This window comes from Eucalyptus grandis, chromosome 3, assembly GCF_016545825.1.
Source record: "Eucalyptus grandis isolate ANBG69807.140 chromosome 3, ASM1654582v1, whole genome shotgun sequence".
NCBI classification, from domain to species: Eukaryota; Viridiplantae; Streptophyta; class Magnoliopsida; order Myrtales; family Myrtaceae; genus Eucalyptus; species Eucalyptus grandis.
In genome coordinates this window covers 42,761,570-42,833,658 of record NC_052614.1, presented here as the reverse complement: position 1 = coordinate 42,833,658, position 72,089 = coordinate 42,761,570, and the positions used below count along the sequence as shown (strand labels likewise).

The 72,089-nt window shown below is 39.0% G+C and overlaps 4 protein-coding genes across 6 annotated transcripts; 3 read left to right on the top strand and 1 right to left on the bottom strand.

Moving 5' to 3' along the window:
* Nucleotides 1–12,691: 12,691 nt before the first annotated feature.
* Nucleotides 12,692–13,612, top strand: LOC104457076 (protein VAPYRIN-LIKE). The gene has a single exon (XM_010072022.3). The coding sequence runs from the start codon at nt 12,692–12,694 to the stop codon at nt 13,610–13,612; it is 921 nt and encodes a 306-aa protein (XP_010070324.2).
* Nucleotides 13,613–21,165: 7,553 nt separating this feature from the next.
* Nucleotides 21,166–33,334, top strand: LOC104457079 (serine/threonine-protein phosphatase BSL1). The gene is made up of 21 exons (XM_010072024.3): nt 21,166–21,734; nt 21,910–21,970; nt 22,080–22,158; nt 22,247–22,326; nt 22,414–22,508; nt 23,467–23,566; nt 23,779–23,848; nt 25,282–25,383; nt 25,521–25,602; nt 25,731–25,901; nt 29,189–29,372; nt 29,616–29,823; nt 29,907–30,074; nt 30,149–30,387; nt 30,939–31,023; nt 31,120–31,218; nt 31,287–31,486; nt 31,565–31,640; nt 32,389–32,524; nt 32,603–32,742; nt 32,844–33,334. Exons 1-21 carry the CDS (start codon nt 21,530–21,532, stop codon nt 32,925–32,927), a joined length of 2,664 nt encoding a protein of 887 aa, XP_010070326.1. The 5' UTR covers nt 21,166–21,529; the 3' UTR covers nt 32,928–33,334.
* Nucleotides 33,335–34,632: 1,298 nt separating this feature from the next.
* On the bottom strand, nt 34,633–35,605 carry LOC104457078 (SOSS complex subunit B homolog). Of its 3 annotated transcripts, none has more exons than XM_010072023.3 (2): nt 35,356–35,605; nt 34,633–35,265 (listed from the first exon to the last, which is right to left on the bottom strand). In XM_010072023.3, exons 1-2 carry the CDS (start codon nt 35,372–35,374, stop codon nt 34,841–34,843), a joined length of 444 nt encoding a protein of 147 aa, XP_010070325.2. In that variant the 5' UTR covers nt 35,375–35,605; the 3' UTR covers nt 34,633–34,840. The 3 variants fall into 3 exon arrangements, with proteins under 3 accessions (XP_010070325.2, XP_039164191.1, XP_039164190.1); XM_039308257.1 differs by having other exon boundaries at nt 34,633–35,255; XM_039308256.1 differs by having other exon boundaries at nt 34,633–35,283; nt 35,333–35,504.
* Nucleotides 35,606–49,788: 14,183 nt separating this feature from the next.
* Nucleotides 49,789–52,907, top strand: LOC120291861 (probable fatty acyl-CoA reductase 4). The gene is made up of 4 exons (XM_039309618.1): nt 49,789–49,964; nt 50,897–51,067; nt 52,277–52,358; nt 52,614–52,907. The coding sequence occupies exons 1-4, from the start codon at nt 49,789–49,791 to the stop codon at nt 52,905–52,907; spliced, it is 723 nt and encodes a 240-aa protein (XP_039165552.1).
* Nucleotides 52,908–72,089: the final 19,182 nt, after the last annotated feature.

Genomic DNA, 72,089 nt, shown 5'->3' with positions numbered 1-72,089 from the left:
ATCGTCGCGTTTCAAACGTGATAATCTAATCAATCCTTTGCGTGCAAGCGAAATTTTCTAGATTCTTTTGATGGGGAATATAAATTGGGTGGCAATTACCCGAGTCCAAGGAAAAATCGATCACATGTGGGCCATCTAGCATCTCGCAAGCCAAAGTTACTTATGATTGAGAATACGTCACCGGCATAATTTTATCTTGACTATAAAAGAACAAATGAGAAAAAGAATATGAGAGAGAAAGAGAGGAGAGAATTATGCATGCATCAAAGAATTAAAAGAGAGGCAAAGTAGCCTTGTTGGGCGATTTTTGGCCATATTCCTCCAACAACTTCCACATACAAAATCATTATTGTTTAGTTCAGTTCAATGAATGAGCACAACCGAACTTCGCCTTTTCTAGATGGTTTAATAAATTATTACTTTTACGAATTTCATGATGCCATGTAATTTTCATTTTTCTTTTGCGTATATAACTAAGGCGGGCTTCCGAAAACAAAAAATTTTAGTTTCAGGAAAGCAAATAAGATCGTTGTATTTTTATTATCAAAAATATCCTCGTTGTATTTTTCGGAAAGGCTAGGTTATTTCTACAATTAAGATCGCGATATGCATGCAATTAGAAATTACTAAATGACTCAAAAAAGACGAGCGTAGTCTGATGCAATGATCGAGGTGTCTTGGCTCAAGCAGCCTAGCGTTAGGGAAAAATCCTATTTTGCTTTCGCATGGAAATCTTTAATTGAGAGGCATTTTTAAGTCAAAGTCGTGGAGACAATGGCAGTTGCGCACTCTCGCTTTGGAAGGTGGATATACTTTAGGAGTTCCATTTGCGATGGACTAAAAGATAAGCCATCTAGAAATATAAGCGTTGGGCTTAGATTAAATATGTCTATCTAGTCAAAATGAGATGCCAACAAGACTCTTCCTTCAATCTATAATTATTTCGAAAGCATAGTGAGCTTGGAAGTTTTTTAATTGCCATGACAACATCGTAGCCATTAGTTAACCTCGATAGAGACCTAAATTTCTAAGTATATTATGATGAGATCAAGTGATTCTGAGATCGAATTGTAAAAATGAATTATAAACAGAATGACATATATTGAGTATGCTTTTTGTATCTCTCTCTCTCTCTCTCTCTAAAGATTAGTGTCGTAAATTTGTTATGGGTTCCTACCCATTTAACTTCCTCACCTAACTTATATTATTTATCATCATCACAATTAATTGGTCATGCTGATTTTGAAAAATTTCGGTTAACCAAGAAGCAAAACGACCGTGGAACCATTCGAGATCATCACGAGAGTTCGTGTGCAGAGAACGGGCAAACCCCAAGTAGTCGGACTGATCTCCAAGGCGTGGAAAATGATGGTGACAAGATGCTCGCCAAATTCCTCATCGATGATGACGACGACGATGCTGGCTTGACTCGGTACAGGGAGACGCTCCCTCCCCCCATTTCGACGCAAGGTTCCAAGAAAAATCAAACGGATAAACACTCGATTTGTCTTCTTCCACCGGTCGCCGTCACGGAGAGATGACAAACAAGAAAAGGAAACGAGGAGGAAAAAGCCAAGGGGGGGATGGCACGCTAGTGCGCTGCACATTTGGATGCATCTCTTTGTCTTATCCCGGTAAGTGGCTAGGCATGTGCCACGCTTCGCACACCATGCACGGCGAAAGCAAGAAAGAAACCCTAGAAAACCCTCCCTCTCTCTCTCTTCCTCTCTCGGTGTCCCTACGCTCACTTCAGTGGCCACCCGTCCCCGTTATTCAACAGGTTTGCATCTTTCTAGGGTTTCTCTCTCCCTTTCTCGGTCATTCTTTTTGGGAGTAAAATCTCGAACGAAACCAGAGGAACAACGTGCGGACCACAACGCGTTCCCGTTTGGCAGCATCTGCGTTAGGTCAACAATTGAGGAGAGGCCTTTGGCTTGTTCTGCCCGGTCCGAGTCAAATCCCACCCGGGGTTTTTTCCTCTACATCTTCTTGTTTTGACCTTGGAGCTCGTTGTTAAAAACCCTAATCCCGGGTTCCCTTCTGGGTCATGGCTCTTTCTTGGAGCCTTGCGGCATGCTGCGGATGTCGTCTTGGACTTTTGCTTAGAGGCGCGCCAAAAGAGGGTTCATTACGAGTAGGACACGGGATGGGAACATGGCAACGACTAAGGTGGAGACTCCCTCCTCCGTTGTTTTCTTTTTTTGGGGGGGATGGGGGAATTAGAGCCCATGGTTTTTGGTTTTTCTAAAAAGGTTGTTCAGGCTCGAGGAATGATTCTATTCCATGATGATGCTACATACGGCATGTTATGTTACGTGACTTTTAAGATGAAAGAATGAAAAAGGAAAATATGCAATTAGGGTTTATGACCCATCACATTTGATAACTATAAACTCACAATCTTTCGCAACTATCCTTTATTTTATTTTTATTTTGATGTTTTGGCCTTTTATTCTCGAGAGAAAGGACTTAAGAACCACACGTAAGTAGAATTCATTTGATGCAAGATTAAGGAAAGTTACCCCCATACATATAAGTGTGAATAATAGAAAAAAAAAATTAATCGAAGGGGAGAAATTGTGGTTTCAATTGTCTTCGAAAATGAACCTAAATTTTTTGGATCATAAGAAAATTTTAGTTTAAATTATGAATAAATGAGAGTATGATTATTGTGCGACCCTTTTAAATTGCTATTCTGTCCTTTATTTTATACTATATCGTTATTATACATCTCATAGTAGATACAAACGCTATTTGAAAGTATTCCAATTGCATAGAAATTTGAAATCTAAAGATATATTAATCTCTTCTTCACAATATAGAGAGATATGGCTGGTTTTACCGGGCCCCGACCTCTAAACGCCTAGGCCATGCCCGTTCAGACCCGAACTTCCAGCCCCGGCTGAGTGCCAATCTTGGCGAAGTAGGGGGACCGGGCCAACTCATGCGGGCAAGATGCACGATCTTCTTTAAGAGTTTCTTTTTTAGCTAATATATGGAAAAAAGAATAGAGAATGATTCTAGGATTCATGGTATTTTTATATTTATACTCTTGCGCATATGCTACATACCACTTTCCTGTTACGTGTCAAGGTAGAAAATTAACTTTAGTATTCTACAGGCATATCTTATACAGTTCCATGGACGGGCCGGCCTTGAAATAGAACGGCCGGGCGCGCCCAATGGGCCAAAAAAGTTCGCCAAGCCCACCCATTTTCTTGCGCGACATTCCACTATGCATGAAATTTATGCACTTTTGGTCAGCTGATGCGCCCCACTACAGAGTAAAAGAGAAGTCACCATGATCAGCTGAAGGAAATGGATATACCTGTAACCTGCCTATGTGGTTGGCACAGCAGTAAAACGGTCACCTGTCTTTGGCGGCATATCCTTAGGCTGGGTCAAATGCTTTTGGGTGGGGGGTAAGATCCTCATGGATATGAGGACATGGACTCTAATCTTAGGATTGGTGTTGTCGATATATAGAAGTTAGTGTTTGTCTGATATCAGATACTTAGGTTGAGAAACGCCCTGAAGAGCTCGCCGTGCCCTCTTCTCAGACTTTCAGGCGCGTGGTTCGTGGTGGTTGGAGCGGTATTTTTCGACCAAAGCATGGTGTGATAAGACCATTTTTTGGTTTCATTAGAGAGTGTTTCTTGGAACCAATTACTGTCTACCTAGGAATCAAAGGTTATCGTTGGGTAGAACTATGAAAGATGGCCAGACTTGCCAGGTACTCGATTCAACATCAATTAGATTGACTCGGTCTGTTCCTTGCGTGCACCGAAGCCGACAGTCCAAGTAAGAACTCGTTCTGTGCTAGTCCTGGCCTGCAGCCGTTCCTCGTATGACTGGTGACGTGAGCCGGCTTAGACAAGCAAGCTTTAGAAACCGATTGCAAAATAGCCGCTGCCGGAGTGAAAATATAACCAGTTCGTGCTTCGATGGAAATCAAACCAGCAATTGGACATTTGAATAATCGATTCGAAGCGATGCTGGAAATATTAGAGAACTAACATCTCATTAATTTGAAGTTGCTTTCATCAAGTCCCACACACTGGACATGATTTCTATGGAGATTTCCTAGTTTTTTCCAATGGAATCTGACCCATAAGCATTAGAGAAGAACAAGAATGAGACTGACATCAAAGTTGGAACCCCTGTATCTTTCGCCTACTAGCAGACGCAGCTTCGCTGCATTTGTGAAAGATTTGTTTAACCGATGGCTCTGCACAACCAGTTAGTACTGGCGTCCATTTGATCTATTCGATTCCTATGACTAAATGCATTTGAAAAATGCAAAAAACCACCTGGTCAATACAACCGCGAATATGGTCATCGCCTATATTTTAATAAGGCGAAAAATCAGCTAGCTCATGACAATTGACAGGTACAATAATATTTTCTATTAGACAGTCACGACAGCATTTTAAAGAAAAAAAATCAGTTCAATAGCAATGGAGTTATGCTATTTGGAGTAATTCCCGACTGCAATGCCCTTCATCAGAGAATCAAATTAGATCACAGCAGGGCAAAAGATATGGAGGGAAGAAGGAGTTGCAATCGCATATTCATGAAAGGACATATCGCACCGTCTTATGATGTTTTGTGAAAGGAATTGCTATAGACACCAGAAGAACGGGCTGTGCTTAAACAGCACGAACTATTAATGTTTAGGGAACGCAATTGACGATTAACAGAAGTTCTATTGCAGAAATAGTTTGCTGTCATTAAGGGGAAAGGAGATTGTCCAATTATTTGGTTCTAGCTGAATCATATCGATAAAGCAGACCGCCAGACAGTGGATGGTGGATGCTACCGGCTTGGTTTTGACTGTAAATGACTGCAAGATGCACAGTAGAATATTTATATAACTCATTGCTCACAATTTCACAGTACTTCGCCCTCAGGATGTCTTGTTTCTTGAGAGTGCTTTCAGCTGACGTGACAAAAAAGTGCCGTTTTGTCCGTCAGCTGATCCAAATTGACTTTCTAGAAATGATTTGAGGCGTGACGGGAAAATGTCGCGAAATTTGGTTCTCTAAATTAAATTCTGCTTAATTTCTTTTAGGAGGCAGCAATTACGTTCAGTTCTCTTGCAATTGATTTATTAATATGCGTCGCAGGATGTTGTTATCAGCGGCCCCATAAGCACAATTAATTAAGCTGACCCGTCAACTAACATCTTTGAAAATCAGAAAGAAGTTGGTTAGTGTGAACTAGAACAAGGCAATGTAAGATCCCTTGACTGGGTATAGATCAGCTGCCTTGAATAGACCAGTAATTTCATGATATCAAGCTCATCTTTTTGGACATTGTGTTGGGAAAGCGCTACTTCTCATTTCCTAAATTGGATGAGGTCAACAAAGGTCGGAGAGGCACTAAACTTTCGATTTTTCTAGAATATTTTTCAGACATATAAATCTAGACATTGATTTAGAAGGGGAGAGACGCGTTATTAGCTGATCATACACCAGATAGCAGATAACCTGCAGTAGCTATTAGTCACGTAACCTGCACTTCATGCTTCGATGGCAATCAAACCAACAATTGGACATTTGAATGATCGATTCAAAGCGAGGCTGTAAATGTTAGAGAACTAACATCTCATTAATTTGAAGTTGCTTTCATTAAGTCTCACACACTGGACATGATTTCTATGGAGATTTTGTAGTTCTTTCAATGGAATCTGACCCCATGAGCATTAAAAAAAACAAGAATGAGAGTGACATCAAAGTTGAAAATGATGCTCTAAGTTGGAACTTCTGCATCTTTCGCTCACTGACAGACGAAACTTTGCTGCACTCGTAATAGATTTGTTTAATGATGGCACTGCGCAACCAATGAGTACCGGTGTCCATTTAATCTATCCGATTCCTCCTACTAAGTGTATTTGAAATTTGTGAAAAACCAACTGGTCAATACAACTGCGATATGGTCATAGTTTATCTTTTAATAAGGTAGCTCGTGACAATTGATAGGTACAGTGACGTTTTCCACCAGACAGTCACGACAGCATTTTAAAGATAAAAATCAGTTCAATAGCAACGGGGTTATGCTAGATAGAGTAATTCCTGATTGCAATGGCGCTTCAGCTCGTTTCCAGGAGTCATCAAAGAAGCAAATTAGATCACAAGAGGGTGAAAGACATGGAGGGGAAGAATGAGTTGCGATCGCATATTTATGAAAGGACATATCAAACAGTGTCATGTTGTTTCATGAAAGGACCTGAAGATCGAGTGGCGGTTAAACATCATGAACTGTTAATGTTAACGAAATGATCGACGATTAACAGTTGTTCTATTGCAGAAATAGTTTGCTGTCATTAAGGGGAAAGGAGATTGTCCAATTACTTAGTTCTAGCTGTATCATATCGACAAAGCAAACCACCAGACAGTGGATTCTGTCTACTCGCTTTATAACGTAAATGACTGCAAGATGCATAGCTGAATCTTTATATAACTCATTGCTCACAAATGAGCTTGCAACATATTTGCTTTCACATTGCTTCATCCTCAGGATCTCTCGTTTCTTGAGGGTGCTGTCAGCTGAGGAGACGAAAATGTGCCATTTTGTCCATTAGCGGATCCAATGTGACTTTCTAGGAATGGTACGAGGCGTGACGGGAAAATGTTGCGAAACTCCAAATCAACTTCTGCTTAATTTCTTTTGAGTGGCAGCAATTATATTTAGCTCTCTTGCAATACGTCGCAGGACGTCGTTATCAGTGGGCCCGTAAGCAAAATTAATTAAGCTGACCCTCCAACTAACATCGTTGAAAATCAGAAAGAAGTTGGTCAGTGTGAACTAGAACAATGCAATCTAAGATCCCTTGACAGGGAAGTGGGAATCGATCAGCTGCCTTCGAACAGGCCAGTAATTTAATGATATCAAGTTCATATTTTCGGACATTATGTTGGGAAAAAGCTGCTTCTCATTTTCTAAACTTTCTATTTTCATAGAATATTTCTCAGATGTATAAATTTAGACGTTGGGGAGAGGAAGGCATTATTAGCCTAATCATACACCAGAGAGCAGATGCCCTGCAATAGCTATTAGTCGTGTAACTCTGCTGCACTGCACAGATACGTTCAATTGAGTCTGTTGTTGTTGCCGCACAGCATACCAAAAGAGAGAGAATACCATGATGGCCTTTAGGATCAACGGGGGTCTCAACTGCACAGTAAAAGAAAGAGAGTACTCTACCCAAAGTGAGATTGAAATCGAAAGTGTAGAATATTTAAATGATAAACTACGCCTTTATCTAACAACTTAAGTTTTTAGAAGAATTGACAGTAGTTCCACTAAATGTCATATGGTATCAAAACAATAAAACATATCAAATTATTCAACATCTCTACCCCAAATCAGCACTTCCTTTGCTCCAATTGCTATCTCAGCAATGTTCAATACATCTCTAATTTTTTCTTCTTCTTTACCATCTCTTTACCCCATCATTTTTTGTTAATCCCAATTTCTCATCACCTCTCTATAATATTGCACCCACTTTCACCTTTTCTTCCCTCTTCTCTATTTCTCCGATCTCTGTTGCTATTCAAATTATGATTGAGCAATCATCCTCATCGTCTCTCATTCTTCTCAACATCACAATTCTTGTCTCCATCAAACTCGATGTAGACAATTATCTTTTGTGGAAATCACAATTTGAATCTATTTTAATCAGCAACGATTTGTTAGGCTATGTGGATGGTTCTTTTTCGTGTCCGCCAAAGCTTAACAATAATCAGAATGACACTATAGTGATCAATACCTCATATTCCACCTAAGTAAAGACAGATCAATGCATTCCTAGTTTGATCAATTCAACTCTCATAGTTAAGATTTTCCGTGAAGTTCACGACCTTTGGACATCTCTAGAGATTTGGCTTGCTTTAGGACAATGTTTTATGTATCAATGTGTGGCAAAGAAATTAGACTAAAACTTGATTTTTAGAATGTTGTGAAGAAACCCAATCAGTCATGTCTAATTATCTCTGGCATCTGATGTCAATTGTGGACTCTCTTACCGCAATTAATTGCTCCATATCTGATAAGGACTTGGTGAGTCAAGCCCTTAATGAGCTCCTGCTTGAGTATGATCGTTTCGTCACCATGGTCACAAACAGCCCTACAATTCTATCCTTTGGTGATTTGTGGTCATGCCTCCTCACCCAATAAGAACGATTTCTTTGAAAATTGAATGCATCACCTTATATGATATTCATCACACTTTGATGAGTCGTGTTACTTCATCTAGTCCTCCATTTCGAGGGTCTTGAGGTGGACGTAATTCTAGAGGCCACAAATTTGGTCGGGGATAAGGTGGACAATTCTTGGATAAGGTGGATAACCTCCTCTCTTGTCCCAATTCTTGGTTAACTTATAAGGTTTTGCATGATCAACTGAGTTGGCAATCTTCCTATGTTCGGTTTAGTTTGCAATCATTATCAATGCCCTATACCTCCTCCAACTCCTCTAATTAGCCTCATGGTGGTTTAAAGCCCTAGGTTCTCCCATTCACACAAGGAGGTATTCTTAGATCTAAGTCTCATCTTACTTGTCAAATTTGTAATGGAGTTGGGCACACTGCACTTCAATGTCACCAAAGATTCGACCAAGCTTTTATCGCTAGTGACATGTTGGACTCCTTCTCAGCTCTCTTGGTTCGTGAGAGCTTTGATTCAAGTTGGTATCTTGATAGTGGAGCGTTGGCACACATAACTAGTGATATTAGTAACATCCTAAATTCTAGATTGTTTTACGGTTTGACAAAAGTCTCAATTGGTGATGGTGATTTATTGCCTATTAAGCAAGTCGGTAAAGCCTTTTTAAATACTGGTTTTGAATCTTTGCTATTATCTCCATTTTATCATTTATCATGTTCTTAATCTTGCTCGCAATCTCCTATCAATTGCTCAACTTTATCGAAAAATTCTTGCGCCATTGATTTTAATGGTTAGTCCTTTTCTTCGAAGGACAAATGAACTAGGAAAGTTCTCCTCTAAGATGACTCTTCTCATGGTCATTATCCGATTTCCAACTCAATGGTGTCATCTTATTCATATCCTATTGTGGGTTCCTCTGCTTCCCTCGCTAGTAGGCTTGTCTTGGGCATCTAGATAAACAAGTTTTGAGTCGTGTTTGTGATTCTAGTTCTAAGTCAATATTATGTGAGTCGTGTCTTGTAGGCAAATCTCATTGATTGTCTTTTGAATCTGGTAGTAATCATGCATCTTTTCCTTTAGTTGTAATTCATTTTGATGCATGGATGAGTCCACTTTTTTAATTTTTGGTTCACTTGGGTCTTTCCCATGAAAAATAAATTTGAAGTGCGTAAACACTTATTGCTTTTGTTGTTCTATTGAAAATTTGTGTAGTACCACAATTAAATTTTTACAAACTACTGAGGGAGGAGAACATATTGGTATGCGTTCCAAACATATTTATGTGAAAATAGTATTATTCAATGTTTTTCTTGTCTAGACACTCCATCTCAAAATGATTTATTAGAACGCAAAATAATACACTTAGTCAAAATGTCTCGAACCTTATTAATCCATGCTCATATGCTTCTTCATATTGGTTTGATGCTCTTCTCATTGCCATTTGCACTATTAATCAACTTCCCACTCTTGTCGTATATAATCTCTCTCTTTTCCACTATTTATTTGGGTTCAAGTTTGATTACTCATTCTTTTGGGTTTTTTTGGTGTGCTTGTTATTCTTTTCTTCTATCTCGTGTCTCTCACAAGCTGACACCTAATTTTGTGCCATGTGTATTTCTTGGGTATGCGTCAAATCACAAATGCTATAGTTGTCTTGATCAGTTGAGTGGTCATGTTTTTATTAGTTGTTATGTTTGGTTGGATGACGAGAATTTTCCCTTTTCTTCAAAACCGTCAAATCAATCTTGTAATCCATTGTTCCAAATTACGTCATTCGCTTTTTGTTTACTCCAATCAATTTATTCTTCTTTCTACCTCCTTTGGTCCTCAAGCTCCTTATTTGCCTCTTTCTTCACACGTGGGATCTTGTACCACCTAGTCCTTCTAATAATTTAGTCGGTTATAAATGAATTTTTAAAATTAAGAAAAAATCGATGAAACTGTGGAACTTTTCAAAGCTTATCTCATTGCATAGGGATTTAAGTAGTAAGCGGACTGGACTATGACAAGACATTTAGTCCAATGGTTAAATCCACTACAATTTTCACATGATATCAAAACTAAAGGTTCCGAGTTCAAATTTTTCCAAGCCTCATTTGTCTCTCCAATCAAACTTCCACGCCTTAGTACTAGGTAAAAACCAAACTAAGCGTGAGGGAGAGTATTAGAATATTTAAATAATAAATCATGTATTTATTTAATAGCTTAAGTTTTTAAAACAGTTGGCAGTGATCCCACAAAATCTCACAGAAAGATCTATCTAGACTTTACGATGGAATGAAGCATCATTGAAAGTCCTAACCTACGATGGTCTCCCGAGATGCAGCAAGCTCAGCCTTGTTCCGACTCTGTCTATGAGGATTAACAACCTAGGCACGTTTTGTTTTATTCTCGAAGATGTCGAGAGTTTGCACAGAAAGAATTTCCCTAGTAATTACCCAGCGACACGGTGGTCGTGACTTGTCTAACAATGTTTAACTCACAGCTACTCTTATAGTCATTGGAAAAGAAGTGACCGCAACAGAGATTAAAACATTGTCGCATAGAAATGCCGTGAATCTGAAAGTGATTACCAGAAGTTAGGAGTCTAGGGAAATCACTGGAGTTGCAGTTAGGTCTTAAAGAGTCCAGTTTTTTCAATATAAATCAGGATCACTGAGGAAACCTCGAAACGGTATCGGATAGACAAGGCCAAGCGATCTAATGCCGACACCGACGCACCAGGGCCGCGGATAAGAAGGTGACAAGAAAATGGTCTCCGTTTGGTAGCAAGCTGATCATCACGGCGCATTCATGAGAGCGACATGGTGTATCGTTGTCGAATGACGCAGTGCAGTGAGAATATGCCGAACTGGTGGGGTTTTCTTTTTTGGGTGCCTAGTGGTTGAATGACATCGAGATGGTTTGAATAAAGAAACTAAGAAAGGATCGTCCTCCGCAGATGGGAAAAGACACAGAAGGTGGCCAATGAAAATGACTACTTTCTGCACAAAAGGCTGAAGAAATCGTCTTCAATTGGAGCATAAGACGTGTAACCTCGCATAAATCGCATAATATATTTTCTTATCTCGGTGATGTGCCTAATCCGACAAAGACGGGAGGGTGCTTTGTATCGATTAAACTAATCTGGCTTATAAAAATTAATCGTGGGAGATAAACTCATCTTATGTTCCGGTTAATGGTTTGCTTAGCTCAGCATGAAAGCACGGTGATCATTACCAGATGAAGGGTTAGCAGAAGAGGCTCCATATTTTCTTGCTCTGTCATTCCCTTAAGCCTCTCGAATCATCAACTGCAGCTAATTGTGGTCCCCTAGGATTGTTTAGAATCATCGACTGACAACTGATTTTTTTCCCCTAGCCAATAGATTTCGCTCTAGTAGCAAACGTCGCTGTCGGACCCATTTGTTTTTTTTTTTTTTTCCGCATGATAAGCGACCATCTGAGATCTCTTATCTAAGATCTGTAGTTTCGGGTTTCTAACGGACAGGATCAACTGCTTGATCTGTGAAGAATTTTCTTTGCCCTGCAAACTGGACATTCAACGCGCATGCTGGACCAGTCTGCAGATGGCCAAGGTCAACTCTGTAGAGCCCGAAACTCGGTCAATGATATCGCTCCCTCTAGGCATTCTCTAGCGAGCCCTTAACTATGATGGAGGAGATAGGACATCATGGGAACCGGACACATGACGGCTCGGTGAAATGCGAACCGGATCGCCATCTTCCGATTTTTGCATTTACGCAGCATCGGCGTCTCTGACATGAAATCATGTAATCGCATGAACAGCACAGATCTAAGAAGCTTGTTGATGAAATAGCCCCCAGAAATTCCCAGAAGTTTCATAAGAACGAATGGCTGAGTCAATTAAAAAGAAATAAAAATCGAAAGTGCCTCTCTGTCCTCCCTCCTTCAATTAAATCAAGCAAGCAAAGCACCTTCAATGGTCAAAGGAGCCGATCAAGGACTTTTTCCCTTTCATTGTCGAAGTCACCATCTCTCCCATTTTTCAACCAAAGCCCACTGCAAGTTAAACCCATAATTTAATCACCTGATTACAATAAAGAAACGAAAGACCAATCAAGCATTTCATCATTGCGTTCGACAAACCTCTCTCATCCTCATTCCTCGCCCCTCGCTTTCTGCATTTCCCTTCACAAAAAGGAAAGCACCACCCAGGTCGCCCCCAAATTCCTCAAGGAAAACACAAAGGGTTGCTGCTTCTTGAAGCTCCTTTGGCCCCGAGTATCGTCCCGCCATGGACAGGCTCGTGAAGCCGGATGTGACCGAGGTCGAGTTGACGTTCAGGAAGGGCCAGAAGTGCGCCAAGACGTTCCGGGTGACCAACCTCATGCACACCATGTCCGTGGCCGTCTCCCTGACCACCGCCAACCCTTCCTTCTTCAGCTTCAGCCAGCCTTACTCCATCATCCCGCCCCTGTCCTCCACGTCTTACACGCTCCTCTTGGCCCCGTCTGACCGCCCGCCCCTCTCCTCGCCCCCGATTTCGTCACCGTCCGATCTTCCATGCTCATCACCGGGAAAGCCCACCAGGACGACCTCCGCCGCCTGTTCTCGCGGCCCGGCCCCCACGTCTTCAAGGACGCCACCATGCCCATTGCCTTCGTGGGCCTCCAGGTGATCGAATTCCTCATCAGACAGAACACCGAGATCAGAGAGACCGCTTCGCTGCTGAAGAAGGCGATTCCTGGATGTGACAGGTCCCAGCTCACCAGGCTTTTGAATTATGCAATCTCGTGCGGGGACGTGGGAATAGTGGCGAGCCTGATCGACGGCGGCGCAGATGTTAACGACGTGAATCCAGATGGAACATCCTTGATAAGCCTGGCAATTGAAGCTGGAAATCTCGAGATTCTGAAGATCCTGATAGCGTCAGGCTCATCAGTCGGCAAAAAGAACAAACACGCGGATTGCATCCTCCACAAGGCGGCAGCAATGAACCGGGTTGACCTCATGGAAGTCCTCTTCAAGGCGTTCGGGGACGTCATTGACCCGAACGAGCCCGACCCCGATGGGCGGACCCCGCTGCACGTCGCGGCGGCCAACGGCTTCGTCGACGCGATCAGGTTCTGCGTTGCAGCTGGGGCGGACGCTGACGCGACGGACTCCGCCGGATTGACCCCTCTCCACCTCGCCGCCGCCGCGGGCAACGCCGAGGCCGTCGAGTACCTGGTCAACCACTCGACGTACGCGAGGCACGCGGTGGACGGGGACGGGAAGACGGCATTCGTGCTCGCGGCGGAGAACGGGCACTCGCGGCTGCTCGACTCGCTGCGGCTGCGGGACGTCCTGCTGCGGGCGGCGAGGGTCGACGACGTCATCGGGATGAAGAGCTGCCTCGAGGGGGAGCCGACGTGGAGGCGCGGGATCAGAACGGGTGGACGCCGCTGCACCGGGCGGCGTTCAAGGGCCGGGTCGAGAGCGTGAAGGTGTTGCTGAGCCACGGGGCGAGCGTGAACGTGGTGGACGACGCCGGGTACACCCCGCTGCAGTGCGCGGTGGAGGCGGGGCACGCGCACCTCGCTCTGCTGCTGATCGCGCACGGAGCGAGGGCGAGCCCGAAGGCCGTGGCTCCTCTCGGCTCCGACGCGGCCAAGCATCGTCTCCACCGTCCGCGTTTCCTGTATCCTCTCCGCCGCGAGAAGGGGCGGGCTTGAACCGAGGCTCCGCACCACCTGTTCGACGAAATGCCGCAACGAAGAATGGAAGACGAAAACAGAGAGGCCACCGCCTGTTTGACAATATGCGTGTTAATTCTACAATCTGTATATAGTTCTGTGATTTGTGATTCACCATGTAGTTGGACAGTGTCGGATGGTCGAATAGAGAGAGAGAGAGAGAGAGAGGATGTATTGCAGTGTTCATTTCCCTCTCTCGGCCCGTTCCAACCTTCAATTTTGGTTGCATCGGAGTCACACTTGTCTGGTGTATACTGTAAACTTGAGTCTAGGAAATAAGAAAATCTGTAACTTCTTTAGGGGTTAGAACATTGGATTTTTCGGCTCTTGATTCCCTATTTCTTGTTGCTTTTCTTGTCCACAAGTAGATTGCAGAAGCAAGGAAATCTTTTCTTCGCCCGTCTGATTGGTTTGCTTCCATTGCAGACCGTTCTGTTGTGTTTAGTTATATGTGCTTCTTTACCAAAGAACCGGTTTCTATTCCCTGAACTCCATTTGTATACAGTTCTGAAAGGCGTTCTTGTGTTGTTGTCTTGAGCATGTGCCTTTGCTATTTGCTTACCCTGTGTGGGAGGAGCAAAGCACGGATATGCCGAGCCAGATTAGCGCTACATATTCGGCAATATGAGCTGATTATTTGGGCATTCCTGATGGGATCTATAGGCTGCATCGGCTGGCCATGGCTTGAGAAGGATGGATGCATTTCTCAGGTGTTATTCAGCTACCTTGGCCAAGCGTGACTGAGGTACGCTGTCAGGCTTGTGTAATGAGCTAGCGTGCCAAGAAGCGACGGATACACACAAGTCACAGGTCATCGCATCGACTTGATATTTCTCATAGTATGGCAATGCTCACACAAGAAGGCAGCAAGCAAGCTAAGTACCGTTTTCAGATGAACCCAGGATGAGAAATGCGCTTGGATGCTTACACTTATCATGAAACTGTGGGCGTCGGTGTGACTTGACAATGATGAGAGCATTGCGTAGTGAGTTCTCGTCGGACCATAATATCGAGTAGCATAAAATGTCGATGATCCGAGCATCGGATTAGTACACACGATGCTTGATATGATATGTCAAGCTTGAGCAGTGAACCTGAATTCAGAAGCGTGAATCTTGGGGAGTCAAACAAGCAAGAAGGGTTGGACCATAAACAAGGGAGTCTCCATGTTCGGTTCAATGCTTCTTTAGATTCCCGAGCAGCATGCCGACTTTTTTTATTTGGAGAATATTCAATGACAGCGTATGCGAACGCCGAACGGCCAATCGCCTCGTGATTTCAAAGACAACGCTTCTCGCATAAGCATGAGAAATCAAATGAAATAAAGTGGCTATGTAAGATCCGATTAAGAATTCGGAAAGGAAAATTTTATTTGTGCTTAAGGAACAGAAAACTATATTGTTGAATCACCGAAAACATGTTATATTGAAAAAAGGGAAAATGCCACACATTGTCCATAAACTTTTACTCAATATGTAATGTGATCAATGAATTTTTAATTTGTCCAATATGGTTCCTAAATTGTCACTAAATATGCAATGTGATTCTCAAACTTTTAATTTGTTTGATATATCCTTAAACTTTTGATATATGTTCAATTTAATCCATAAACTATATTAAAATAATCAACATTGTCCCTTAACTTTAATTAATAGAAGAACAATATTGAATATTATCATATAATTTAAGGACTAAATTGAATATGTATCAAAAGTTTATCGATTATATTAAACAAATTAAAAGTTCAAGAATAATATTGCACATTTAATAAAAGTTTGAGGATTATATTGAACAAATTAAAAATTCAAGGGTCACATCTTTGGATCAAAATTCAAGGATAATTTATATCATTATTCCTAAACAAAAATTGACATTCTTTACCTGCTGGAAAATTCCAAGAGGTTGAAGTTAAGTTGACAATTTTGACCCGAAAAAAAAAAAGTCAAGTTGACATTGTGGGTCCTCTCTTCATTTGATTAAGTTTAACAAGGTATGCCTCCTTGATTTCTATATATTATGTTTTGATTGGCAATATAGTTCATTAAAAAAGGCTAAGTTAATGTGATTTTGTGATTGGTATCCATCACTTTTTACCCCCTTGCCACAATTGCCACCACCTGGTTAAGTGGACCACATTTCACAATGTCATGTTTTCATTAGCTCTTTGTGGCTGTGTCACTCAACATCACAATCATCTCTCACATGATTTCGAGGTGTATTTCTGAACGACAAAGTTATCGTGTCTGATCCACAAAATTTTAGCCTTGACTCTCCATAGTGACCGATGAGATATAATGTCAATTATTGAATATAATCACAATGAACTTGTCGTTGGTAAGGTCGCGACATGTTAGAAAAGCCTTCTCGTTCGAGTCCTAAGAAATGGTTTGATTTCGTCAATATGCCTTGTTTCTAATACATCTGATATCGGTTTCCAAATAAACATCTCCCATGCCAATAACCTTGGAAACACCACTATTTCCTATTCTAATACAACCAAAGTCCTCACCATGATAAGAAGCAAAGTAATCACGCTGAGGTGACAGGAAAAAAAGTCGTGGAATCAACAACTCACATAGAGTCTTGGCATGTAAGATTCACATATCCGTTGTCACGTACGAACACAATATTGCCATTGGATGCAACCACCGTTGTAGCTTGTTTCTCTTCTTTCTTTTAATCTCCATTTCTATCATGGGATCTATCTCTTTTTGGCAACCAACACTATTTTGTATAATGTTCCATTTTGCCGCAATTATAACACTTCACACTCCTCTCGGCCTTGATTTCGACTTTCCTCTTGACTTGGTTCGAGTATCATTTTTTTGAAACCTTCTTGAATGACTTCTTGCCTTGTTTTCTATAACAAGAGCATCCGATATAGAAATATAATTTAAGCCTTTTATTCTTGTTTCTTCATTGAACAAATTTTCTTTAACTATGCTCATAGAAAGCACACCAAAAGGAGTCGAGTTGTTTAACGTCACAACCAAGGTGTCCCAACTATTGGGAATAGTACCAAGTAATAAGCATGCTTGCAATTCATCACCAAGATCAATCTCAAGATATGTCAATTGATTTACAACATTTTGAAATTCACTCAAATGTTTTGCCATATTACTCCCCTCCTTATATTTCAAATTCACAAGTTGCTTAACGAGCTTTATTTTATGGAGTTTTTCTCTCATGGAGATCTTGTAATTTCTTCCACAAATGTTTGCTTTTGTTTCTTGAGCAACATGATGAAATACACTATCATCAATCAATTATCGGATAAACCCAACCGTTTTCCGATTCATTCTCTCCCATTCTTTGTCTTTTTTTTTTTTCATCTTATTTAGCTTCATCACCCTCAATAGAATCAAATAAGTCTTTACAATATAACACGTCTTCCATTCGAGGCTGCCAAATAAAATAATATGAGGCATTTAACTTAAATATGGTGCCGCTAGTTTCTCCATTTAACACTAGAATTTCAACCTGGCTTTGATAGCGGTTTGTTGGGGAGAACTTAGATACAGTAATTCACTACGAGCCAAACCCAATCTAGGATCAATCTCTCCCCTAAAACTAAATCAATTGAAATTCTCTTAACCTCGAGCAATGACTAACAATATATAACCTCACAATATGCAAATATAATGTCGAAATGATAAGTATACAAAGCAAATAATGATACTAAGAATTTAACATGGAAAACCCAATATGGGAAAAAAACACGGACTGCTCAAAACATCCACTAATCACCAAGAATAGCATGATACACAAAGTATTATTCTCTAGTCACATACTAGATGCACAACATCAATATTACGATCTCATTTCATCACCATATATGTAGATAAACAAATTCGTAGCAAGAAAACCCTAATTATAATTGGAGAATTTGGATGTGGTTCTCGATGAATAAAACTCATCAATTCATAGCTCTTGATCTCACAAATAACATACTCAAATTAATTTGAGCCGATTCCGTCAACGTTTGACATTTGAATCTGGATCACAAAGATTCAGTCCTCTCTTCTCTTTCGTGCACTTTCTCCCGGTGGGTCTCTATCTTTGTACTTTTTTTTTTTTATCTCTTCTAGTCTGCACAAACCAACACCCTTTTCTTTTATCTTTCTCTCTCCTCACTTTGGCACACGCACAAACGCACGAAGGCACCACTTTCTTTTCAACTTCTCTCTCTCTCTTTTTTAATACTAGCTGGGCTTCACATAAAGGTGGACCCAGCCAACAGTATGCTGTCAGGGTTGCGTAATGAGCTAGCATGCCGAGAAGCAACGGATACACACAAGTCATGGCCATCGCATCGACTTGATATTTCTGGAGCATGGCAACGCTCACACAAGTAGGCAGCGAGCAAGCTAAGTACCATAACCCAGGATGAGAAATGCCCTCGGATGCTTAACACTTATCATGAAACCGTGAGCGATGGTGTATATTGATAATGATGAGAGCATTGCGTAGTGAGTTCTCGTCGGACCATAATATCGAGTAGCATAAAGTGTCAATGATCCGAGCATTGGATCAGTACACACGATGCTTGATATGATATGTCAAGCTCGAGCAGTGGACATGAATATAGAAGCGTGAATCTTGGGGAGTCAAACGAGCAAGAAGGGTTGGACCATAAACAGGGGAGTCTCCATATTCGATTCGACCTTCTTTAGATTCCCGAGCAGCATGCCGACTTTTTATCTGGAGAATATTCAATGACAGCGTATGCGAACGCCGAACGGCCAATCGCCTCGTGATTTCAGAGATGACGCTTCTCGCATAAGCACGAGCAATCAAATGAAAACTATATTGATGAATCACCGAAAACATATTATATTAAAAAAAAAGGGAAAATGCCACATATTATCCTTAAACTTTTACTCAATATGCAATGTGATCCATAAATTTTTAATTTGTTCAATATGGTCCCTAAATTTTCACCCAATATGCAATATGATTCCTGCACTTTTAATTTATTCGATATAATCATTAGACTTTTGTCCCTTAACTTGAATTAATAGAAAAATAATGTCGAACGTTATCATATAATTTAAAGACTAAATTGAATATGTATTAAAAGTTTAGGGATTATATTGAACAAATTAAAAGTTCAGGGATGACATTGCACATTTAGTAGAAGTTCAAGAATTATATTGAATAAATTAAAAATTTAGGAATCGCATATTTGGATCAAAATTTAAGAATTATTTATATTGTTATCCCTAAACAAAAATTGACATTCTTTATTTTCTATATAAGCACCTGCTGGAAAATTCCAAGCGGTTGAAGTTAAGTTGACAACTTTGACCAACAAAAAGAAGAGTCAAGTTGACATTGCGGATCCTCTCCTGATTTGATTAAGTTTAATAAGGTATGCCTCCTTGATTTCTATATATTATGTTTTGATTGACAATATAGTTCATTAAAAAAAGCTAAGTTAATGCGGTTTTGTGATTGGTATCCATCACTTTGCACCCCCTCGCCCCAATTGCCACCACCAGGTTAAGTGGACCACATTTCACAATGTCATGTTTTCATTAGCTCTTCATGGCCGCGTCACTCGACATCACGATCATCTCTCGTATGCTTTTCGAGGTGTATTTCTCAAAGGCAAAGTTATCGCGAGCGATCTTGGCGGTCGGGTCTGATCCACAAAATTTTGGCCTCGACTCTCCACAGTGACCGACGAGATATAATGTCAGTCATTGAATACGATCACAATGAACTTGTTGTTGATAAGGTCGCGACATGTTAGAAAAGCCTTCTCGTTCGAGTCCTAAGAAATGATTTGATTTTGTCGGCATGCCTTGTTTCTAATGATATGTAGACCCGAATTCTTTGATGTGGATCTACAGGTTGGTTCTAATGTAATCCATCTTGCAAAAGGAATTGGCGTGGGACTTGAAAGGGCAAAAAATTATTTTGGGTTCGAGGTATGTTATTTCAATGGTGGTTTAGTAAGATTTTATTTCAAGATGGATTTGTTTTTTTTTTTTTTGGGAGAAATGATTGGATAACAGTTTCTAATTTAATGTGAAAATAATAATATAATCTGACCACAAAAAACAAAAAATAAATAATTATAATTTGTTATGGAGTTTGTTTATTTAAGAATTTGCGCTTTATAAGAAACTGTTAATCTCACAATAATTCAAGGATTATTGTGCTAGCGAAACCTTTTTTATTTTATGCTATCAAATGATCAAGGGTGAGAGGTACTTTTCGAGCTTATGATATAATTTCAAAGTTATCGATTTTCCAGTGAGAATTGATGTCTTTGCTAGGTTGGGACCCTTCCATGTTGGGATTGATTTAAAATTGGTACCGACAGGACCTCTAAATGCAACTCGAGAGAATAGCAGGAGTAGGTCGAGGATTATGGAGAAGATCAGACCCGTGGCTTTTGCAATGCATCGGTGTCGATTCTCCTATGCGAAGAAGAGTGTGGGTCGAGAATAGTGATCTGGACGGACATCGATAATTTAAAGATGCGCTTATTTTGGGAAAAATGAATGATTTGAATTCTAAAAAGTAATCATTTGTATTGCTTATAAAAATGGATAAACAAAATATTTCTTATTTAAACATAGATTATTGTTGCTGATAAAAATATTTTTTATTAATTAATTATTTTAAACGATATAAACTTTTTGAAAAATATTCTGAACAATCCCAAGTAATCATATCTTCGTCGCAGGTCCACTGGAGAGCGATCCTAAGAACCCCACGTAATTGGATGAGTCAGATTGAGAGAGACACGTTTGAAAATGAGGCTTCTTTGACGAAATGTACTAGGATTATAAATTCTCTAAAAACTGACCAATTGAATGGTCAAGTTACCATATATATTTTCCTTTTTCTCCGTGATTTTCAATCTATTTCTCGTGATTTTCAATCTATTCCTGTGACAAGGTCACCTGTTCGGATTCGATTGCGAGTTCCCCGACACCCTAGAGATGGAACGGTCATGATCGAGAGGTGCAAAATATCTCGATCGGGCTCTTTTTCATATGAATTTTTCGATCGATAGAAAAATTTCGTGGGCGTCAAAATTGGAGGCCTTCGAGAGGAATCCAGAAGTGGGGATTAATTGAATTATAGAAGCAACCGTCATTTTCTTTTCAAACATGCGAACCAAAAAAACAGGAAAAAAGAAAAGAAAAGAAGGAAATCCAACGGCGTCCCTCTCCGTTGACCATTGACTCTCCTCCCCCCTCTCTCTCTCTCTCTCTCTCTAGAAATCCTTTCTTTCTTTCAATTTTTTTAAATTTTATTTCTAATTCTTTTTCTCCTTCTCCTCTTTTTCCCATTCATCGTCTCTGACTGCGACTCTCTCTCTCTCTCTACCCACTCGAGTTTGACTCGTTGCAGCACCACCCGGCGCGGCCCCGATTACATCCCATCGCCGCCGCCGCCGCCGCCGCCGCCGCCGTCATTGATTCGCCCCTCCCCAAATCGAGAAGCTTCGGCCGCCGGGGTCCCTCGAGCCTCCCCGAGCCCTCCGCGATCTCGCTTCCGCTCGGGGGGTTCGGGTTCGGGTTCGGGTTCGGGGGGCTCGGGGCTCGGGGCTCGGGTTTGATCCTTTTTCGGATCGGCTGAATTTCGAGGCCGGGCCTGCGGGTGGGGGAAAGGGGAAGCTCCCGTGCTGCGCTCTCTCGCGGCTTCCATGGGATCGAAGCCATGGCTGTACCCGGCGCCGACGTATCGGAACCTGGAGACCTACTGGGACGCCGACGAGGACGCCCCACTCCCCCGCGTCGGCCACACCCTCACCGCCGTCGCCGCCACCAAGTCCCACGGCCCCCGCCTGATCCTCTTCGGCGGCGCCACCGCCATCGAGGGCGGCGCCGCCTCCTCCGCCCCCGGCATCAGTGAGTACCCGTCGTGTCGCTTCGAGTGTGTTTCCGCGATTTTTGTTCGCTCTTAATGACTGCTAAATTTCTCGATCGGTCCGTTTTGGATTAGTTCGGCTGTTTTCACCTTTCAATTCTCTCTCTCTCTCTCTCTCTCTCCCGCTCTCTGAAATGCTGGTTGCTGTTGTGCTAGGATTAGCCGGAGTCACGAATTCAGTGCATTCTTACGATATTCTCACCAAGAAATGGACAAGGCAACTGCTTTCCCTCATTTCCTTTCCTCTTTTTCCCGTTTTGAGTAGTAGTATCGGATCTTGATTAGTAACTGCTGTTTGTTTACCTCTGTATGATTGATGAATTCAGGATGAAACCTGCGGGTGACCCGCCATCTCCTAGGGCTGCACACGCGGCGGCTGCAGTGGGCACTATGGTCGTGTTTCAGGTAATTGTGATGTGGAAATATGTGGCCATGAATGGCTAGTGGTGTCTTTGTTGGTTTAAATTTACGCGTGAAGTGTCTCCATTGATAGGGTGGCATAGGCCCTGCTGGGCATTCCACGGATGATCTTTACGTGCTAGACTTGACTAACGACAAGTTCAAGTGGCACAGGTGAACTTCTGCTGCCAAATCATGAGAAGTAATTTCTGCACAGAGAAGGATTTCTGATAAATATTAGTATTCGGTCTCAATATGTAGGGTGTTGGTGCAAGGGCAGGGTCCTGGGCCTCGATATGGTCATGTAATGGACTTGGTTGCTCAGAGATATCTTGTCTCTGTCAGTGGTAATGACGGTAAGTGTTTTCAATTGTTTTTGGTTTTTCTTGAAGATATGCTACTAGAAGTGATCAACTTGTCATTTATACTGGTAACCACTGCAAATTTAGGGGAGATGCTTTATGATCATTGCTCTTTGCTTCTCTTTGATTAGATGAGATGGCTATAAGACATGCTTTGTGCTGAATCTATTTGCTTCTCTAGTTTTGTTTGAAAAAGATTTCTAACTTTAAAGTAGATGTGTAATATACTGTGAGCAAAATGCTGCAGCTAGTTTCAAATGTGTTGGGCTTGAACCATTATGGTGTTATTCATCCTCAGCAACTCGTTTGAATGGTTATTGCGATGCTATTTTGATGATGCATCAAAATGTTCTTTTTTATTTCCTTTTTAGAGTATGTTCATGATGATATTATACAAGTATCCTACATGGCTTGTCTTTAAAATTTTTTGGGGACCTCATATACTTGTAGTCTCCATCAACATAATGGCTTTAGCATTAGGAGTGAACTTTCTAACACATGGTATCATGGCCTAGTTTTGCATTCTTCACTGAACTAATAGGTCATTTCCCATGTGGTTCTTGTTTATGTTGTCATGTGCTTCATACAGTTTCTTTCTTAAATTGCACTTGAGAGGAGGTGTGAAGTGATTCGTATTGTTTGTTTAGGGATTTATTTGGATTATATATGCATGGAGTCTCCATTGCCATTATAGCTTTGGATCGAACTTTCTAAAGGATATTATCTGGCAAAGTATCCTTTTCAATTGTGGACACGTGGTGCTTGCTCATTTATTATGACACCTTATATTGCCTTTGCAATACAATGCAATGCTTTTTGTTTTCTTCATTTTATTTCTAGAATTGTCGGTCTGTCAAGCCATTATTCTTGCTTTTAGGTCTTTTTGTATTTTTGATGAAGGCATTGTTGGAAGGCTAATGATAACTTGACCATGGGAAATATTCTTTTATAGGAAAAAGAGTTCTTTCAGATGCTTGGGTACTAGATACTGCCCAGAAACCTTATGTTTGGCGCAGGCTCAACCCAGAAGGTGATAGACCTTCTGCAAGAATGTAAGTATATGTTACACAGTTGGGAAAGTCAGTTGCCTCTAATTGCATATTGTTAATGATGGCGATTAGTAACTGCAAATGATTTCCGGTGCATTACCACTTTGTCAATGATTGTACCTAAGCTCTTTTACGTTGGAAAAGCAGATGCTATCTATTCATTCTCTCCACATATGAAATACTAAATTATACATAACTCTACAAAACTTTTGCAGGTATGCAACAGCTTGTGCACGATCAGATGGCATGTTTTTACTTTGCGGTGGAAGAGACTCCTCAGGAGCAGTAAGATCTATTTTCACTAAAGAACTACTTTCAATAGTATTGCTGACATGTAATTTGGATGGTTTCCTCTTCCACTTGGCTTTGGTTATTGAGCTTTGTTCTTCCTAAGTTAGTTTCTACTTGATTAGTATGTGGATGAAGATATTGAATCATGTGAATTTAGTTTCTCCCTAATCAAAGGAGTGACCTTTGCATCTAGGCAGCCCTATATAAGGCACTTGGAAAAGCCTTGTGCTTCCCCTTTAAAATTTAGGATTTTGTGTTGGCATTTACAAATTGATACATCCAATACAGTCTCTTGTGATGAATTACTGGTTCTCTTTGGGGGCAGTAAGATCTATTTTCACTGAAGAACTACTTTTGATGGTACTTCTAGCGTGAAATTTGGATGGTTTGCCCTTCCACCTGGCTTTGGTTCTTCAGCTTTTTCCTTCCTATGATTATTTCCACTTGATTAGTATGTGGATGAAGATGTTGAATCATGCGTGAGTTTAGTTTTTATCTGATCGAAGGAATGACCCATGTGTTTCGGCAGTTCTTTATGAGGCACTCAAAAAATGCTTCATGCTTCCGCTTCAAAATTATGAGATATTGTGTTGGCATTTTCAAATTGATACATCCATTGTACCCTCTGTGATGTTTTGTTGGACCACATACATTAGGCCTCTTCAGGGCAGTAAGGTCTGTACCTTCAGTGGTATTACTGGCATGCCATTTAGATGGTTCGCTCTTCCACTTGGCTTTGGTTCTTGAGCTTCTTCCTTCCTAAGTTTGTTTCCACTTGATTAGTATGTGGATGAAGATGTTGAATCTTGTGTGAGTTTAGTTTTTCTGATTGAAAGAATGATCTTCGCATTTAGGCAGTAATTTATAAGGCACTTAGTAAAGCCTCATGCTTCCCTTGAAAATTTTGAGACATTGTGTTGGCATTCCAAATTGATACATCCAATGTAACGTCTGTGATGGTTTGTTGGACCACATACGTTGGACCTTAATTTACAGCTGTTCCTCCTTCAGCCTCGAGAACATTAAAATTCAACTGTCAGAATCTGTGGGACTAGGTCGAACTCATGATTTTTGTTACACAAATGCTCTCAATATCCTACAGTCGAAATGTTTCATGATGGATCTTTTTGTGTTAATTTCAATAAGGAGGAAAGGACAAAGATGGCAAACCCCTTAGTACTACAGCAAGAGGGTAGTAATACTACAGTATCCAGTTGGATGTTGAGGATGGAGAGTTTTCAAGCATAGACCTCTTATTTAGAACTTCACTCTCACCTGCATGTGGAGGTGTGCGGCCCAGAAAGAAAGCAAAAAAGAAATAAAAATAAAAGAAATCAAATTACCAAGATCTCCCGTATCTGATAATATACGTTTTTGGTCTTTTCGTACTATATCTCTTAAACTATTAATCTGCCTGGCATTCACAGCCACTGGCCGATGCTTATGGCCTGCTTATGCATAGGAATGGTCAATGGGAGTGGACTCTTGCTCCTGGGGTATCTCCTTCGCCAAGGTACCAACATGCTGCGGTAAGTATATGCTTTTTCTTGTTCCCACTTTGCTTAATGAACTTGAAGAGCAGTCGTGCAGTCTTTGAGAGGACTGGGTTTGGATATGCATATTACGGCTTATTACCCGATGAACCAAAATGTTTGTGTGGTTGCAGGTCTTTGTTGGTGCTCGGTTGCATGTCACAGGAGGTGTCCTCAAAGGAGGACGTGCTGTTGAAGGTGAAGCAGCTATAGCAGGTAATCTCTTTAATCTACGATGTATATATGCAAACTACTTTTGGCATAATCCTAATCATCTTATTTTCCAATATCATCATTATACTATGCAAATATCTGTTTTTACAACCTTTGTTATGTTTTGATAGTTTTGGACACTGCTGCTGGAGTCTGGCTGGATAGAAATGGACTTGTGACTTCGTCTCGCACTAGCAAGGATCACTCTCAGTATGATCCCACATTGGAGCTTATGCGCCGTTGCCGCCATGCAGCTGCTGCTGTTGGTGTTCGCATATATGTCTACGGTGGTCTTAGAGGAGGTAAAGAAATTAAATTGGAAAGGATCTAGCAAAGGATCTTATATTGTACCTAGTAGTTTCAATGACATAGTAATCAGATCATTAATGGTTTTTTGGTACAATGACATGAACAATAAGAAAAGCAATAATAAAATGGGTCCAAATGTAGCATGATTTGAATTGTAAACTTTGAACTTGTGGTTTGTCCTTTTGAAAATTTTGGAGATGTAAAAGAAAATCATGAAGAGCACTATTTTTGGGACTCTGGTTATCTAATGGAATAGACAAAGTAAAGTGTATGACCTATGTACCTTTCTTCACCTGCTTATTGGAGTTCATCAGAATTATTTTACCAACAAGATATGAACTGTACATTCTCTATTAAAGAATGGTACAGATTATGAGCAATTGGCGATAAAGTTAGGCACAATTAATTAGGCGTCTGCAGGAGAACTTGTGCAGCTTGCAGACTTTAGGGAACTATCATAGTCGGGAAGGTTCCAGGGTGGGTATTAGAGCTTGTAATGTAGGTTCTCAAGTTCTGAAAAATTGGGATTGGTGAGTACAAGGTAGGTTCTAGGGTTTGGGTTATACATTCCTGTTTCCACCTTGGATTCCTCTGCCTTGTACCCTGTAGATTATTGCTTAATTAATTATGTTTGCTTTTAAATACTTATGACTTTCTTAGTGTCAGTATGAAATCTTCACATTTCAATGGATGAAGGCCCTAACTGATTAACTATCTGCAATCCAATTTTGCCCCACTTGTGATGAGCTTGGTTATGTCTACGACTTTTTATCTTAGTTCATGCTTTTAGTAGAGTGGGATATATTTTATATAAACTCATAGATTTAAAAGATAGGTGGAACCTGATTTATTTCTTTATTTTTTCTGATGTTACTGTTATTTTAGAATTATGTTACAGTTAGACATGAACATTTTTATGCCAAATGATCAATCGTATAACTATAAATGTGACAATTTTTTATTCAAAAAAAATTATCTTAGAAAAATATGGGGTAGTACAGGGTACACTGGAACCTCTGTAACTGACAGGTTCGGGTTTAGGGTGGTTCCAAGAGACTACGGGGTACATTCTAAGTTCCAAAAATTTGGAACTGGTACCTTCTGGATAGTTCTAGAGTAGGGTAAATACTCTACTTACCTTGGAACCTGCGCACCAATTTGAAAATGTATGTGTAGATACTCTTTGTGGATCAACGAGTTACCAAGTCCTGCTATTTTGTCTTCCAAAGACAGTTTATTTATTTAGAAAACACACAAAAGGATTCCTGATCAATCTAATCTGAAAATGAGGATATAAGTCATTTTTGCATGAGGAGTTAGATAGATCTCTCCAATCAAATGGATACTTTACTTATATATAGCACCTACATATAAAGACAATCCATAATTTTAATGGTGCGCTTACTTTTGCATAGTGAAACTATAGAGGCTGAGGGTGAGCGCTTTTTTTTTTTTTTTTTTTTTGGGGTGGGGGGGGCGCTTGGGGAATTTCATATCATTGATGTCAAAGCTATTGTGCTGTTAAATAAGTGTCGTACAATCTCAAACTAATTTGACACATCTTAAAGTCATGTGGGTGTGATGTGTAGATGAGCCGACTATAGCTCCCAAGTTATTCTAGTGGTGAACCTGATTTGGTCCAGAGTGGATATGTTGGAAGTTGGATTATTTCCACATCATCTGTGTTTGAATAGATGTATTTTCACAAGTAATTTTTGCGCATTTGTAAGCTAGCACGACTCATTTAAAAGTCATATGATTTTGGGTGAGCCATAAAGCGGGCAATACGGTCCTTGTGCTGGGCCTAGATGAGCGCAGATGCAGCTGCGTGATTGTTACATGCATGTTAATTTCATTTTGTGTAACTTATATCTATTGATTCACTGGTGCATGGCACGGTACTAGGCTAGTTGTATTTGCAAGTTCAATATCTACTCTCACCAAGTTTGCTATTTACGGCTTTATTAAGGAAGACAAACTGCTATTCTATCCACCATTATCATGTTGTGTATTAAAAGGCATGTTATTCCTTGGAATCAATATCGATTTATTGTAGCACTTGGTGGATGGCAATTCTAGATTTAAAAAAGGCCGATTAAAGAAGAGTTTGTTTATAGTAATCAGATATTTCTTCTTTTGGGTCATAATGCTTAAGTTGGAACTGTATCTGGAAACTGTATAAAAACCACAATCTTTAGCAATTGTTCTTGAAGAATGTTCTGTCCTGCTCAACTGTCTCTTATTAGACTTCTGTCATCAGAGACTTCTGGTTACGGTCCTTGGAGGAGACCTATTGCAGATCATGTTAATGTTAGGTCCAACAACCCTGGCACAGAGGCTGTTACTTTTTTGGTTGCATATATAATTTCTGATGGCTTCACACACAGCTCAGAGTGAAGTAGATGTTTTGCTTGCCTAAAATAATTGGGCATATTATGACAACACCTGTACAAAGTGAAAGAATGTTTATTTTTTTTCAAATGAAAAAGTGATGCTTTATCAGGACTAGTTGGTAATATCTGGTATAACAGTATCTGAGTTGGTATAGCCTCTGAGACAGGGATGTCAGGTCTCTAACAGATGTTATCATGCAGGTTAAAGCTCTAACAAAAATAGCTATAGCTGAACAAAGAATGAACTTCCCAAAGTCTTAAGATTCCAAAATTTTGTCAAGTAAAAGCTTCGTTTACATGTCATTTGATCATGTAGACCAAAATGTCAAAAACTATAATATTACAAAGTTTATATACATAAACTGACTTTTTTCAGTTTCAATTGTATTATCAACACCTAATTTTTCCAGTGCAATAATAATCTTAGACAAGAATTAAAAATAAAATGGGAATCAGGGTCCACATGGAACTGGAACTCTTTTTTGTGGTTCTTGTCTTGTAATCTTCTCATTTTTAGTTTTCACTGGCTTGACCGTGGTTCATATGTGAGAGTGAGACTCATATAACAGAATGGAAATGGCCATCCATATCATTCGTCTCATGTTTTCCTTTCACTATGGGTTTAGTTGAATGTTATTCTGTTGAAAAGAGGAATGTTTTCAAATTTACAATAAGCAGACATATTATGATTAAGAGCTTTGTAATGTTCATTCATGCAGCATACTATGCTGATTTATGATCTGGTCAGATATTTTGATGAAGTTTCATTTTTGTCCATCTAATTGTTTGTTTAGTTCAGAAGGCTTTTCCAGCGATTGCATGACATATGTTCTTCTCATTTGGTCATCTATTTGTTCCCTTAATATAATTTGAATTATTTGGTGCAGATATTCTGCTTGATGATCTTTTGGTCGCCGAAAATTCGCTGTTCCAGTCGGATGGTGATTCACCCATGTTAACATCGGAGAGAGCCTCACCTATCAGTAGTCCAAAATTAAATGCGCCTAGAGTTGTTTCTGCAACATCTCCAACTTCAGATAGTGCACTAGATAATTCATCTGGTGGCATGGGGTATTATACTTTCTTCCCCATTTCTCCTGACCTTTCTTTTCTCAAGTACAAGTCTGGAATTTGTTGTGCCTGCAGTGACATATAATTGTTTCTTTTCGCCCCCAATCTTGTGTCCCCTCTCTGCCTCCCTCCTTTTCTAGCCACTAGGCCGTGTGCCTACAGGCACTTGTTGTGATGCAGACATGCCCAAGCATTTTAGTTAGCATCATATCTGCGTGTTTCTTAATGATGTGTATATAACAGTTCTAGCATGGACAAAAACTCAATGGAAAAACTCAGGGAGGCTTCAGCTGCTGAAGCTGAGGCGGCTAATGCTGTCTGGCAAGCTGTTCAAACTGCATCTTCTGTCCCTGCAGAAGAAACATCAGTATCAGAGGAAAACTCTCCAGCAGCTGAAACTGCTTCAGATGGTAGTGACACTGAGGGAGACGTTCGTCTTCATCCTAGAGCTGTAAGTCTGTGAATTTATGTCATGGTCTCACATCAAAGGGTGTTTTAGTCTCTGTTCTTCATGCTTACATTGTTGTCCTACAGGTGGTAGTTGCTAAAGAGGCTGTAGGTAACCTTGGTGGAATGGTAAGACAGCTATCACTGGATCAATTTGAAAATGAGAGCAGACGGATGGTTCCAATGAATAATGAGCTGTCATATCCTACAAAAAAGTTCACCAGACAGAAATCTCCTCAAGGCTTGCATAAGAAGGTGAGTGATACAGAAGTCAATGCCATCATCCTCATTAGAACTTTTGCCAGGCTAATTACCTCTTCTCTTTTCAGATTATAGCCACTTTGCTTCGGCCTCGAAATTGGAAAGCTCCTGCTAATAGGAGGTTTTTCCTGGATTCTTACGAAGTTGGGGAGCTCTGTTATGCTGCAGAGCAGCTTTTCATGCATGAGCCAACAGTTCTTCAGTTAAAAGCTCCAGTTAAAGTATTTGGTGACCTACATGGTCAATTTGGCGATCTCATGCGTTTGTTCGATGAATATGGTTTTCCTTCCACTGCAGGAGATATAACGTATGTTCACTATGGTTTCAATCATTTCTTCTAAGTTCTATACTTGTAGTAAATGTCCTATGCATGCTGGTCTTCGCTGAGAAACAGCATGACAACAGGAGAGAAGATCCAAGTGTCACACGTTTAAAAACAGTACCGAAATGATAACTGCAATAGGCACTGGGGCTGATGGTGGCTGCTTCATAGTCATAATATAATTTGTTCGAAGTTTCACAACATTAAGGTGATTATGTATAAGTTTTTGTTCAGAAATTCAATCACAAGTTTAAACTGTAGACTATTGTCATGATTTCGGTTTCTTCAAAGGAAGGCTTGGAAATGTCGAATCTGGCATTCCCTACTATTGTGAGGTTCAGTTTATGGTGGTGAATTTTCTTCATGTTGCTTAAAGGGCCACACATTTTCTGAATCTCTGATAATAGTAAAATCTAGTGAATTGATTCTTCTGGGGAGGAAGTTTTCCCCGTATTGGATATATATTTACTTTTTTTATGTCATGTGAAATTGAAACTTAAATGTCCATCTGATAATCTCTTTATGCATTGACACAGCTACATCGACTATTTGTTTTTGGGAGATTACGTTGATCGGGGACAGCACAGTTTGGAAACTATAACTTTGCTTCTTGCTCTTAAGGCATGTTTCTGCTTTTGAAAGAGATGGTTATATATACAAATGCAATGCAATGTTTATGTTGTTTTACCAACTTGGGCTGTGGTTACCTTTTTGTAGATTGAATACCCAGAAAGTGTTCACTTGATACGAGGAAACCACGAGGCAGCTGACATAAATGCACTCTTCGGTTTTCGTCTTGAATGTATTGAGCGAATGGTGAGTGCATGTGTTCAGTCATTTGTTCTCTTTTCCAAGGCATGTTATCTCAATTTGCTTTTGTATAGGGAGAGAATGATGGAATATGGGCATGGACACGGTTTAATCAACTTTTCAACTATCTTCCGCTTGCTGCTCTCATAGAGAAAAAGATAATCTGTATGCATGGTGGCATAGGAAGGTCAATACATTCTGTAGAACAAATTGAGAAGCTTGAAAGGCCAATAACAATGGATGCTGGATCCATTATATTGATGGACCTTTTGTGGTATGATAAATGTCTTCATTTTTTTCCATTTCAAATTGGACCTTTTGTGCATTTTTTTATTGACAGTTTCTTGAACAGGTCTGATCCGACAGAAAATGACAGTGTAGAAGGTTTGAGGCCGAATGCTAGAGGGCCAGGCCTTGTCACATTTGGGGTATGCCATGCTAGTTTTTCTAATTGGGATATGCTTTTCTTTGTACTCTTTGCCTTTCAGTATATGTGCCCTCCCTTATCTCTGTTCTTATGTGATACTCAGTTGTCTCTACAAAGTTCTAAGCTGAGTAGTGTCTTGTGTATGCTTGAGGCCTAGCTAGTGGATAATCAATAGACCTTCAGGTAATCTGAATTTTCAGAAATCAATCATTAGAGTTTTTTCTGGGGTTAAATTTTGAATGCAGAAAACCTATATGCAATAATCCCTCCAGTGGGAGGACACTAGAAAGGCTGCCTAATAGGCTGCTTTTGACAATGAAACTTGATCTTAATCCCTTTGAGTGTGAGCCTTAAGGGACTGTTATATCCACCTTGCTTAACAAAGCAAGAATGGTTGTTGGTAAAAATAAAATGCTGAGTCTAGCAAAAAATCTGCTTGACATTTTTAGTGTATCGCATTATTTTCCTTATCTTCATCCTTTGTCTCATTATTTCACGTCTGTCCAAGAACCTCCCAGCCTCCACTCTCTGCAATAGAACCATTTTGAAGCTGCTCCTAATCTCATTAGTTGTGCTATTGCCACTTCATTTCTCAAGATATTTTATTTTGACTGGACGCTAAAAAATTAGAGTACTTTGTAGCTTAGGTCTTTAAAAGTCACTGCAGTAAATTTTATTCCAAAGAACAAGGTTGTTTTGGAATAAGCCTGATCATTGCTTTGTTGAGTATTGACTCTTGTTTACTTCAGCCTGACAGGGTCACAGACTTCTGCAAGAAAAACAAATTACAACTTATCATAAGGGCCCATGAATGTGTTATGGATGGGTTTGAGCGGTTTGCTCAGGGACAGTTGATTACCCTCTTTTCTGCAACTAACTATTGTGGTAAGCAAATGAAGTCCTGAGCTTTTGACTGACCCCTACATCGTGCATTTGCAATTCTAATTTTCTCTATGTTTTTAGGAACTGCAAACAATGCTGGAGCAATATTAGTTGTTGGAAGGGGTTTGGTCATCGTGCCCAAGTTGATACATCCACTGCCACCTCCCCTTCAATCACCAGAGACATCTCCGGAGCGTGTCATTGAGGACACCTGGATGCAGGCAAGCCCTGTTTGTCATTTCCTGATTTTTTTTTTCCTTTTGTCAAAGTCTTAAATCGTTTATAAGCCACAAATTCTTCTAAATTTTCTGGTATAATGCAGGAGCTCAACATTCAAAGACCACCGACACCTACCAGGGGTCGCCCACAGCCTGACCTAGACCGTAGCTCCCTTGCATATATCTGAGTTCGACTAAATAGTGTGGAGACGCTGAATCTTTGTTCCTGGATTGGCGGGCTTAATTTATAGCTCGTCATGGTCACACAGACCATTCGCCACCCGAGAGCACGCGGCGTAGTTGTCTACTGTGGAATATGATAGTTGGGCTTGTTTGTTGCATAGGTGTATACATAGTTTGAGAGGCAGAAAATTTTACCAGTTATTTGTGAGCGTCTCTCTTTTCTTCCCCACCCTCTTTTTTCCCTCCCGCATTGAGATTACTACATGTACATGTATATTAGGTCTTTGTAAGAGATGAGGAAGATAAAGTTGAATACAGGGTTAGTCGTGCCAGTGGTATTTACTAATGTAATGTAAATGTTTCTCTGATTTTTGATTAATTAATTCTAAAATCATATCTTTTGTGAAATTTAGTTTGGATTATTGGAAATTTCGAGTGGCACAGATTTGTCAGATTCTTGCAAGGGGCAACAACTCCCACAAAGCTCTTAAGGCTTTGTCCGTTTGTTTATCATTATTACTGTCGTTTGAGCTCGCGTCACAGATTAAATCAGTTGGTAGTTGTTCTCCTTTTTCTTCTCGCCCTCTTGCTCCTCAATTGATGGTTATTCTGACAAATTTAAAGTTTTTTTGGAAGGGACAGAAAATTGTTAATATTTCTTGATTAGGAGCGAGGGAAATTACAAATTCGGTGTATTTTCCTTCCCAATTTTCTTCACCCTTGCTCCCAAACGTAGCCTTAGAGCTAAGCATCTCGAAATGATCCATGTGGTCTTTAAGAAAATATTTGGACGAAACAATCAATAGGATAGTTGAAGATACCATTACATACATTAATGGGATCGGCCTGTGGTTGAAGAAAATGTCCCTGATTTCACCTAAATATTGTAACGCACTTCAAATGGTCCTAAGGTTGGTTGCACCCATTAGTGGTAATTTGATTTCATAGGCGTAATATGTTTGTAGCGGCAACTCGATTGCACTTATAATTAGTAATCTGCAGTGATGGATGGTAATTTGACCACAGAATTTGTAATAAGAAAATGTTAACAGTTAGTAATTAATTAATGAAACAGTAAAATATATCAAATTATCGTAAGCGACGCCACTTATACTTAGTAATCGTCCTGAACAATATATATTTTGGAGAAAACTATGGGAGCAAAACTCATTCTTTTGGTCAACAAGCAGAACTCAATCATTGGAATTGAGAAGTATCAGATGACAATCGGAATCCAAACTTCAAAGTCTCCCACAAAGACATGACCAAATTATTGCAGCACTCTGTGCAGCAGAAAGTTAGTACCCGCCAAATGTGCACCTATGATACCACCCTGCTGTCCCAGCCAGTTTGCTATGAAATGAAGCATGCAAGTTTGTGCCAATGAAATGGGCGTAATCATCGGAATGCTTTTAACTCAATGAGGCTTTGAAATGCATTGCGAGGTTGGACTAGGCTACAATCAACGTTTAGGATTTTCTTTCCCTTGCAAGAGATAAGACAGATAATCCCAGCCGGCGTTACCTGTATTTCAATGCATCCATCACCTACTGTGCAACATATTTGACTCATGAAAAAGAAGGCAGATGAACAAGGTTATGCCTGGACGGAAGTCACCATTACAAACAGAAAGACTTACGTTTTTTTCACAACTTGGCATTCTTAATAGTAGGATCCTTCAAATGCAAGGTTATAGAAGCAGTGATGAAAGGCTTCTCAACAGTCATGAAATCAATATAATGACCTTCACAAACTTGCAGGAACAAAACTCCAACGTAAATTGAGTGCTTTTCCGAAACAAAAACAAACCTAAAAGCAAGGGTTCTTTTGCTTTTGGTCAAGGAAAAAACTGTACACCCCACATATGCTTGTCTATTTGTTGCAGCCAGTAACAGCAGCATACAAAACAAATTCACCATCAAAGCATCGGAGGGAAAATACGTGAGTAAGGAGATATAACAGCTTCCTGTACATACTTTTTAGAATTGTTTGGATCGGGAACCCACTGCATCTCACTTATGTTGGGAGTCTCGACATAAGTCATGGTGAATTCGCCAGCCTTCTCGATGCTCCCTCTCTTCCCTGCTCTCAACAGAAGATGGTTCCTGTTGTAAGAGAAAATCCCATTGGTCAAACGGATAATATCCCCGGGCTTGAACAGGTCGCACTCCTCACCCCAGAACTGAAAATGCACGGTCGCAGTCTCATCTGCCACAAGTGCCAAGCATGTCTTGCTCTGTCCTTCTGTGGCAACCCTGCCTTTGTCCAATAGAATGAATTGTGTGGTTATGTTGTTCTGTGCTGCAGGTGATATGTCTTTGATAGAGAGCATACTAGTGTAACCTTAAAAAGAGAAGATACACAGTCACTGAAACTATATGACCAAGAAGTTAAAAGAAAACTACAATACGAAGGCAACCTTATAATACTCACTTTGGAATGAACTTGTCATAAGCACAAACTAGGGAGTTCTATGCAATAAAGATGAGTTTTAGTTCTGGAAGAACAGAACAACAAACTATTTCAAACGACCAGAAACGTGGTCGGCCGTGCCTCCGAAACACCGCCTGGCCCCGATCTGAACAGAGGAGCGGACGGCAGCATTTCCGACCTGAACAGAGGTGCGGCGGACGCCAGGCCCCGATCTGAACAGAGAAGCGGACGCCCCGATCTGAACAGAGGTGAGGTGTCAGGGCCCGACCCGACCGGAGGTGTGGTCGACGACGACTCCGAATCACCAACAGGCCCGGATCTAACCAGAAGACCAGTCGGGTACACGTCTCAAGCTCCACCAAGCCTCGGTCCGACCAGAGGGGCTGTCGGCTGCAGCTCCGGAACCCAGCTGCGAGCTTCCCCGACACGCGGAGCTGTAGCTTGCATCTGCCGCGACTCCTCGGCAGGATTATAGATGGGTTTGCCAAATCAATGGAGGCTAACTCAGCAGAACAAGCAAAGGCAGCAGCCTTGTTTTTTTTTTTTTTTTAAGGCAGCAGCCTTGATTGAAACCTAGATTTTATTTCCTTAAACCTTGCCCTGAACAAAACAAGAAGAGAGATGCAAGTACACCCTGACTGCAGTAGGCTCGTGGAAAGTGTTCTCACTTTGGTTGGCAATAATTATAAGTTTTAAAATTTATAATACATTTTTCATAATTTATTCAATTGATTGAGTGCTAAAGTTTCCACACAATGTTCATTTGAGTATTATAATTATCACTTCAATACCATTATTGTGTGACATGGTGCTCGTGATGAATGTTTTTCAAAAGTTATATCACTCCCACAATAAATTGAAAAGTTAAGAAAATCAAGTGAAATTCTTTTAAAGTCATGAACTCGATTGAAAAGTTAGAATATTCATGTAAATACCGTACGGAAATTATGACACTTAAAATGTCTTTTATTTTCATAAATAAATCAAAGTAATTTGGACCATGGAATTCTAGGACCTTTCCGCCTCAAAGCATTTCAAGCACCTCGAACTGTCGATTTCGCATAGGACCATAATACATGTGTAACTCGATTATGGTTAGAAGTTGTATGCACATTAGTTCCACAATCCAGTGAAATTATTTTAAAGTCATGATACTTAAGTGATCAATGGTTAGAGCGCTTATTTAAATACCGTATGAAATTAATATGATACTTATAATACTCTTATTTCCATGATTAGATCGAATTTGTTTGGACCATGAAATTCCAGGACCTCTCCGTCTTAAAGCATTTCAAGCCGTCCCAACTGTCGATTTTGTTGGTTTCAAGCCGTCCCAGATCGAGTAACTCGATCTGGGTCAGAAGTTGTATAAAGTTTAATTCCACAAATAGCAGTTTCAGTATCCATTAATACACCTCATCTTGCAGGAGACCAATGCGGAGAAGAATCCTGAATACCGTTGGCTTGTTGTAAAATTTCGAGAATGGCAAACTGGAAATGAAAGAGTTGAGAATGGCCGAGGCGTATAATGGCCATCCTCAAAAGTAAAATTCCACCGTTCACAAAGTACAGAAGGTGTGTCGCGGCTATCTTTGGGAATTGACAGACCTTGTTAATAGTGTACCCCACACCATTTAGGTAAAGAAGGAATAGCATGAAATGCATAACCATCGCAGAGCAAAAGAAACAAGTATTTCGTGTGTGAAAATTTTCAGGTGCATAGATTTGGGCATATCAAATAACGAACAAAGCGGTTGGTATTTGTAGAAGAAAGACGGGAGTATATAGGCATCAGCTGGTTTGACTAAGAATAAATGTCACCACGGCTTGGGAAATAACTAAGCAATGGCTAGCACATCAAATTAGCATAGGCCAGTAGAAGGTCAGCAGTGGTCGAAGGTCACATCTATGGGTATTAGATTTAGTGCAAATAGACATTTTGAAATACACTTCACATAACAATCTCCCACATACTTCAAAAGTTATCCTGAAGAAGAGAAAGAACAAATGCTGGTTTCATAGTGGAGTGCAATACAATCTGGTGTCTTTTGGTCTATGAACCAGACTTAGAAATAATGCGACATACCTTACAGAACCAATGATGAAGGTTATGCCTTCTATGAACCAAGGTTGGAGGTTAGAGTCCTTACTCATCACTCTACACCCTCACAATATTTGCCGTCCAACTTGAGTATGTGCTAATAGGCCGTTCGCACAGCTGGTTACTCATGAGTACTATAATGATTCAGCAATAAATCCCTTAAAAGTGAACCCATTCCACACTCATATAGGTGTTCCGTCAAGTGCACAATTCAATAAATACACTACCATAACATTTTGGAATTCATTAAGAACTTAACCCATTCTCACTTAATATGCAATTTAGCACCAATCACATACATCATAGGAAGGAAGGACTTTGAAACATTTTTGGTGCTATAAGATCAACAAAAAGGCTCGTTATAAGCCATATGAACCTCCTTCAAGGGATCTCCACTACATTACCCATATATTAGTTGGGTTACCGCCATCATAGATATCTCAAATTGGCATGAATCTCATTCCTCTCGATATTTCAATTATTTGTTTTCTTCTAGAAATTTGTCAGAAAATTGGCCAAATCTCCTTTCGACTTCAACCGATCGAATCAATCTAAATCCATGCTAAAGCAACTGCTTCAAGAAATAATGTTTCAATGGAATGTGTCTTCTCTTGTCATTGTGTGCTTTATCTTTAGGGCGCGCATGACAAAATTTCTGTTTTGAAATTGATTTACGGCCAGAAATTGATTTCTCGATTTCTATTCCCGGACAAGTTTCGAGCAAAGAAACTCGTTTGATAATGACTTAAAATTTCTATTTCTGAAATAAAAATCCGTTTGATAACAGAATAAAATTTCAATTTCTAGGAATAGAAATTGATTAGATGACAATATAGGAAATCCTCAAATACAAAATAATAGTCGAAATAATACTAATACATTACAAAAGTTGAAAATACAATTTCATGGAATTTCCTATTACATGTGTTTACGTTTCGTATAACGTAATATTTTCTTTCGAAAAATAAACAACGTGGCAAAAAAAAAAAAAATCAATTGAAATTCAATTGTAATGAATATGTCGTTATGTTTTTGCCGAAATTGATTTCACATTAATCAAATAAGTCTAATGATAGCCATGATTATAATAGTCTAATCTCCTAAAAAAGTCCTAACTTCAAGTCTAATTCCAATTTCTTTCCAAATTTTGTTAAAAAAATCCTCACCATGTTCAAAAATTGACACCAATTTTTTCAAAATTATCGACACTAGGATTATTTAAAAATTTATTATCAAAATCTGTATTTTCATCAACACTCTTACAAGAACAACAGATTTCTTATTAGATTTCTTTTCCTTATAAAAGAAAAATCGGATGAAACCCTAATGATTTGACCCATTTTTACCGTCTCAATATGAAGTTTATGATTAAAAAAATAGCTAGCTAGATAGAGCCGTTGTCTGGCATACTACGGAAGAGTAGGTGAAGAAAGACTCGTTAGATATGAATGTGGCAAGTTGACTATTACCATGCGTGAAATCTCTTGCGTGCAACAAATGAAGCCTTGTTCATTAAAGTCCCACCATTTGGCCCAATGGTTAAGATTTTCAATCAATATTGATTGAAATGATTATATTAAAAAATTATTAAAATATTTTGGACTAAATTAACTATTTCTATTTCTATTTCAATATTAGTGATATAAAATATTTTGGACTAAATTGAAAATTTGAAAAAAAAATTTCTATTTCTGTTTCGCTAAACCGAGAAGCTAAAAATTTCAGTTTGATTTCTTCGATTTCTCTATTTTGAAATAGAAATCTGTTTGAAATAGAGAAATCAGATTGCGTTCTAAACGGATTGTTTTTCCAAACCTGTTAGGGGAACAGAGAAACGAAGAAATCGAGAAACAGAAATTTTATCATGCGCACTCTTAGCAACGGCTATTGTAGTTTGGCAATTAGAGCGCATGGACACATACGTTGTTGGTTTCATGCACAACAAAATTTCTGCTAGGAAATCCCTCAACCACTTGTTCTCACTACTTCCCCACTTGAGCTCTAAATTCCGAGTCAAGAGTGGATTTTGAAAGATTAGATTGTTCAGCTGATTTCCAAGACACTACACCACCACCAAGGGTGAATCATAACCGCTAATAGCTTCGTCTCATTTGAACTTGAGAGCGAAATAGCATCACCGTATCCTTCTAACTTAACACAAAGCCCCTTATTATACCAAGTACGATAACTATATCATGAATGTGTGAAAACTGGCTTGTGACTCATTCCCAATTATATACCAAGTATGATAACTATATGATTTTGGAGGAATGAATACATGCTATATGTTCCCCGCTCTATAGGATGCGTCATGACATAGTTTTCACATGCCTCCAATCACAATCGTAACTATAATTTTATCTTGATAAATGAGGAATCCCTAATTATATGGCTAAAGCCCATATCACATGCAAACATGCATTATGTCACAACGAGTCATATAATATACATTTACATTAGATCAAACATACGTATATATATATATATATATATATCTAATTTCATATATACATAAATATTTAATTAAATATATATGTTCATTTTACGTTGTAAAACAAACAAGCCCAATCATGCACTTTTCTAAGTTCATACACTATCTTCAATTTGGCAACAAATATTCGGCTTTGTTCTCGTAACAGATATGTCCAATTTAAGCAAGGTTGGTCTCATTGAAAAGATAAGATGACATATTAAACAAACCAATTCATTCCCAACTTGATGTAAGGTCAGAAATTAGTTAATATTAATCATGAACAGTACAACGCGGTACTGTCCCCTCATGCACCGCCAGCAAAGATTTATATCTCGTTAACTGTAACTCCAAATTGAGAACCATAACTTACTACAGAACGCTAATAAAAACTAGATGAAATATCACAAAAATTGAAACAAGCCTACAGAGATGCCTGTAAATACGATTTTGCCCCTGGTAAGTAAATACCTCAATTGCTTGACATTTCCACTTCAATTAGGTGGGGTAGTAGAGATTGAGAGAGCCATGAAATTTCACTTGCTAATCTAGCATGCCACATATCAACTGAGTAAATCAAGTGATAATGTTTCTGTAGTTCATTTGTGTACCTCCTTTAGTGCTGGTTTTCCTGCGCCAAATCAACTATGGAAGTCATTTCCTTTGACTTCATTGCGTGTGGCTTCTTGCTGATGGCGTTTTCAAGATGATGTGTTAGCTTCGAAGATGTTGGTGTCTTTTGATTACCAAACACTCAATTTTGAAGATATGCAGTAAAGCCTTTGTGTACGGGATGGTCGGGACGATAGGCACAGCAGTAGCAACAGAGGACGATGGCACCCCAGCATGAGTATTGGATCAACAGCTCCAGTAGGAAGGGGGACATCAGTTCCAGCAGCAACATCTAAAGAGAGCGAATTTTATCCTTGAGATTGTTTTGAAATTTCAAAGAAGGCAAATTGGAAATGTGGAAATTGAAAATGTCTGAGGGGTGCAAGCACCATCCTCAAAGATAAGTTGTGCCCTTTGCAAAGTGTGTTGTGTCTCTCTTTCAGAATTCAACAGACCTTCTATATAATGTGCACCTCACTATTCAGATGGCATACAATCAACATGAATTGCGAAACATTTAGGGAGCAAAAGCAAAGGTATTCACGCGAGCAAATGTTTGGGCGCATAAATTTGGGCAAATCGAAGAAATAAGTGGTTGGTATTTATAGAGGAAAGAAGTTGTACATGGGCAACGGCAAGTTCGACTAAGGATAAATACTGCAACGGCTAGTGAAGTAACTCAAGCAACGACTAGCTCATTCAATAAGCAACCACCAGTAGAAAGTCAACAATGGTCAAAAGTCACTTGTATGTACATTTGATTTTATTGTATATAGACTTTTTGAAATGCATATGCAACATGACTACAGTTGAGTTATAAGAAAAATGGAGAAACATTATGTCATTATACTAGAGAATTTCTTCGACAAAAGGAGCAAATGATCATGCCACAAAAAGGGAAATTTTCCATCGGCAATAAGATGGTTTATACATCAAGAGTCCAGCAATGTTCTTCAAGTCTTGGATGAATTGAAAATGGAAGAAGCATTAGATGGAACAGATGGAGTCCAGGAGGATTTATCCTTCAAATTGTCGCAATTTAGCCATAAACCCCAAATAGAAACAGCTTGAGTATATGACATAAGCTTTATTCCATCATATAACCCTTCTAAGACCAAGTATTCGATTTGAAATCCCAGAGGAAAATAGCTTTGTTTGATTTGGTTAATCCTAAAACCAGATATAGCTTTGAAACTTGCTGAAAGTAGACGGAACTTAAAAAGAATGTACATCACCATTCAGAAACATCACGAGGTCCTTAGCAAAAAGCATAAGTGCCCAAAGTGAATTTCACAGCAATAGACTGAAACTTCAAACTCCCTCCAGTAGCAGTTACTCTAACAACTTTGATAGGAACCCAATAGCAATCACCGACAAAAAAGGCGAGAGAAGGTCATCTTGTCAAAGACTTCTTTTTTCTATAATCCAAGAGTACACGTGTGAAGGCTTGGCTATCGGAAAGCCTATGAAACATCTTGTAGGCCTATAAGGGGTAAGGTTAAGGTTTTTCGTTTATGTAGATGGAATAGTTTTGACGCAATTGGTGGGATTTGAATGGATGATCTCTAGTTGTTGAGCTAGAAATCCTTTAATGCCACAAACAATTGCGGTATGATAGCTTTTCTTTTTCCAGAAAAATTATTGGCTAACTCACTATTTACACTGACTGAGAATACACACATTTTTCTTTTGAAGCTATGAATTGAGGGGGAGCTTTAATGGCATGAAAATTATTAAGAATAAGCTACCGATTATTGAAGGCATTTGTACCTGACATGAAAGGACAACTAATAACCGCATGCACGAGACATTGTTGTGGTTCATTTTCACATAACTATAGAGTTCCAGATAATCAATTCATTACATCGACTATTGCCGGTCCAAACACGATATTTGAGAGCATTGCTCGCTTAAGCTTGAAGTTAGTGGTGAATCCTGGAAAAATGATTTTTTGGAAATAGTCCTCCCGATCTATATATCTTAGATCAAAGCGGAAGACACTTTCCAAGTCCACTCAATTCTCTATGACTGTGCCTTTTAAAGCTTTCATATTCGTATCATGGAACCCGGGTTGGTTTAGAAAAGGAAAGAGAAAACAAAAATGAGATTTCGGTGACGACTAAAATTTTCATTTTGTATAGTCACTACTTTATTTATTTGCCATGATTTTATGTGAATTTATCAATGAGTTGATCACAAAACTAAGGCTTACATGCCCTTGAACTATGGGTAACGTGCCGCTCGCATTGTGTTGTGGATATTCCTTTTTAGGTCGGTTTGCAAGCTGTGGAAACCATTTTGCTTGTCGCAACCTAAATTTCGGGTGCACCACCTAAGTTTAGGCTAATGGACTACTAAGTCTTTAAACTTAACTTGGGCTCTTCCAAGCCCATACCAATTCGCGACTTAAGGTTCAAATATTTAACATGCAAATGATTAATATCTAGGAGTCACCACTAATCGGTTTACGGTAGGTCGATTAGATACCTAAGTAAAATAATGGGAGAATTATTTTACTTCTACGAACCAGAGACTAAGGGTACGGGAACTTAGTTACACTAGATTTCTCTAATGTCCTTTCGGTACCATTTCTTTTTAATTTTCAAAAAGATTTTTGCAAGCAGCTTGGATTTATTTTAACTTAAATTACTATCACGCAATGGGGGTGATTGTTCAATCATTATTAAACATTGAATAAAATAAATTGCACCAAATGAATTCAACACATTGAAGCAAGTAATTATTTTTTGGATTTTTCTTTTAATTAGAACCTTATCATAAAACATGCATTTAACTACATGACCTAACTTTACTAACAAACTATTTCTAATTAAATGAACCTAACATGCAAACTAATTGACATGCACCTAATATTTTTGTGTTTTTTTAATTAAAATTCGGAATTAATAAAAACCCTAATTAAACTATCTAAAATGAATAATTTTCTAACTTATTTTAGGGGTTAATTTGACTTAAACTCTATCCTATCTTAGAAAACTATTTTTTTAGAAAAATGAGATTATCTAAATATGCAGACATTATCTAAAATGAATCCTAATCTATTCCAAAAATTATCTTAAAATGCAATCCTAAAAATGCAATTGTAATTTACGAAATTCCGATGCAAGGTTTGATTTTTTATTTTTATTTTATTTTTATGTTTTTTAGTGTTTTTCCAAGACTATAAATGATTAAAATAATAAAAAAAATAACCTCACAAAAGGTTAAATTAACAATTACTCTAAACCTAAATATCACGATAGAGAGTTCAAAATAATTAAAAATCTGATCCGAAGTCTTACGGATCAAATTAATAATTATAATGATTTAACAATTAAAATACTATCAAAATGCCCAAAAATTAACATAATTAAAAAAATGGATCCGACGTCTTACGGATTAAATTAATAATTATAATGATTTTGGGCAAAACTCACAATGCCTACAATATTCATAAAACGGAAATCAACTTCCAATGTTCTAATTTATACAATAATAACGGAACTTAAAAATAAATAAACTAAAATAGCATAAAATAAATAAAAAAACACCTAAGGAGGCTTGGAAAGAGGAAGCAACGGCGCCGATCAACGAGGGGCGGAGCACGGCGGAGGGCGGCGGGGCCGCTGGTGGCGCGACTCTCGGAGCTCCGGCGAAGGCTGGGCGGTAGCGACGAGCACGGGAGGCACAAAGCTTTCGGCATACGGGCGGTTGCGTGGTGTGCGTCGCTAAGTGGGGTTGGTCGCCGGCGTTCGGAGCTCGGAGAGGGACAAGGCGGTGGACCAAAGAACGGCGGGAGTGGAACAAAGAACGGGCGGGGCGGAGCGGCTTAGGTTGCAACGTCGGGTCGCTCGACAGAGCGAGGCGTCGCTCGGGCGGCGGTGGCTCGGCAGCGCAGCGGGTGTCATGCAAGGCTTCGGCTGCCAGACGGAGTTGGCGTGGCGAGTAGGCAAGGCGTACGACGGACACAGCGACGAGCGAACGGGAAGATGCGTCGGCGGGGCGCGGCGATGGCCGGCGGAGCGACCGCTGCTGACGTCGCGGAGAGTCGAGCGGCGGTGACCAGCGAGGCGGGGCGCGAGGTGCGGGAGTTGCGGGCAGCGCAGCTCGCCGGTGAGGCGGAGGCGCGAGCAAGTGGGCAGCCGGCGGTTCGGGCAGCGAACGGCCGGGTCGCAGCCAAGGGGGGAGAGCGGAGCAGGCAGGCGGCGGATCCGCTGGAGAAGAAGAAGACTGTTCTTCTTTTCCTTTTTTTTTTTCTTTCTCTCTCCTCCTCTCTCTCTCTCCGTCACTCTCACCCGTCTCTAGGAGTGTGCAAAATACCCGGAACCGTCCAGGACCGCCCGAACTGGGACCGGAACCGCCCGGAATCGGCGGTTCTTGAGGAAACCAGTCCGGTTCCTTGTTCCAATTTTTGGAACCGGTGGGTACCGTTCTAGTTCCCCGGTTACATGGGCGGATCCGCCCACCCCGACCGGACCGGAACCTTTTTAATATTTAAAAAAAAAAAAAAAAAAATTACTAAAAGAAACCCTAGATTAGATCCGATCTCCTCACTCCCTTCGTCTTCGGTTCTCTCTCTCTTTTGTTCTCTTCCTCGGTTCCTCCTAATCCTATCGCCATTTTGATTCCTCCCGAGCGTCAACGCGCCGCCGTTGCTATTCGCCCCCTCGCGTCGGCCGCCACTCGCCACGGCCGCGGAAAATTGTTTCGCGACCAACTATGTTGAAAACCCGACCATAGACCTCCTCCCCTCCTTCCCAACTCATAGACCGACCGTTCTATGTTGAAAACCAAAATTGTTTCGCGTCAAGATCGGTTCCATGGATCCACCCGGGAACCGGACCGGACCGATGGTCCGGTTCTCGGGTGGATCCATGCAACAAATGGGTGGATCCCGGTTCCAATTTTTCGGAACCGGTCCTTAGCGGGCGGTTCCCGATTCTAGGTCGGGAACCGCCCGCCCGGACCATGCACACCCCTACCTGTCTCTCTCTCTCACGTCTCTCTGTACCCTCTCTGCAGAAGCCAAAGCCTCTGTTGACTTTTCTTCTCTGCTTCTCTTTTTAACTTTTTCTTTCTTTTTTTTTTCTTCGAACTAGAGAAGCCCCCCACCCCCCGAACAAACCCTTACGAACAGTTTTTATAGGCAAAAGAACGTGATCTTCGGGGGATATTTCGTAGCTTTTTTAAAAAAATATACACATAGATTATCTATGACCTCCCGATCACAAATTTTTTTATTTTCCTCATCCTTGAATATTTTCTACTGATTTTATCGCCTCAAGATAAAATTGCAACCCGATTTTCTTAAATTCCAAAAATCCACTGTAATATCATTTCAAATCTCCATTTAGGTATAAAACGGGCTCGGGCCAATTTGCTCGCTTTGTGGGCTTAGTCCGACCCGCCAAGCTAGAGCTCGAAACGTTAATTCGAACCCATCCACCACCGGTCCCATAAATAAAATGCAAAGCATGCAAATTAAAAATAAATGCACATAAATTTATATGCTATGCAATTAATATTTTTTTCAGGAATAAAATTATCCATAATTTTCTATGCAATAAATAAATGACCGGATCGCCAAAATTTAGGTGTTAACATTGCTCCTACAAAATGTGACAAAAAATGTTAACAAACTCATTTATATCGATAGGTATATGGTGCGAACATAAGATCTTTCACTGTGACTATGCCTTTGACTTTTTAAGCCGCGTCGCATTACAAAGATAAAATTACTATTATTATTATTTTCTTTTTGGCCGACAAATGGTCATAATCCACATGTGATCCAACGACAGCGTGAAATATGGTGAGAGAAACAAACTTTGTAGATAAAAGCAACATCTTCACGTCTGTGAAGGTTTTTGCGTCAAACACTAGGCGGACCTTTAAATGTTGCAAAAAGTGTATGTACGTACAATGTCTCGGCAATGCTATTTAGTCATAAAGCTTGACATTTGTCTACATAATTTTTTTTTTTAATCATGGATAGAACTAGTTAATAAACAAGGGCTGACCTAATGAGTAATACGATTTTATGACCGATAGATGACTACGTCATAAAGTCACTTTGATCGAATAATTATTTGACTGAAACATAAATCGATCATTTGAGAACTGCAGTCCGACAACGTTTCCTCAAGGAAAAGAGTAGTCAGACAATAGCACGGTGCAGTTGTGCACCTACTTTTTGCTATTTAAAATCCCACCAACCTTCTGACCAAAAGAAAAAAAAATCCCATCAACCCTAACACTGGTCCACATAATAGATACCGAACTAACAGCTAATGCAATTGATTGAAAAGCCAACTACCTCATTGAATAAATGGGGACGATTTTGGTCCTAGGTAGGACCTTAAAAGGCCTTGACAGCCCGGAAAGACGGGTCCTAGGTTACCGGAGGGATAACCTCCCTCAGGTGGGAGTCCCGGACGCACCTGGGTAAAGCTCGGGAGAGGGCTCGAAAAATAAGCTCTCCCCACTGCTGGACCGGCCACAATCCCTTCACGGGGAACTGCAAGCACACCTGATTCCCGTGACGCCTTCCCCCTTGAAACACAGGAGCATGGTATAGGAATATGATGGTGCTCGTTCGAAAGAACGAGATGGCCGGCCGGCAGGAACAAACTAATTGATAATGACATTAATAATATGGAGTTCCATCATCTTAATTGCATTGGTCATTTACCCGAAAGGAGGAAAAACCATCATCAATGCCAAAGCCTAAAAAACTAAGCATGAGTTACCCTATTCCTACAAAATGTTGAAAATGAGGAAGATTGCGTTGAAGGGACAAGGACTTTTAAAATCATTATAGATGTCAATATGTGCAAATGCATTTCTCTACCTTTTTATTGGTCAAGAAACATAAAAGGGCACCAATGGAATGCAATCCCCAGTTGTGCAAGATGAAATTAAAGAAAGTTGGGTCAAGGGAGATAGCTGAACTGAAAAATTCCAGATTGAAAAGCTCTAAAGGTATTTGCTAATTAATTGGCGCCAATTACTTCTTTTAACAATAAAAATGTAATACCTCTAGTCTCAAATAAGATGAAAGATGGCTTGTGATGTTATTGCCACTTCAAATGGTTTCCATCTCTCTGACTAAAAAAACAAAAAAACAAAAAAATGGTTTCTATCTCCACTGGTCACATTCGGATACTTCTTTTGATGGGCCACGTTATTTTGTCAGACAGTATTAGGATACAACGTTTTTTCAGCATATATTTGATTCGATCTATTCGATGCGGGGTTCTAGGAAGGATTGAATAGCAGCTGTGCATAAATGTTTTGACAGCGACATTACATGTGGTGTTCAGTTGGGTCCATATAATAAGATATCAAACTAACAATCACTACAATCGCTTGAAATAGCCAACTACTCACTGATCAAAATGAGGGAGACATTGGCCAAAAAAAAAAAGAGAGGAAGAAACACAACAAAGGAGGGGGCTGGTTCTTTTTTGGGATCTCTCTCTCTCTCTCTCTCAAAACGGGCACACAAAGTCCAAAGGGAGAAAAGTGGTCTGAGGCTTCTTCTTCGGGGGCGGTTTGGCCCTTTAACCGGGGAGGGATGTCTTCTCTTTGCAATGGTAATGTTGACGTACCAAAAAGTCATGGATGTAGACTGATCAAAGAGATATTACTATATTAATTTCAACCGGTGAAAAACGACATTGGTAGGCATGATAAAAATGCAGCTATATATGGAGCCTTTGTGCCTCAGTACTTAAGTCGCTCTTCAAGTTCCCCCTAGCTCTTGTTCAAAGACTCTGGTCCATTTTGGTTCAAATTTGGGGATGGATATTGTCCAATTTCTTGAAAGCAAGACCATCTTAGTCACGGGAGCCACTGGCTTTCTCGCAAAGAGTACTCTCTCTCTCTCTCTCTCTTCACGCATGAAGTATACTTAGTCGCCAATTGCCATCAATTGACCATCTTTTTGCTAACTATTATTTATTATGACGGGTTAGTTTTTGTGGAGAAGATCCTTCGGATTCAACCAAATGTCAAGAAAATATACGTTCTTATCAGAGCTATGGACAAACAAGCAGCGATACAGAGGTTGCATGAAGAGGTAGAGAATCAAACTCTAAATTATCCTTGGATGGTTAGATCCACTTTTTGTTCTAAATTGACTAGAAAGAAAAGGCACACATAGATGTGTGTTGAAAAAATAAAATAAAAAATAATTATTAAGGCTCCATTTGTTTCTCGAAAAATGAATGATTTGGAAAATATTTTCCTACAATTGATTGCTTGTGTCGCTTATGAGAATGAATAAATGAAATATATTTTCATTTTCTACGAAAATAGAAGACATAAATTGTTATTGAAGATGAAATTTTTTTTTTTCATTGACTAAATTTTTGTTAAGCTATATAAATGATCATTTTTTGGATAGGTATATTCCAAATTATTCGTTCTTTGCTAAATAAATAGAGTCTAAGGGAAGAAAATTAAGAGATTTGTGTCTTTTTAGGAAAAGAACTTGAGTCGTTACAAGAGTAGCCGTATAATGGTCTATCCAATAGATGGTACAATCACTTAGGCGTGTAATTTCGAATTAATTCTACTCTATTTAACATGGAAAATAAAGGCAAAGGAAGAAAAATAATATGAAAACTAAGATAAAAGACAAAATTTCCTTCATAACAACTCTCAATCTTTTCACGTCGCAAACAGCTCATAGAGAAGAAGTTATTCGACATTTTGAGGGAAGAGTGGGCAGAGAATTTCAACTCAATTGTGGAGAAATTGTCTCCGATTCCTGGTGACGTTTCTTGCGAGAATTTGGGAGTACATGATTTTGATTTGAGGTTGGAGATGTGGAGAGAAATAGACATAATTGTTAGTTCGGCCGCGACTACCAAATTCGACGAAAGGTACGTGATTACAATCTTGCCCTCCCCGCCCAATTTAAAATTAGTTCAGAGAATTCGCGGCTTTTCCCTCATCCTATTTTGAGTTTATTGCCATCTTTCTCCCACATATATGACATTGCACTAGCCGTCAATGTAATTGGAGCTAAGCATGTTGCTGAATTTGCTATAAGATGTGTCAACATAAAGATGTTACTTCACATATCAACCGGTTTGTGTTTTTTCGATTGTGGTTGTTCTTGATATTTTGCTATTTAAATTAGCAAATGATAGGTTCCATTTCACCACCCGCTTGTTTAAAAAGTAGTTTGTACTGACGATGTATCTTATAGAACCCTTTATTTTCAGCATATGTATGTGGCAATATGACCGGGATTATACGAGAAAAGACATTTAGTATGGGTGAGACGCTCAACGGGTCAAGGAAGTTGGACATGAATGAAGAGAAACTCTTGGTTGAAGAATTGACGAACGAACTTCGAGAAAAGAATGCTTCGGAGAGAGAAATCACCATTGCTTTAAAGAATTTGGGCTTGCAAAGGTTTGTTTGTTATTAATTGAATTGTAAACAATGGAATCTATGATTAAGTTAGTTGAAAATTACATCTTCAATTGTGGCTCTCAAACCCAGGCATCAAGTTAGACCATTACCTCAAGCTCCGCTTACACTTTTTATCATCTCTAAAGTTGATTGTATCATATGGGAAAATTATAACAAAATTCTGAAACCTATTGCAAAAGTGTCAATTCAGTTTTAATTATTCTTTTTATCAATTGAGTCTTAAGCTTTTTGTATTTGTGCAAATTCAGTCCATCTACCTAATTTTGGTTGGAAATTACTGACATAGACGCCCGTTGTCCTATATGGTGTAGCCAATACTAACATGGACAATTTTTAATAATATTTTAATATTTTAATATTTTCCTTTTCTTTTTCTTTTTTTCTTCCATTCTTCCTTTGGCCAATCGCCGAGAAAGAAAGAGAAAAAGGAAAAACAATTAAAACAATTAAATAAATAAAATTTTTGAAAAATATCATTAAAATTACCTATGTTAGTATTGACTACACCATGTAAGACGGCCAACGTTTATGTCAATGATTTCAGTCAAAATTGACTAGATAGACTAAATTGGCATAAATACAAAAGGTTTGGATTCAATTAGTAAAAAAAATTAGGATTGAATTTATACAATTGTAATAAGTTAAGACTTTTTGGATAATTCTCCTACATCACATTGATACTCTTTTGGTGAAAAGTTGGGTTGTAAGAAATGTTTTTGATTGTACTAGAAGTTCTAGTGATAAACTCTTTACAAAGTACTTTCTCCAAGGATGTGACCATAATATTCAGAACTAAAACATGGGATAGGTAGCTAAAATATGTCTGATCAATCAATTCATCTGTTTATGCACGTACGACTATATAACAATCTTTAGCAGTTCTTATCATTTTCATTATCATTGATGCGCAGGGCAAGGCTGCATGGTTGGCCAAACACATATACTTTAACGAAGGCAATGGGGGAAATGACGGTGCAGCATCATCTCAAACAAAATATACCGCTTGCTATTATTAGACCCACAATCATAACAAGTACTTACCGAGAACCTTTTGCTGGTTGGATTGAGGGTTTCCCTCCCAGGTCATCCTTCACAAAACTCTCTCTCTCTCTCTCTCTCTCTCAAAATGGTGGTCCGAAATTGAACTTCCTAACAAGTATTAGAGAGTAGAATCTTATAAATTACTCACTTTGATCTCTAGTATCACCCGTCACATTATTTTTTGGGAGTAATATCATACGTGGTTCATGAATTGTTATTTGGTGTTGAACACACCTCAGTGTAATGACTTAATTGATTTTTTTTTTTTTTTTTGAGATGATGCTGCACCATCATTTCCCCCATTGCCTTCGTTAAAGTATATGTGTTTGGCCAACCATGTAGCCTTGCCCTGCGCATCAATTATAATGAAAATGATAAGAACTGCTAAAGATTGTTATATAGTCGTACGTGCATAAACAAATGAATTGATTGATCAGAGATATTTTAGCTACCTATCCCATGCATGGACTGCTCAGGTATTACCTTTCTTCGCAAAATGCATGTTGTTACTGAACAAAAAAACCAAGAAATATACCTACATCTATTTTCTTACTAATGAATGCACCATCTTTTCGAGGAAGTTAAACTTTAGAGGAGGCTAAACAATGAATAACTGAAGTTTGCGATCCTTGATTTTAATGAGGGGCATAGAAAAGCCAACTCCATTGGGAGGATAACAGGAGAGTATGAAAAGAAATTTCTCGCATCGGTAAAAGATCGATGTCTCACAGATAGCTATATTCATCAAATGAATAGAGCAAGTTGAACACATGCGTGGGCACATTTTTTATTGGTTAAATGTTGGTTAATGTCATTCAGGTGATCGATTAAAAACTTATGATACCAAAGTGAGCGTCATATCAAAGTATGACATTTGTGATGTCCTTTTCTCAATAAATCATATAGTCTTGAACAAGCGCATCAACAAATGGATGCACCATCTTTTTTAGGAAATCAACTCCATTTTGAGGTTAAGAGGAGAATTTCAAAGAGATTTCTAGAATTTCAAAGATCAACGTCTCATTTAGAGTAATCTCCATCAAAAGAGTAGAGGAAGTTGGTAAGAACGCACGAACGGGCACATCTTTTGCTGCGTAAACTTGGGTTTTATTTGATCAATTATAAAGTAAGACCTTAGTCGTTGACAAGTAACAGCGGTACGTATCTTGTTAATCAAGTATTTTGTTGCTTAACGAGCGAGGCTTTTTCTCATGTACTTTTTATTTCTTTGGAAACATATGATGATGCAGAACGATCGACAGCATTGTCATCAATTATGGTAGAGGAAGACTGAAATTCTTCCTGGGCAATCCTGGTACAATAATCGACACGGTAATAGCCGAGCATTAACCGCCATCAAAATGCCAGGATTATAAGCATCCCAAATGTTGCATTAGCTATAAATAATTGATTATGTACTCCTCCTTTTATGAATTGGTATGTGAAAATTAATCAGAAAATATTGATAGTTATTGATACCAACCACCACTATATTGTGCAAATTGCATGTACATACACACATAGAGTTGTTCATATATAAATATGTTTGACGAATTCAACATCAATATGGAATTTCATCTCGTGCAGATACCAGTAGATATGGTGGTCAATGCTATGATCATGGCCATAGTGGTGCATGCTAATAAGCCTAATTCAAACAAGATTTACCAAGTGGGTTCCTCAAGGAAGCATCCTTTGACCTATTTAGATATTACAGACAACGCATGGAGTTACTTCAAGGATAGCCCTTGGATCGATGAGAATGGGGAGCCGGTCCAAGTTCATAAGCTTGGAATTATGGAAAGCATGGCCAGCTTCCGCAAGCACTTGAGACGTTACATTCTCTTAACGAAGGTCAGTCCCAAGTGGCTTAAAAAGTGAAGATCAAATTGGTCACGGAAAGTTAATGCAATAATTTTAAAACACGTAGAAAATTGAATATTACCCAAATATCTGAAAGTCTTTATCTTATAATAATTTTACATAGTTAAGTCTACATATTTCGATCTTTTATGATATAAGTGGCAAATTAAGGAACATATCCCCAAAATAATCAGCTGATTTGTTTCAAGCAAGAATATCTTTCAATATGTTCTCAAGATTTACAGCTCTTATTATTTTACTTTCATTAAATGGGAAATAGTTGAAACTTTTCAAAACATACATTATGTATTATAACAAATATAAAGTTTGAATAATTTTTTTAATTATCGTGAAAACGTTAATGCATAGATTCTTTGTTGATAAATTGAAAACAGTGGGGCCCTAAGTAGTAAGAGTTACAACAAACAAATCAATCGACATGCGTATTCCAAATATATATTTTAAAAAGGGACAAGCATCTAAAAGTAGCTACTCAATGTTATTTCGATTTCTTATTTTCTATTGTTTTGGATGAAGGTGCTGAAAGTAGCTAGCTCCATGTTTGGCGGGCGTCTCCAAGGCCTGCATGCTGATCTGCACAAAAAGGTCAACGCTGCTGTGCGATTGGCAGAACTCTATGAACCTTATGCATTCTTCAAGGGCATGTAAGCTTCAATGCATTGACCAGTTTGCATGCAGAGTACACTAATCAATCACCTTGTTGCCGTTATAAAAATTTCCAATGAAGTATAAAAATATTAAAACATGCAGTCACCTTTTAGCTTAACCATTTAGAATAAACAGTTATGATCTTATAAAATTTCCGACATCAAGGTAAATGTTTTAAGTCTTTCAAGGTTCATATATACTTTCCCATTTATATATTTTTACACCACAATCTTAACGTAAAAGTCTAATATAAACGTGTGAGGAGTATTGAAATGGTTTAAATATTACCGCACTTCATCTATTAGCTTAAATTTTGAAAACAATTGTTGTTATTTACAAAATTTTATAATATCTTATTCCAGTTTTTTTTTTTTTTTTTTTTTTGACCCAGCTTTGATGACACAAATACGGAAGCTTTGAGAGCCACAATCTCTGACAATGGAGTAAACTTGGAAAGGGTTTTCTACTTTGATCCGAGATGTATCGATTGGGAGGACTATTTCAAGAGAATTCATTTCCCTGGACTGGTCGATGCCTTCAATCGCAAGTGAGCAATGATGCAATTAATATGTTGTTTGGGACATGTAATATTTAACATTATGAAATGCGTGTGTTCTATTCTATTATGTATGGAAATAACTCACGGTGGTGTAACACGCGCATCTGTTGTTATTTCTGATGTCATGGATTGAAGTGCCAATCCTGTTGAAAAAGAAATAAACTTCAAAGTTTAAACGTATAGTTAAAGATGATGTCCATATCCAGAAAAGCTTTCGACGAAGAGCGTCGCACCACCTAGACATGGGGTTTTCGATCGATCAAGTATGTGCATGTGTCACAAGGGATTAGGGTGTTGATTTGGTCTCATGTCTCCGATGAATCATTTATCGACACTGTTTTTCTAATTTGACATGCCTTATAGTCTAGTCTCATGTTCCTCCATCTAGCTTGCAAATGAGACAGAATATTAACTATCTTAGATCATTTAATCTCTTCCAAACGACGATTTGTTCTAGCGGCAACTCCATTCTGCTATGAAGTGTTTGGAGAAGTAAATTGTTGATGTATCTTGCATTGGAGAAGAATTTTAGATAACTTGAATGGGGTGTGCCCTTTCTCGTTTGTAGCACCTGAATTTTGCAAATCTCAATTCTTATGATCTTCGCAAATACTAGGGTCATGAAATCTACGATATTGATATGATCAAAACCTTAAAATTACACTAGAATCGCCACTAATCTATGTAGAAAATACCTAGGTCAATTGCCTTCCTAAAGCCTCCGATAGTGTCGAGAAAGTCAAGCTACCTAATTGCACATGCAAAGGAAACTCTCAGGCACATAAATTCTGATGACCCATTTGAGCATTCATTACATAGAATTACATACAAATATTATTTAGTTGAGCCTATATAATATTGAATTGGGGTTGATGGACTAAAGCAAGGGGGGGTTATGAGTTTAATTGAATTATCAGAACTATGGTCAGGACAACAAAATTTAGTTGAGCCCATTGGAAATTAATAAGATTGCATACGCACGGCACATGGGGAATTATAAAATTGGGAAGATTTTTTTATCTGATTGAATTAGGAAGAGATAAAAAAAAAATATCATCATTGGAATTATATGCAAGATATCTTGATACAAACTTGGAAAGGTGAGGCGGGTCTTCTCCTTAAAAGAAAGCTTAGACTTACTCCTATAGATATACACACACACGTTAGAAAAGAAAAAGGACACGAGAACACGAGAGACTAGTATCAAAATGGTATAATATTACCACGCTGCGCTCACAATATTTTATTCTAGTTTTTTTTTTTTTTTACCAGGTTTAAGGATGCAAATACGGAAGCTTTGAGAGCCACAACCTCCAACAATGAAGTGAACTTGGGAAGTGTCTTTTACTTTGATCCGATATGTATCGACTGGGAAGACTATTCCGAGAGAACTCATTTGCCTGGAGTTGTCAATATCTTCAAGAGCAAGTGAGCAATGATGCAATTGATATATTGTTTGCGACATGTAACAGTTGAGAATATGAACTACAGTGGTCTATTCTATCATATGTATACATGGACCATAGTGGGGTAACGCATGCAACTGCTGTTATTTTTGGTGTCATGTTAGATTGAAGTGCCAATAAATTTTGAAAAAGAAATAGACTTAAGGATTAAACACATTGTCAAAGACGAGGTCCATGTCCATAAAAGCTTGTGATGAAGAATGTCACACCAACTAGGCAGGGGTTTTTTGATCGATCAATACGTCAATGTGATAACCCTTCACTTGATAGTTTAAACTCTTTTGGTTAGTACTCTTCCATAAGGCATCGGGGTGTTGATTTGGTTTTATGTCTCTGATTAATCATCATCCACGCTTTCTTTCTAGACCGACATGTCTTAAGGTCTAGTCTCGTCTTGCTTCATCCGGCTTGTAGATTGGAGGCAATGATAACAATCTTGGATCGTTTACTCTGTCAAATGCCAATTTGTTCTTTCAGGAACTCCATTCTGTTGTGGGATGTTTGGACAAGTAAACTATTGTCACATCTTTGATTAGCGTAGAATTCTAGATAAGAAATACCCATTCGTGTTCTATCTCCTTTGAAACCCCTAAAATTTTGCAAATCGGGTATTGCCAACTAAATAGCATCCTATTTTTTAGGACTTCCCATACTAGAGTAGCCACTAATCTATTTAGGAAAAACCTAAGTCAAATTGGACACCTACAGCCCCCGATATCGTTGGGGAAGCCAAACTACGTAAGTGCATGTGTAAAGGAAACTAATCAAACAACTTAGAGATTTTAGGTCAGGAGGACTGATGGTGTGTAATATGGATTAGCATCCCAATACGCCCTTTTGAATACTGTAATCCTATTTTTGGTTGAATCCTAAATCATTCATAAATAATTTCCTAACTTTGCATGATGTTGTATTATAGAAATTAAAATATTGTCAACACTTATTCGGTGATGTTATTGATTAACAAAACCATTTACCGTGTCGAGTCACAAATCCATGAGTTTGTAAGTGTGAATGCAAACGAAATGTCAATTCGCAAGACATGCAAAACAAAACTTTAAACTCAACATGGGAATGTCATAACGAGCAAGTTGGATTCAACATGCATAACCAAGATTCAAACATGAGATTGAAGATGATGCTATTCCAATGCAACACGACATAGTAAAATTGATTGCAAACATGACAGGAAAAATGACATAGTACGACAGCTTTGCATATGACATGACACAATAAATTTATAATTTAAAACATGATGAGGGAAAGACCTAATATGACGATATTTACATGCAATATGCCATGACAAATTAAAAATTTAAAAGGACGAATGAAATGTCAATATTCACAGGTAGCATGACATGAAAAATTTGAAATTCAAATATGATAGAGAAATGACATAATATGACAATATTTATATGTAGCATGAAATGACAAACTCGAAATTAAACCACACGGTGAAAATCAAATGACATGGTGACCGCACATGCATCATGACATGAAAAATTCGAAATTCATAACATAAGGAGAAATAGACATGATATGATAATAATCAGTTGTAACATGTCATGGCAAATTTGGATTCAAAACATCATGAAAGAATGACGAGAAAAGGCATGTGGGAATACTATCACGCCCGATCCTCAGGCATGCGCACATCATTTACCTTTAGTCGATTTTAAAATGTGATATCCCAGGATTATATATCGCCGACCCTTTCCTTTTTCATAGCACATGCGGAAGTAGTTATAAAAATCCCCAGACAATAAAGCAATGGGATATATAAGTAGGACTAGAAAATTTAACCTGAAAACCAACACCCTTATATACATCTATAATGACTCAGTCATACATGTACATATACAAACCATGCTAAAAATGTTGGTTTCTACTCAAATAGATTTTAGAGCAACAGTCATCAGGATCCTACTCTGGATCATCCTCGGGGTTCTCCTTCAGATACTCCTCTTTGAGTTCTTTCTCCTCAGGTTCTCCATCAGGGTCCTGAAATGTTGTCCCACAACCGGGATGAGACTATGTCTCAGCAAGTTCTATCCCCTAAGACTCGATTAGTAAACTAATACACCTTAGGGCTGCCTATGCACAACATGAGTTAGAGGACTTACCTTGGCCTCAAATTCCACCTGCATATTAGCACAGATCAAATAGACACCCAAGCAATCACATCACTGATCGAAGCATCGATTAAATCGACCTAGTCGATTACACGCCAACAAGACCACTCACGGTCATTTCCATTATTCCAACAAATTTACAACATCAATTCAAGGCGATGATCAATAGACCTAGTCGATTACGACTCAATCAACCATTCACCGATCATTCCATTCAATCAATCAATTCACAACATCATATTAAAGCAATGAATCACATCAAATCACACTCAGATCGAATCATTGATCAATCGACCTAGTCGATTACATGTCATCCAAATCATTCTCCACGGTGGAATATCTAGAAGTCAGGCCACGTGCCTCAAACCTTGGGCCCATGTGCATTCTCTAAGGCGACCTCTTTGCCAAAGTGGTACATCAAGTCACCGAGCGTACATGCATTCTTCAAGACGACATATGTATTCATTGAGCCCACGTGCATTCTCCAAGGTGATGCATCAGGTCACCGAGCCCACGTGTCTCTTTAAGATGCCATACTGAATCAGCGAGCCCACGTGCATTCTCCAAGGCGATGCATCAAGTCACCGAGCCCACGTGTCTCTTTAAGATGCCATATGTACTCATTGAGACCACGTGCATTCTCCGAGGTAATGCATCAAATTATCGAGCCCACGTGTCCTTTTAGATGCCAAATGTACTTATTGAGACCACGTGCATTCTCCGAAGTAATGCATCAAATTACCGAGTCCACGTGTCTTTTTAGATGCCAAATGTACTTATTGAGACCACGTGCATTCTCCGAAGTAATGCATCAAATTACCGAGCCCACGTGTCCTTTTAGATGCCAAAACTTAATCACCAAGTCAATATACCCTTCTCCAGGTGATTTACTTTCTACCGTGATTCTGCTATGAAACAACGCCTTTCTCTATAGTTCGCCAATCTACTATCGATACCAAATTATTTCTCAATCAAATAATCAAACAACTCAATAGGAACATATCCTAAAATTCACAATTTAAATCAATTCCATACAAATTGAAGCTCAATTAAATAAATGGACTGCGCCACGACAATCAGCACGAAATTCCGGTCGCTAACCATCCTAGTTGAATTTCCCGAAAATAAATAATTAAATAAATAATTTCGAAAATTAAATAAATAAATACAATAATTTCAATTTAGCACAATATAAAGCTCAATTAAATAAACGGACTGCACCACGATCATTAGCATAAAATCTCGGTCACTGGCCATCCCAGTTGAATTTCCAGAAAATAAATAATTAAATAAATAATTTCAAAATTAATAATTAATTCCTAAAAATCCACTTATGCCCGAATTGCCTAATTAACACTTGATAAGGATTGGGAAAAATCCCAAGAAGCATCCAATAAATATTATAGGCAATTCTCTAAGTACACTAACCACCTAACTAATATGCAATGCAATCAACTAATAATCGCTAATTTACTCTAATATAACCACCTAATTACACTTAACTAACAATAATCAACCTTTAAGTATAATTAGCAAACTAAGAAGTCATTAGTTAGCAAAACTCACTCAATACGACGAGATCGACACGAGGATCGAATTTCCTCAAAGCAGGCCGAGCATCCGGCTCGGGAAGACGGCCAAAACGGGCCACGAAGCTACCGCCATACCCATTTTCTTCCTCTTGGTTCACTGCTGGTTGGGGCTGGATTCAGGGCTGAGATGGCGGAGCAAGGCCGGTGGAGGGCGAAGGGAGCTTCGGTGAGGCCGAACGGTGGCCGAAGGGGGTCGAGCGATGGCCCGAGGTGGCCGAACGAAGCCGGACGGGGCGGCAGGAGCTAGACGGCGACTGAACCGGCGTGAGGGGAGAGACAGCAGCTTGTGTTATAAATGAAGCCAAATATTTGTTTTTAGGGGCTTTTTTGTCTTTTCTATCAAATTTGCTTTTAGGTTAAAAGTGATACATTTATATTAGCGATGGCAAGACCCTAGCCGTCAAGACGCTAAAAAAGAAAATAGAGAGGTAAGAAAAAGAGAGAAGAAAAAAGTGAGTTTTTTTTTTTTTTTTTTATGAGGGTTCTCAATCTCTTTGTGCCCTGATCTTGAAAGAAGATCATCGTTGTATTCCCAATTTTTTCGAAGTCTAGTGGATTCGTAGAGTGCCTCTATGCAGAGACGTAGCCAGGTTTGGGTGAACTTCGATAACAAATTTTCTGGCGTGTTCTTCTGATTCTGTTCTTTTATTACTATATTCTGTCTGGTGAATTATTTGCGAGCGTTATTTTTTCTGGAATCGACGTGCGATTTCGTAACAACTGGTATCAGAGCCTAGGTTGGCTAATCGAGAACATCGAGGGTTTTTCGGTGACGTTTGATTGAAATCAAACAGGTTGGCAGAAGATAAAATCAGAATTGATAAGTTCAATGGAGAGGATTTCGGATGGTGGAAACTACAAATCGAGGATTATCTTTATAAAAAGATCTCTATGCACCACTTGAGGGTTGGAAATCCGAGATGGCGGAAGTGGATCCGACAGCAGAAGCCGGATGGAAAATTCTTAATCGAAAGGCATTAGGTGTGATTCGTCTAGGGTTGACGAGAAAGACAAGGTACCACATCGCGAAAGCAAAAATTGCAAAAGAAGCCATGGATATTCTAACGAATATTTATGAGAAGCCGTCCACATCAAATTAGGTATTTTTGCTGAAGAAACTAGTTAATATGAAGTTATCTGATAGAGGTTCTGTGGCAGAGCATATTAATAGTTTCACGCAGGTCACGGGTCAATTGGAATCCGCAGACATAAATTTAGATATGAAGTTTCGAGCTTTATTATTTTTATGTTCTCTTCCAAAAAGTTACAATACCGCAGTGCAGGGAATTTCGAGCACGATGAAGGATGATTTAACTCTTGATGATGATGTGAGTAGTATCATGGATGAAGAGATGCGAAGGAAAGTCTCAAGTGGAGATAATTTTTCTTCATCTACATCTTCAACGGCACTCACAGTGGAGAACTGTGGAAGAAGTAAAAGTAGAGGAAATTTCAGCGGGCGTGGCAAATCACAATCAAGGGATAAGAGACAGGTTGCAAAAGATGAGTGTTGGTTTTGTCACAAAATTGGACATCGGAGGTTTCAATGTGAAGCCTACAAAAAGAAGTAGCAAGATGAGAATTAAGGTGCTAATGTGGTTAGCGATGAATCTTTGCTAGATAACTTGTGTTTATCTGCAGGGTTTGACTTGATAACAGATAAATGGTTTATTGATTCTGGTGCTTCTTTTCATTGCACTTCGTAAAGAGACATATTTGATAATTATGCTAGTGGAGATTTCGGACAAGTGGTTGTGGGAAATGGCCACATGTGTCCCATTGTTGGGAAAGGAACCGTGACTGTGAATATCTCGGGTGGAGGACGTCTAGTATTGCGTGAAACTAGGCATATTCTGGAATTAAAGAAAAATCTGATTTCAACCAGTAAACTTGACCAAGAAGGTTTGGTAATAACATTTGGATGCGGAGAGTGAAAGATAACCTCAGGGGCAAGAGTAGTAGCAAAGGGAAAGCGTACAGGTATACTTTACCTTCTCCAATGAGACAATATTAGTGATATGGTTGCAACTACAATGGCTACAGGTAATTTGTCTACTCTTTAGCATTATCGTTTGGGACATCTTGGTGAAAAAGGTGTAAAGCAGTTACAATCGAGGAAATTACTTCCGGGTTTACAAAAAGTTGAGTTAGATTTTTGTGAGAGTTGCATTTATGGAAAACAGAAGACTGTTAGTTTTCAATTGAATGGGTGACAAAATAAAGGCTAGAAGCTAGAGTTGGTTCATACTGATGTATGGGGACCTGCTCAAGAACTCTCTTATGGTGGTAAGAGATATTTTGTCACATTCATTCACGATGCAATAAGGAAGACTTGGGTCTATGCTCTTAAAGAAAAAATCAGAAGTATTCGGGATGTTCAGAATGTGAAAGACCATGGTAGAAAAAGAGACAGGTTTTCAAATTAAAGCTCTGAAATCTGATAATGGTGGTGAATACACAAGTAAGGAATTTGCAGAATATTTGAGTCGAGAAGGCATACACGGGTTAAAGACTGTTCCAAGAACTCCTCAAGAGAACGGTGTAGCTGAAAGGATGAACAAGACTATTCTAGAACGTGCGAGATGCATGAGGCTACACGTGGGTCTCCCGCTACACTTATGGGCTGCCACAGTTGATGCAGCTATTTATCTTATCAACAGAAGTCCATTTAGTGCGTTGGATGGAGAAATACCACAAGAGCGGTGATCAGGTAAAAAGATTAATTATTCACATCTAAAGGTGTTTGGTTGTATTGCATATGCTTTGATTGACAGGGAGGATAGAAAAAAGCTTGATGCTAAGTCCTAGAAGTGCGTCTTTATCGGATACGGTGGCGACGAGTATGGTTATAGGCTTTGGGATTATGAGAATAACAAAGTCATCCATAGTCGCAATATGGTATTCCATGAAGAAAAGATGTACAAAGATCGTCAGACAGAGCATGAGAATGTAGTAAAACCAGAATATGTTGAATTAGACACAATGCCTGTGAAGATGTTTCCAGTAGATCAAAGTGCACTTGAAAGAGAGGTTCAAGATGAGTCTATTATCAGTGAAGAGGTAGTTCAAGAGGAACGCAGTGATTCGGAGCAAACTAATGACCCCGAAGTACCTGTCTTGAGAAGGTCTACACGTGTGAGAAAGCCAAAGGTAATTTTTGATCCATCAGCTAATACTGTTCTGAGCCATGTCTTATATAAAAATTCAGGAGACCGGAGACTTACGATGAGGCAAAGGTAGACACGTCTCACTTGTAGTGGGAGTGTGCTATGAAAGACGAGATGAACTCGTTACTTCAAAACAAAACCTGGGAGTTGACCAAGTTGCCCACAGGTAAAAAAGTTTTATTAAACAAATGGGTGTACAGGATTAAGAATGAAGCAGATGGTAGCATTAGATACAAGGCGAGACTTGTAGTCAATGGCTTTTCTCAAAAAGAAGGGATCGACTACTCAAAGATATTTTCACCTATAGTGAAAATGACATCAATTAGAGTTCTGTTGAGTATAGTTGCAGTGGAGGATCTTCATCTTGAGCAGTTAGACGTAAAAACAGCGTTTTTACACGGTAACTTAGATGAAGAATTATGCATGGCACAACCTAAGGGTTTTGAAGTCAAAGGTAAGGAGCACATGGTATGTCGCTTGAAGAAAAGCTTGTATGGCTTGAAACAAGCTTCGCGGTAATGGTACCTAAAATTTGATGGTTTCATGCAAGAAAAAAGATTTGCACACTGTGAGTCGGATCACTGTGTTTATTTTCGCAAGTATAATGATGATGACATTGTGTATCTCTCTTTATATGTGGATGATATGCTGGTGGCTAGTTCCAATATGAAGAGAATAATAGAAGTGAAAAAGATGTTATCATCACAGTTTGTTATGAAAGACTTGGGAGAGGCCAAGAATATTTTAGGCATGAAAATCATCAGGGATAGGAAAAATAAGAAATTATGGTTGTCGCAGGAAGACTATGTGAATAGGGTGTTAAAGAGATTTAACATGGACAAGGCAAAACCGATTGCAACTCCTCTAGCGAATCACTTCAAACTTTCTAAGGATATGTGTCCGAACACTCAGGCTTTGAAAGATGAGATAACGGTAGTTCCATATGCATCAGCAGTGGGGAGTTTGATGTATGCCATGGTGAGCACGAGACCAGACATTGCACATGCAGTGGGAGTTGTGAGTCGATATATACATAACCCAGGCAGAGAGCATTGGAATGCAGTAAAATTGATATTGAGATATCTAGCAGGTACTTCCAATTACTCATTTTGTTATGGTGGTACATCTCTAGAGTTGCAGGGTTACGTAGATGCAGATCATTCGGGTGATCGAGATAGTGGTAAGAGTACCACTGGATATGTCTTTACAGTTGCAGGTACAGCAGTGAGTTGGGTATCTCAACTACAAAAAGTAGTGGTTTTATCAATGACAGAGGCAGAATACGTGGCAATCACAGAAGCCTCCAAGGAAATCATACGGTTACAAGATTACATGGAGGAGCTACATCGAAAATAGCCAATCAGTACACTTTGGAGTGATAGTCAAAGTGTAGTGCACTTAGCAAAGAATGCAGCTTATCACTCAAGGACTAGACATATCAAGAAGCGTTATCACTTTATCAGGTCAGCATTGAAAGATAATGAGTTAAAGTTACAGAAGATTGATGGCTCAAAGAATCTAGCTGACATGTTGACCAAGGTAGTAGACAAAGAGAAGCATATTTTCTGTACTACTACCATTGGTATTACTCCATGTTGATTGATGAGGAGTATCATAGAGGCACAAGTTTTTTCAACTACTATTTTTTGAAGAAGATGGATTCAAAGTTGCTTGATGCTTGGGTATATTTGTCTTTAAGTGGGAGATTGTTATAGATGAAGCAAAATATTTGTTTTTAGGGGCTTTTTTGTCTTTTCTATTAGATTTGCTTTTAGGTTAAAAGTGATACCTTTATATTAGCGATGGCAAGACCCTAGCCGTCAAGACGCTAAAAAAGAAAATAGAGAGAAGAAAAAAGTGAGTTTTTTTCTTGATGGGGGTTCTCAATCTCTTTGTGCCCTGATCTTGAGAGAAGATCATCGTTGTATTCCAACTTTTTTTGAAGTCTAGTGGATTCGCAGAGTGCCTCTGCGCAGAGACATAGCCGAGGTTTGGGTGAACTTCGATAACAAATTTTTTGGCGTGTTCTTTTGATTTTGTTCTTTTATTACTATATTCTATTTGGTGAATTGTTTTGCGAGTGTTATTTTTTTTTTTTTTTTTTGGAATTGACGTGCGATTTCGTAACAGCTTGGTGGTGGTGGACGGTAGAACGGTGGGCGGCGGTGGAGCAAACAACGATCCGGCGTGGTTGCGGCTCCTTTAGGTGACGCTGGTCGTTGCTTCTGCTTTTGTCGGTCTTCGCACGAAATAGAGGAGGAGAAGGAGAGCGTCGACGGCACCCGAAGGAGGGGGTGAGGGAAAGGCGGAGGTGAACGGCGAGCGGTGGAGCGCACGGGCGACGTGCGGGTGGCGGAGCGCGGCGGCGACGATGAGCTGATCCGGTCTTCCTCTTCTCTCGGTGGCTTATGTTCTTCCTTTGTTTCTGTCTTCGTTCGAACGGTGAGGGAGAGAGGGAGAGTACCGAGAGAGAGAGAGAGAGAGGATAAGTTTGAAAAGTCAAAAAAGCATGAAGGAAAAGGAGAAGCAAAGTTAGAACTGGCAAGGGCAGTCGGTGGGGTTTCTTGCACGTGGGAAAAAGAGAGAGAGAGAGAGAGAGAGAGAGAGAGAGAGAGAGAGAGAGAGAGAGCGAAAGGTGTCGGCCAAGAGGGGTAGGGGAAAAGAAAAAAAGAATTAAAAGGGAAAATGGTGTTTGGCCCAAAAATAGAAAAAGGAATGTGAATAAAATCAAAAGAAAAGAATTTCTTCAAATAGAAAATTCATATTTCATTTTCTTTTGAATAAGCTCATAGATTCCCAAAAGAATTTCAGATTAGAGTACTCGGTTCCCACTTGCATTTCTGCATCCAATTTCCCTCTTGAATTTCTCTCAAATGACTCTCATAAAATCAATTGATGTCTCACTTATCAAATTGATTATTTTCCTCATCTAAGAATCCCTCTTCCTTCTCAATTTCACAACCAGAATTAATCCATGGCTTCAATTGAACAAAAATGGCCAATTTATCTAATCGAAATCAGAACTCGAAAATCCGGATGTCACAAATACGGCTAGAGTTTTACGAAAAAAGGGATTTGGCATGAGTGAGACGTTAAATGGTGTCAAGAAAACTGGACAGAATGAAGAAGAGCTCTTGATTGAAGAATTGAGGACTTAAGTTGGGCTCCGTTTTTTTTGCGAGAAATAAAAGGAAAATTTTCAAAAAAAGTCAGAAACGTATTGCAATTTTGCCAATTCTATGAGAAACTTTTTAATTTTGTCAATTGAATTTTAAACTTTTCACGCTTTGTTAATTGAGTTCATCCGGCCAATTTTCATAAAAAAAAAAAACAATGACATGGATACGAATGTCTTCTATGGCATGGCCTACGCCGATATGATAATTTTTTTTTTTTATAATTTTTATATATTTTTCAATTTTTAGTTTTTAATTTTAATTTTAATTTTTACTTTTTTTGTTCTTTTTTGTTTCAATGAGGATCATTGGCAACCCTCCCCAATTTTGGCTGAGGCTAGTGTGACCTCTCTAGTTGTGAATGAGGCAACCTTTGCCAAATTCTATAAGGGCCTTTGCATCCTCGTCCGTAGCTGGCAGGGCCTCAGGCCCTTGCCCACGTGATGGCCCTAGGTAGGGGCCTTTGTGGTCCTACCAGTCGAGGATGAGTCTTTTGCAGTTGGCAAGAGTCGTTAGTGACCTTTGCCAACAAAAAAAAAAAAAAAAAAAAAAAAAGCAAATAAAAAGGGAATATAAATTAGAAAAAATAAAATTATAAAAATGAACAAAATTGAAAAATATTTATATATTATTATTAATTGTCCGCATCAACATCGACTATGTCACATAGACGCTTGGCATCCACGTTGTGATTCTCAGCTAAAATTGGCCGAGTTGACTCCATTAGCAAAATACGAAAATATTTATGACTCAATTGATAAAATGAAATGTTTATAATTAGATTGGCAAATATATAATAAGTTTAGAACTTCTTTGATAATTTTTCCAAAAATTAATTATTTGGAAAACATTTCCTTAAAATGATCAATTGTATTGCTTGCAAAAATTTATCAATGAAAAATATTTTCATTGTCCACAAAAATATTTAGACAGAAATTATTATCAATAATTCAATTTTTTATTAATTAATTATTTTAAGTGATATAAAAAAATTAATTTTAAGAGAATATTTCCCAAATCATTCATATTAATGATTTAGAAAATGTTCTCCTATAAATAATTGGTTGTATCACTTACAAATATGAACAAGCAAATTTTATCATCATATAAGAAAATATTTAGAAATAAATTATTATCAATAATAAAATGTTTTTTCATTGGTTAACTATTTCAATTGCTACAAGCGATTATTTTTATGAAAATGTCTTCCAAATCATTATTTTATATGAAACAAACAGAGCATTAAAGAAAAATATGCTTAAGAAGAGGAGGTCACCATTAATTTGGGCCTGCAAAGGTTTGTTTTGTTTTTAGTTTGTAAGGATAACAATGGGGTTGATGATTTTTAAAATAAGAAGAAACCTTTATAAGCCGAAATTAAGATAACTACATCTTTACCGATAGAAATAAGGTTACAACTAGATTTCATGCAGCAAATCCCTTCTCGACGAATGTTTTCAATGTTACATGCTCATAGAGAATGGTGTTGATCCTACGACAATGTCTTGTAAAACTTAGCATAAGATAAGACTTGCCTTTTGATTGAGTTTACTAACTGGTTCGATAAAATTACAGATATCTAAGGCTGAGAGTCCAGACTTATTAGACAATCTTAATTAGAAAATTTGGTCGCAAACTCTTGAGAAGATTATTTATCTTAGGTCTGATTGATATGGTGTCGATTGATCTCATTTTGGTTGGAGTCTTGGAAATTACGTGAATGACCACATTGCCTTTAAGCTTGTGTCTTCATTGCTCTACGAATGAATCTTGTATGGCAACATGACTTGTATATATTAACTGAAATGGTGGCCAATGCGATGATTGTGGCCATGGTGATGCATGCAAGTCGGCCATTGTGCCATGTAGGATAGATAATGTTGACCGAACGCAGCGTCAATAATTACTCGAAATGATTTCATTGGAATTTCTCATGAAAATTGAAGACTATATAGATGCAATTGAATAGATTTGGGACTACATTAGTAATTACGTGAGGAAACAAGGCCGTAGAAGATGCTACCTTGAATCAATGTGTTCAATTATGTTTTGCCAGCTTCTTCTAAGTAAAACTGGAATCTGGAGCAGAGGGCAAAGCTACAACATACGTCATTATAAATAATTGTCTATCGTTTGCCTCCAGATTAAGAGGGAAAACTGCAAAATCTACGACAAAAAATCAAAACTGATAACATCAACTTATACTTTATTAACCAAAAAAATAAGTTCACATAACTTGGCTCGAAACCCACGTTTTTATGCTTTCAAGAAGCAACTTTTCAGTTAAAGTGAATAAATAATAATTCATCATTCAGTTTCTCCCTTTTGGTAATCTTTTGTGAGGATCTCCATCGACTGAATATATTTTACCAAAAAAAAAAAAAACTGGAAGTAAATGCTAGCACAAACCATTTCACAACTACTAAATTAATTAAATATTCATTATGTTATGCCAATTTCGACGCTTTGAATTAAATTAATAATTTTTTTTTATCTAATTCGAATTTAGCATTTGACTATTTTCTCTCAATCTCTCTTGGAAATCCAACAGTATTTATAATTCCCATGCAATACTTGTTCAATATACAACATATACAAGTTACTAGAAAACATTATAAGTGATATTGTGATAATAAAATGCTTGTAGGCTACATTTGGTCGTTGAGAGAAAAATCAAGATGCGAGAGGATAAAGTAGGATAATTTTTTTTTTTTCAGGTAGTAAATGTGGACATATGTTTATACTTAAGATAAGATTGAAAAACAGATAAAAAAATCAATTAAATAAAAAATGAAAATTAGAAAACAAAAATTGTAATCCATAATAAAATAATAAAAACGCATTTTGAAAGACGGAATTAGGATCCACAGTTGCGGATGGGGAAGGGACGAAGAATTGGGTAGTGGAGGTGCAGCCACACGGCCACTGGTGAGGCTTTTATCTCCGATGGTGATCTCATTGCCAAGTTCAAGATGATCTCACTGCGGCCCTACACAAAGATCCCATCTCCGACGGTGCTCTGCGAAGTTTTCATCTCCTCCTAAAATCTTATCGCCAAGCTTGAACTGCAACCAAAACACACGAGATTGAGGAATTTATAAATATGTAATTTACTATTATGATGACTTTCTATAATTATGTTTATATCTGTATCTTGACTGTAATTAATCACTCCTATGAATGCATATACAATACTAATTGGGGTTGAGCCACTATAAATATTTTGTCTTTATTTTGTATCTGACTCTAAACATTAACAAAATTATGGTGGTGGTGGTGAATTAGGGAGATTGAGATGTTGCTTGACCCATTGTAGATATGAGACCAGAATAGTGAGATGGGACGGAGGAATCTCAAGTGAACAGTAGTTGCACGGTCATTGTCATGGTGGTCCAGCATAATAAAAGCAAAGGGATTGCTAAACCAGCACCAACATTGATCCCGTCAAGGGATTTGAATCCGAGTACGCTAGCAACAGCCGACATAGGACTTTCCCTACCTTTGGTTTGGATTTTTGAATTTTTAAATAAAATAAAATAATATTATATTATATCACATAAATAAACGTACTCGGGTCGGGCCACTGCACTTAACCCAGGTCGAGACCGCCCTAGGCCTGTCCTTGGCTGGACTGGGCTCAACGAATGAGCCCAGTTTGGCAATACACTTGGTCCAAAATGAAAAATAAATGAAAAGAAAAGCCTAGCCCCTAAACTGAACTAAAGCCTAAGCCTTAAAATTAAAGGGGCAGGCCCATTAAAAATAAAAACATGACCCAAAAAAATCAGCTTACCCATACACAATGAGTTCGGGCCGACTAGAGCAGGAAGTCGGCCTATCCCAGCTCCGGGCTGGCCGACCCGACTCGCTTCCTGCTGCTTCGCAGCAAGTTGGCCCCCATGAGGCAAGGTGGCAAAAGGCGTGCCACAACTGTCCATCCGGCCTAGGGGAAACGGCGGTGGCGCCGCCTTGACAAAGCTGAGCCTAGTGCTTGCCCCACATCCAGCAGGCGACGTCTCTGCGGCTGCCACGATGGTCGTCGCTCAGGTGACGGAACAAAAGAGAGCCGAGCCCTCCACTGGCCACCACGAGGGTGACCACGAGTCTTGTGGCATTAGCTATGTTGCAGGTCAAGCGGCGCTTATGGGTTGACGCCCAGACAACTCGGCTTTAGCTCGAGGCAGCAAAACGAAACTAGATCTCGTTTGGGCATTTTATCGAACATGTGGGGTGGGTCAAATGAAAGACGACCACAGACAAGAACTCGACCCAAATCCAAATCGAAACTCGACGCAAATTAGCAAAGAATGCTCAACACCAACGGAGAACGGCACCAGTGAGCTCAGCGCGCGCGCGCGTGAAGAGGGTCGATGAGCCCCAGGTTAATTGCTCGGGCGAAAACAGCGGTGTGCTATCCCCAGCCCTGCCCAACTCAAGTATTGGGGGTTTCTCTTGAGACCAAACCCATAAGGCTTCCTTTATTTGTGGTGTGTAGACCAACCCTACTCACAAGAGGTTCAAGCCAGTGCAACCTAGACCTGGAATAACTTCACATAAATAGTGACGATACAAAATATATGGAACTTTCAACTGCATCTTATCAATGACAATGTTATCATAAATATTTCCCACCAATTAAAAGAAATTATATATGAACATGAACTGCTCAACACAACTAGTCAAACAGAGGTTCAACATTGATAAGGTTATTGTCAAAGCCCTAACAACGCAGTAACAATATGCCTTTCTCTCCACACAAGCACACCTAGCACCTCCTCATAGACCACCCTTGAGATGACTCGAGTCTTGCATGGATTGGAAGAGGGATTATTGAGTGATACACAAGTGTGATCAACGCCAACTGACTACCAGGGTACATCTTTAAGACACTTGACCCATGTAGGCTGGACTAGATTGTTAAAATTGTTTTGAAAAAACTTAGCAAAAGATCTTGTAAAACTTAGCATAAGATCACACTCACCTTTTGATTGAGTTTACTTACTTATTTGATACAACTAAAGATATTTAGGATCGAGTGTACAAACTTATCATATGGTTTTAATTCGAAAAGTTGGTCACAAACCCTTGAGAAGATTCTTAACCCTTGAGAAGATTCTTTATCTTAGGTCTAACTGATATGGTGTCAATCAATCTAGTTTTGTCTGGAGTCTTGGAGATCACATGAATGAAGACATTGCCTTTAAGTTGGTGTCTACTTTGCTCCACAAATGAATTGTTAATCATGGCAACGTGACTTATGGATAATAACTGATGTAATGGTCCACGAGAACCCTCATCCACTATACCTTGCTCTAATATCAATTAAGGTTCCCAACTCCAAACGAGCTCTTGTGAGGTAAGGGTAGCCATGAAGGTTATATGTAGAGTGGGTTAGCTTCTCCCGAATCATCATGTTGAGTGAAATTATCCATGTCATCGTGCATTGTAGGACAGCCTATGATGGAGATGCCATACAAGTCCAAGCAACAAATTTTGAAAATATTGCCCACTTAGTCCAATGTAATCATCTTGGTCAATTTTATTAGAAATCGTTGAGGCGGTAGTTCAATCATCACAATCCATAGATCGATTTTATGATAAATGGATGATTATTTAATTAATTGCTTGGCTGAAGCATGGATCGATTATTTGGCAACTGTAATCAGCCACATTTTCTTCAAGGAAAATCATAGCGAGATTTTGCGGTGTTTAATTAATGCAATGTAATTGGGCATCGATTGCGTGCCAATCAAAATCCCGTCAGTCTCTCATCCCATCCACCTTAACGCGTGGGTCCTTATAATAATGTTAATTAATAATTTAATACAATTAACTGAAATGCCAACTACCTCACAGGATGAATGATGAAAAAGTATGAACCAACTAATTGACATTGAATTTTGGAGTTCCATCGTGTTGAAAATGCATTCATGGGGTCATTTACCCTAATAGGAAGAGGCCTTTGTAATTATGGACAAAGCCTATAAAAAGTTAGGAATAAAATGCTTTTTCTGACTCGCACGCATAGAGACACGACAACCCGCGCCCCTTTTCCAATGGGACAAATTTTCCTCATGAAAATTGCCTCGCGGAACAAATGGTGGACACGGGCGGGGTCAGCCTCAGTCCCGTTCAATTCATCCCCCAGCCTGTTTATGATAAAACCACATGTTGCTATATATTAATTACAAGTAATCTATTAAAGTACAGATTGTTATATTAGACAGCCCATTATAATTTATTATCCACTTAATTCATAACTAAAATAAAATAAACAATACATGTTATAAAGCAAAGAATATAAACAAATTAATATAAATAAGTAGGTCACCTAACATGAGATTGTGATAATTTTCCATAATTACAAAATACGAATAAATTTAAAGTAGCAAATTACATAATCGTTATGGAAAACTCTCACAATTATTTAATTCTCTTA

Coding starts and splice junctions, on each gene's coding strand:
- LOC104457076 (XM_010072022.3), top strand. CDS start 12,692: ATGCTCATCACCGGGAAAGCCCACCAGGACGACCTCCGCCGCCTGTTC.
- LOC104457079 (XM_010072024.3), top strand. CDS start 21,530: ATGGGATCGAAGCCATGGCTGTACCCGGCGCCGACGTATCGGAACCTG. Junction 21,735..21,909: donor CTCCTCCGCCCCCGGCATCA/GTGAGTACCCGT, acceptor CTGTTGTGCTAG/GATTAGCCGGAGTCACGAAT. Junction 31,024..31,119: donor CTTTGCTTCTTGCTCTTAAG/GCATGTTTCTGC, acceptor ACCTTTTTGTAG/ATTGAATACCCAGAAAGTGT.
- LOC120291861 (XM_039309618.1), top strand. CDS start 49,789: ATGACCGGGATTATACGAGAAAAGACATTTAGTATGGGTGAGACGCTC. Junction 51,068..52,276: donor ATTGAGGGTTTCCCTCCCAG/GTCATCCTTCAC, acceptor ATGATGATGCAG/AACGATCGACAGCATTGTCA. Junction 52,359..52,613: donor CTGGTACAATAATCGACACG/GTAATAGCCGAG, acceptor CATCTCGTGCAG/ATACCAGTAGATATGGTGGT.